Source organism: Botrytis sinoallii, assembly GCF_014898435.1.
Source record: "Botrytis sinoallii strain Bc 23 chromosome Unknown BSIN_025, whole genome shotgun sequence".
Lineage (NCBI taxonomy): Eukaryota > Fungi > Ascomycota > Leotiomycetes > Helotiales > Sclerotiniaceae > Botrytis > Botrytis sinoallii.
The window spans coordinates 693,717-765,512 of record NW_024066052.1 but is presented as its reverse complement, the minus strand read 5'-3'; the positions used below and the strand labels follow the sequence as shown (position 1 = coordinate 765,512).

Sequence of the window (71,796 nt, the reverse complement as noted above, 5' to 3'; positions counted from 1 at the left end):
TTCTTGAGGTTTGCCTAGAGATTAGCGGATTTAAGTTATTCAAGGATACGCTTGATATGTTTCTTATATTCATTTTTGTTTTCAGAATATATAAGAATATTATTGAGATAAATAATATAGAAGTTATTTAAATAATTAAATAGAATAATATTTATATATTATTAATAAATTATAGGGTCATTTATTAATCCAAAAGGTAAAACTTTGTATTTATAGGAATTATATCAAATACGGAAGATAGTGTATTCTTTGGAAGCTGGATTTATACGAATATAATAAAATACTTATCAAATATCTAATTTGATATATATTTTTGTATTAGCAAGTTGTGTGAGTGTTTTGTTAATGAGAGGTAGAGAATATTTGTTTTTGTATATTAAAGAATTGAATAATCGGAAATCTATATAAAACCTTAAGCTTTTATTTGGCTTTCTTATAAAAAGAATCGGCACTACAAATAATACTTGACTGGGTTTTATAAATCCTTTGGTAAGGTTTTTTGTAATATATTCTTTAACGATCTTAAACTGTTTGAGTAATATCTTATATAGGGGATTGTATTTGAAAGCTTTTTTATTTTCTTCTTTAAGTATGATCTTGTGATTATATGACTGGGAGAGAGGTAGGATATCGGATTCGCGTTTGGAGAATGCTCGGTGATATTGCTGGTAAACTTCGGGGATTGGAGGTTCTATTTTGATGTTTACAATAACGCGATTGAGAGTAACAATAGTTTTTGGTTTAGAACTGTTTAAGGCAACAACTATGATTGAAATTCGATAATTATTATTTTGATTAGATTTGTGAATCAAAATGATATTATCAATCTTTATATATATGATTGTAAAGATTTCATAATCCTTGTTTTTTTAATAAATAAATTGAAATTGAGTTAGCTTGAATATATAGATATCGAATATATTAGAGATACAAAGCGAGAAGGATTCATAAACAAATTGAATAGAGATTTAACTGAAAATAAATTTCTTCTTCAGATTGATTGGAACCTGAGCTTCGATTATATTTGAGATTATTATATTAATCTCTTGGGGAGGGGTAATAAGTATTTCAGGTATGATCGGTGCTATAGTTGATTGTCCATTGTCAAGTCGGTGATATATCTTTTCCAATCGGGCGTTCTGATTGTCAGTATCTTTCTGTCTCAAGTAACTAATTCTGGGTTGTTGAAGATTGTTTTTGATTAAAAGTATATTTTTTAATAAGGAAATAATAAAAGAATGCTCGAGAGGTTATTCAAGGTATCAATTAAAACAATCGATTTTAATTCGGGTTTCTGCTAACCATTTGTAATCTAGAATTATACTATATGAATTCAAATCGGTAATGAGAAATGACAAATAAGATTGTTATCGAGTATCAATTATGAAATTAAGAAATATGAAATGAATAATAGTTTTACTTTATATACTATTATAGCTTTTGATTTCAATTAGTAATTCGAGTAATATAAAGCGAGGTTTAAATATAAGGAATAATAATAAAAGGAATATCTTATCGATAAAAGTAAAGCTATTCGCTTTAGAATTTATAAGAGATTAAGTATTATATGAATATCCGTTTTTCGAAAGTATACATAATAGATTTATAGAATTATTTCTTATTAGTTTTATCAAATCGAGGAATCTTATATCTCGGATTATATTTAGAAGGGAATTTTTATTTAAGCATATTGATTTAAATATTAGTCTTTAGCAATATAAACAGATTCGATAGCTTTTGCTTACACTTTTTGATTTATATCCTCCTCAACATTCTTTTTTATATTATAAAACTCTTCGTTTTCTCCAATCTCTTGAATCTCGGCTATAGCATTTATATTACTTGTACATAATATAAAACTGTAATTCACTTTTAATATAAGGGCAATAGTATTATAATTGAAATTGTTTTTTGAAGATAAAGTATTATTTAGCTTGAAGATTTCTGTATAGCTAATAAAAGTGTAAAGAGGATATTGAATATAAAACTGAGTAGATGGGTTCGAATTATCTGATAAGCGGAGAGTGCTTTTAGGGGTAGTCGATAAATTGATATTACTAGATAGCTTTTTAAGAAATATCTCTTTAATCATTTTATAATAATTATATTCTTGAAGTATAACTTTGAGTTTATTGATTTTAATAAATTTGATAACCAAATCTTTAATAGTATAGTATTTATTGATATAAAGACTAATAACTTATCAAAGGAAATCGGATATTTTTCTTTCCAGATTGTAAAGGAGAGTTATCGGATTAGTGATTTCTATTTGTATAGTTAATAATCTAAATCTGCAATATTATATTAGAAAGTTTTTTTATTAAATATTATTAGGCATAACCCAATATTCATACTCAGTTTATACATAATCGGCTTCGGCCAGATTCTTGTAAATAACTACAAGCTAATCAATTAATTACTATTCTATCAAGTAGGGGACTTGAGTATACAACAAGAATATATATTTTTATACTTTTTCTTCTATTTAATCTATTATATAAAATCGCTATTACACTTTCGAGATAAGCGAATTTTCGTAAGTTCGAGTTGTTCAGTAATCAATAACTGTTAGAGGCTTGCTTTCAGCTCTACATTATCTTTGAGTTTGAATAAAAGATTGATAGGCTTCGGAATATACGGATGCTCTATTGCAATAATAGATAAACAAGAATGGGGTGTTCGGTGAATTTATAGATTACTCAATAGGACAATCAGATTTAAAAGAGATTTGTTATCAATACTCAAAAAAGATTGTTGCAAAGATTGACTTCACAAATAAGGATTTTTTTTATTTTTTCTTTTCCCGATAATAGGAAATGCTCTTTCAATAAAATCAATTGGAACATTAAAAATCTGGATTTTGTAATTTACAAAGGAATTTATATAATATTGTTATCGATATTTTGAAAATTAAGATAAATAAATAATATTAAGATTATATTATAACAATTTGTTTTTGAATCTTACAATTTTGTTTTATAAATCCTTAAAGTTTTTAAGGATCAATACTTATTTTTTCTATAATAGAAAAATGTATATCGACATATTACTTTCAAGAGTTAATACCTTGATTGAGGAGTCATTTCCAGATTGTTTACTTTTTCTATATTTATCAGTATTTATATTAGAACTATAAGGATTGTAATTATCACTTCATTGAGATTAACTATCATCGGCTGGGGATGCTCGACTAGCAAAAGGGGAGAGTAATGAAGTTTTTTTGAAGTAAATAGGTTGAATATAATAGCAATATTTGTAACTTTATATATTAGGGGTTTATTATTTTCTATCAAGTAGATTTATTCGGAATCAGCTTTCTTTTTATAAGTGATATCGAATATTCTCGATATACCTAAGAAGGTATTATGGTTATAAGGTATTATTTGATTGGCTACCAGATAGTTATGTGATTATATAGTGAGTTATAGATAATATGATATTTTGCCTTAAAAGAACTACAAGAATAGAATACAATTTATCCTTAGAATCTATAATTATAGAATCAAGAGCAAAGCGCTCGTAAAGCGCTTCTATATATTAGTTATATACACATGATCGTATATGTATGCAAACGTGTACATAAGCGATCGCAACTATGATTGGATACGATCCGTGATACTTTTTAGCTATTTTAATAGTCTGAAAATACTTGTTTCTAGTAATTCGATATTCTTCTTTAAGGTTTGAGTTTTTCAGATTCAATTCAATTAATTATTTTACTCTTTCTAGCTTTTTTCAAAGATCTATTAATTCGGGAATTTACTATAACTTCGCTTTTCTAATCAATAAAACTTTAGGTATAGAATTTTCAATAGCTTTTTGGATAATTGTTGGTTCAATAATGAGATCAGGAATACGGGAGACGTGGTTCCCACTATCAGTAGTAGGCCCCTAAATGTCTGTATTGTATTCTGTCTAAAGAGCTAGCTAATGAGGGGAAATAGTAGGCCTTATATAGGCACTACTGAAAGAGCTAGTCTCCTTCGCATTCGCCTAAATACCTTTGATACAGTAGCCATTGTATTGAAGTCATTCTTTTGAAGTGAATTCCCTTGTTCACACAATAATCCTTGTAAGTTCGCTTACCACTTAATCCAGATTAGAATAATTATTTCTTTTTTTCAAACCGTTTAGCAAATCCTCTTTAAATGAGATTGTTGATATTAGAGTAAAGAGAATAAGGGAATATAATAATTCTGATTTTAATATCGATTCGAATTTATTTTAATTAACTAGTTTTATATTATATCTAGCTAGTAATATTATATTAAGGAGACTTGCTTCTTTTCCCTTTAGCTTGAATAATATTTCTATATAATCGAATTTTATATTTAAAAGTGTTTGTCAGTTTTGGATTTAAAAGATAATTTCTTTTGAGGTTAATATAAGGTTAATAATATTTGGATTGAGGAGATTAATATAATAAAAGGTACTGAAATCAGACTCGTTAAAAAGAATAAGGTTTTGATTTTCAAACCATTCAATTAATTGATTAGTGTTTTTACTTTTCTCTAAAAAAGAATTCCATCATAGATAATGAGAATTGAAATCGTTTAGGAGAATAATTTTTTATATAATTATTGAATTATATAAGCATCTTTCAATTATAAAGCTCTTTTTTTTAGTTTAATTAGTTTCATTATAAATATTAACTATTTGAAAGGTTTTATTTTCATATCAACAATCAAAGATTTGAATATCAGAATCTCTTAAAGAATCAAAAGAAAGGTTGATTATAAATTGAAGGGTTTTTGAGATATATAATAATGTTTGTGGTTGGTATTTGGAATTGAATCTCAAAAGTGTTTATGTGAAATTAGAGTATATAATTGATTTTGCATTTGAATAATCATTTCCATTTTTGATAATTTAAGATTCTTGAATAATAATAAAATCGATATTGAGTTCTATTACAAGCTATAGGATATTCTCTATAGTTTATAAATTCCGATTAAGATTTATTTGAATAATTCGAATATTAATATAATTCATTAATAAGTATTATTCGATTTTTATTGAATAATCTAATAGGTTTCGCATGTTTTTGAATTTGCTATATAGTTTCCTTAGTAATTCGAGTATTTCGCTATTAAGTATTGACAGAACTTTCCTCTAATATTATATACCATATACAAATATACTGATATGATATGCTTGCCTTTATATAAATTACAAGAAGGGTTTTTTTTATAGTAAGTATCTTGATATTCAAACCCTTAACACTTTTAGTATTATATAGTTGATTTCAATTCATAGAAGTTTTCTACTTTTATATTACTTCTAATAATATATGATTACTTTCGAATAGCTAATTCTGCTTTTGATTTTGTGGCAAAAGTAATAACTATAGTTTCCTCTTATTGATAAACTTTTTTGGAAGCTGGTATAAACTAGAAAAGGATTCCGATTAATTTGAAATTTGGATTAAAGGTTTTGATTTTTTTTAAAATAAGATTTATTTCTTTCAATCCTGAGAATTTTCTTATTAGGATTTTGTAGATAATAATTTTATATTATTCTTAATCCTTTTGAATTCTCTCAAATTTAATAATATTATTTTAAATAGTTTTCTTTTCTAAAAGGAATTATAATATAAAGGGATTGTTTATTGTAATAATAATATTGTTATTAAAGGATAAAGTAGCTACTATAATAACTAGCCTTTTAATTCCATTTTTTTGAAAGGCTTTGTTTATTTTGTTTCGAATAGTTAAGGAGAAAAAGGAAATAGAGTTTGGGATTTCTGGTTTGATTAGGATTAGATATCTTTAAGTGATTTCAATCTTTTTATCTATTAGAATAGACTTAATAGCTTTTCCTTTACTAACTAAATTCCATTTTTTTTCTTTTATTATAGTTACAAAAATTGATTTAGTTGGTATTATAGTAATTGGAAGGGATACGATGACTCTCACCTGTACGTGGTGTATCCTACGAACCTTCGATCGTGCGATCGGAGAGCTAAGTAGAGTCAGCTGGAGCCGGGTGGTGGTTGTACACTAATCGGAGGCCGTACTGGGAGCGAAGGTACACGCAGCTGATCACCAGAGGGTGATCGCGAAGATGCTCGGAACAGAGAACTACCAGCAAAACGGAGATGAAAACTATTCGATAGTGGAAGGGAGATGGGAGCAGGATTGATACGGAACCATGCCTTTACGAATCTGTATAAAGAGCAAAGCCAGAGCATATCGCAATAAAGTATCTGCAAAGCAGAATTAGCCCTTGAAATAGCGGATAATGAAGCTTCTATAATATAGCTAAGTCTAACTAAAACCTATATTGGAAATAGGGCCGATATTCTTAACTCGACGAATGAAAATCGACAGAACACCTCTAGGACATTAGCGTGCAGAGTTTTCACAACCTAACAATATATACAATCTGCAGATATACCGGATCGGATATTTACAAATAGTAAGAGGAATAATAGAAAGTATACAAAGACTAGAACAATATCTATTGGGGTTGGCGGGAGCATATATAGAATAGAAAGAGGAACGTTTTTAGTACCTTATCTTTAAGTATACGGGAGTAGCATAACGGCGGAAGAGCTCTGATATAGGAAGAATGCTTTTAGCAAGCTATACTCGATAATGCTCGATCAGTATTATAGTGGTGGAGGATCTCAGGCAAAGGCCAATCCTATAATATATATATGTAATGCGTTTCTAGCGCTTTACTTTCGACTACAAATTATATATTGAGGGAGTGGATTTTACAAGTAGAGCTTTGATTAATAGATTGGAAACACTATAGAAAGGCTATCTGGCTAGGGATTTGAAATAACAAGCCTGCAAGACATAATCGATCTTATTGTGTAGGAGAGATCTGGCAAGGTAATGCGAAACAGTTATTAGTTACAAGGCGTAATATATAATAACAGCGACAGCAACACTGTCTATATAGTTCGAGAGAACGGATACATGTGTTGATCTATAATCGAATACTATAAGACAGAGAACATAATGAAAGTATCAGATAGGCTTAAGGAGCAAATAGGAATGGAGGCGTAAAGGAATGGTTTTGATCCTGGCCGGAACTTCCGAAGGTAATTATATAATAGGTGGTTTAACGTAGTCAGAAGATTCTACAGAAGTCTAGTACTAGTGGCTTTATCACAAGTGAGCTGGGAAAGCGTCTGTAGGTATAGCGAACCTACTTTGTGTTATAATATATTCTAGAAAGTAGTTATAATATAATTCATTTCTGCATCGCAGTGGGCTTTCCTCAAATGCCACAAACTGATGCAAACGCACTCGATCCAGATCAAATGGTCGCCAGGCCACACAGGGATCGAAGGGAATGAGCGTGCGGATGCACTCGCTGACAAAGGGACAAGAAAATCAGCCTCAGGGCATGCGAATCGACCTACAGCAAGCGGTATCCGTTTTATAGCAAAAACTGCTATGGAATCGGCAGTACAGGCGTGGTGGATCAAACAGATACCAACGTTCTCCAAACAGTATCAGAAATGGGATCCAAAGAGCACAAACAAATGCTCTAAGGAACTAGAACTCTCACGAGCAACTCTCTACCGTATGTTAGCGATCCGCTCAGCACATAGCGATTTCGAAAGCTATTACCGACGATTTAAATACGAGGAAGCAACAATCCACTATTTATACGGAGTATTCAAATCCCCCGAGCATATTGTATATTGCTGCAAAGTCCTTGCGACCTATGAAACCTGGCCCCCAGATATCAAGTTTAAATATTCATCCTGTAATTAAGCAGTTCAAGAACAATTATTGAAACAGTTAATATATATATTAGTCAAATTCGCTAAATTCATTGTTATAACAGATTTCTATAAAAGCATATGCCCTAAAATATTATCAGAAGAATAAAAAGAGAGAAGGAAAGGGATCAATTGATTTAGGCGAATATAAGTAGGGAATAGGAGGAGATAGATCTAGAAAAGCTATATAAAAGAAAATTGAAGCATATAGCATACTATATTGCAATAGAATATATACAAAAGCTATCCTTATAGGATAAAGCAGTTTTTAAATAAATACTATATAAGAAATCGGAAAGCACACACAAAGGTGCTTAGAGGATTGGAGACAAAGGTACAAGTGCGCTAGCCATCGCTTGGGAGGCTACTAAGGGTATTGAGACCCCATCCTTAGGAAAGGGGGATCATATAAACTAGAAGATCATCCCGCAGTTAGCCCAACCGTAATGCCCCCTGGGAGGCTCGCCTATACGGCCCGGTTGAAAATTACTAATAATAATAATAATAATAATAATAATAGTAATTGGAATTGAATTTTTGACTAGTATTTTAGCTTGGGATTCGATTTTCCGTATAGCTAATTCAAGATAAGTAATTTGGAATGCGATAATATTGAAGGCTATAATAAGCTTTCCTTTTTCGATATATTCTCTAAAGATCTCTAGAAGATCTAATAGCTTCGATTACTCATCACATAATTGAAAAAGAGTTGAGACTAGTACTATAAGATCTCTTACTTTTAGAATTGCTTCCTTTAGTGTAATTACCTTGTTTTATATTCTAAATTATTTATTCTGATTGCTAAGAGGTATTATAGGATATCATTTCTTATTCTGATTGAATATATAAATAGTATTAATTATATCTTGAGTAATAAAAAGGTTATTAAATAGATTGAACTCTTCAACTCTTTTTTCAGAACTAATTGACTGATTAGTTGATAGAATAGAGCTAGAGATTTCGAATTGAAGGTTTTCAAAAGGCAAAAAAAGGCTTAAAGATATTAGAATATCTAGAACAATAATAGAATAAGTATTTAATATAATGAAGACTTTAGAAAAAGCCTCTATTATAACTGTATCCCCAAGTGTTAATAGATTATCGAAATAATTCATATTAAGGATTTTATTCTTATTTTAATAATTTGAAATAAAATTTTTATGTGAATTTTCGTATACGTTTTGTGTTTGGAATGCCGACGACAGTATTACAACAATTACTGATCAGAATCACTTGGGGGCAATTGCAATCAATTTGGTTTAACAAAAAGACCATTGTTCTCCGTAAAGAATAACTGGCTCAGTAGTAAAGTGATTAGTGCCCATTTCTGCTCAAAGCTATATCCTAATCGATATCTATCTTTCGAAGCCTAATCACTTACAAATTTATAATTTATTATTTATATATAATCAAAGAAAGATATTATATCCTTTTCTTAATTCTTTAATTTTAATATAGAAGAGTTTCCACTTTATCATTATTCCACCTCCCTACTAAAAAAAGTAATTCCACCTATACCCAAGTAATTACAATATACCTCCCTCTCTTAATAATAATAATTACCTATTTACAATAATCTACAATTGCCTTAATCTTCAACAATCCAATCACTCCAATCTTTATTAACCTATAATCACCCTAGCCTTTATTAACTAATAACCCCTGCCTTTTCACAAAGGCCCCGAATAACCTCTAGACTCCTCAATATAAAATGAATTGGACAATCCGAACTTATAAGTTGAAATAAAATAACAAAAGCGTTTATAATATAACTGCCCTACTTGTCACTAGCATTACAATCATAAAAAAACAAAATACTTGACTATATCAGCAATTATATATATATAGAATTATTAGTTTAATCTATCCCTAATACCCTCAGCAAAGTCATCACAAAGTAATTATTCAACAATGGATACTAGCTATATTATAACAAATCATATTAAAGAAATCTTATAATATCATAATATTGTTAATGTGTAGTCGTAAACGATCTATCATACTGCCGAGCGCGTTGGGTCACAATCCAATCGCTTCAATAACAACGACGACGATTATATCGATAATTGAAGCAAATGGAAATGATGATATATAGTCTATTTATAAAGTAATAACCAATCAATTCTATAAGGAGAATGGAAAGCAATAAGTAACCCTAAAGATCGCAAGCATAATCGATATATATATTAAAACTTTAAGCAAAATGGAATTGAGTTATGTTAATATACTGAGATCTGTATATATCGATAATATAATTAAGACTATAAAACAAGCCAGGCCTATACAGAGAATCTTTATATCAATTATAAAAGCAATTCTAAAGGGAATTGTTAAATCCTATATTAATATATTCAAGACTGGAAAAGCGTCTCAGATACCGAAAGGTATTAAGGCGAGCATGCTTAAAATGACAGAAACGATATAGGAGTATGAACAATGGGAGTGAAATAGCTGTACAATTTTTATAAAGATAGGAAATAGGCAATAAATGATTGCTAATAATTCTTTTGAATTACAACTAAAGATTATAGAAATAATTTCTGAATTAAGACTTGAATTAATCCCCTTGTTTTATTGCAATAGGACAGAATGGACCCTAAAATATAAGATATTAAAGGAATACAAAACCTCTTACAAAACAAAAATCGTATATAATTGATTACTGTACTTGATATAAATGATATTTAAATTGTGGAGACCTGATATAATTATATTATGCCTCAAATCCCTTACAATATATTGGGTATGCTTATAACACTTCTAAATATAATTATTCGAAAAAAGATTAAGGTATAGATAGAAAAGAAATCAATGCAATACAAAATCTCTAAGTATAGGGTGAATCCTTTTACAGGAAAAGCTAATTAAATTATTAGTTTCAAAAAGATAATAAAACTATTCTGGCTATTTAATATTAGTGAATACTCGAAACCCTTTAATAAATTGCGATACTCTCAATCACAACAGTACTCCAATAGATACCAGTTATATTATAATTTGTATATATGTTATTGCCCGGTTTATTACTCTAGATGTAACAAACTAATTGCTAAATATACTGATAGAAAGATCTATAAGTAATATCAAAACAATACTCAATATACAGAATACCTAAAACCCTTCCAATCCACATATAACAACTACTTTATAGTACCATAATTAATTAATAGAAAACTGATTAGATTTATTTACTGACAAGTAAGAGAAATCAGAATTGCTAATCGAAAAGAGATTCAGGAAGTATGTAAAAAAAAAACATTTGCTTTAATATTAACCAAATAGTCTTAAATAATCATCCCCAGATCCCCTATACTGAGAGCCTGTATTATTGCTTACAAAAACAAATAGCAACTAGTGGACCGATTATTCAAACAAGCTCGATCAGGGGAAAACCCCTTCAATAATCCGATTTATACCCTGAACTATAATCCTTTATATTGTACTAACAAAAAGGTAAACTATAATGTAGCAACTATAGCTGAAAAAGTCTTCTTATTTCTTGATTCTAAAATGAATGAGGGAAGTGAGTCAAACATTGACAAAGTCGTTATCATTTTTGTATAAATTGTATAACTAATATAAATTCAATAGAGAAAAAAGGGCTTACAATTGTGTAGGTAAATATAGAGTATGAATATTCTAATTATATTATCCTTTTACAGATTATTAAAAAGGCTGATATGAATATCATCTGTATCCAAGAATCCCGATTATACAATAACTTGACAACTCAAAATTATACTACATATAACCGATATCAGCCGATCGATATCTAAAAAGCAACTAATGGTTCTAAATATAAACTACAAGTGATTATTTATATACAAAAAGGAGGTAATTTGAAGGTTAGATAAATAAGGTAAATCGGAAACAGGGATCTACTTTGGATTAATATTAACAGGTATTCAATCCTCAATGCCTACCACACTCCGTTTGATCCGTTGATAATAGAATACATACTCGAACTAGAGATTGTCTCAGAAACTGGTATGATCATTAAAGGTGACTTTAATATTAAGTATAATCTGTAGGAACCCAAAGTAGCAACTACCAATCAAAGTGATATGCTTGTATAATAAACTGTCGAATAGGGAATGGAGTATATCGGGACTTCTAGTGCCCCTATATATACAAAGGGATATATTCTGGATCTAATCTTTTTCAATCTGATTACTATTATAATAGTAATCGATAACAACCTGCATAACAGCTTTAATTATGCTACTCAAATCACTACTATCTCGAATAAAGAAACCTCTGAATACAAGCAAGCGCACATCCGGATATACGATTTAGATTTATCCTATCTGGTAGATATAATAGTCAATTGCTTAGCGAACCTCCAGAATCCGAATCTTCGATCTATTTACAATATTAACAGACTGATTGCTAGACTTATAAGCATATTAAACACCTTTATAATAATTATAAAGCAAAAAGGCTATAAATCCTATTGATTATTTTTGTAATAAACCAACAAGTATAAGGAAGCATACCGAATATATATACAAACTAGGAGAACTAGAACTACTAATAAAATAGTAACTGTCTAACAGAATCTATAAAGGATTATACAAACATTGAAACAAGCCTATTAAACTAAGCGCTTGGACAATATACAGAACAATTAGGAACTATATAAAGTTATAAACTAATACAAGCTGATCCCAGAAGCAAACCTTAAGACCCCTCCTCTAGTAATCGAAGATCAGGAGATTATTGATACTAGGGAAAAAGCCGAAGTACTCTTTATAATAATATTCGATTGCTTCAAAGCATCGGATGATTTACAATACAACCCTTTACAGAAATAGGGTTATCAGATGATCTTATTATAGAAAAGAACAATTATTGTGGAGAAAATAGAAAAACATATAATAAAAATCAAAAGCATATTACCCAGAGTCGATCAGATAACTGTTTGCTTTTTCAAGGTATATTAGTTTAATACAAAAAGTATAATATATGAGATTTTCGCGGTTTGTCTTAGACTTAACTATTATCTTAACAAATGGAAACTTGTTAAAATAGTTATGTTATTCAAGGTTGATAAAAAGAATAGGATATCCTCGAGATTGTAAAGACTGATTATATTGATATTGTATATTGGAAAAGGATTAAAAAGATATATTGCTAGTTAAATTATATGGACAGCCATGAGATATAATATTATCAGTTTTCAATATTATGGAGTACTGTCAAAAAGAGTCGATATTGATCTTATAGCTGCCTTTACTTATAATGCTGAGCTTGCTTTAATAGTTGGCAAAGTAATTATACTAATAATAATAGATGTATAAAATACCTATAATATATTCCTTAAAAAACAGCTCCTATAATATATGAAGAAACAGGATTAATCTATAATGCTCTTGCAATTCATTGATTCATTTCTAACTAAGAGATATATGCATATAAGGCTTGAGGGGATTACAATACAGAATTTCCTAGTTATATATAATACCCCTTAGGGATCGCCACTTTCCCCTATTCTGTATACCCTCTATCTTATTGAGCTTCTTAATCAAGATAAAGTATAATACTTCGGATATATTAATAATATAGCTATATATTATATATCTAAAAATCTATTTACGAATATATATATACTCTATCGAATCATTCGATATATCCTATAATAAGAAAATCAGAATAAGGTTTTTTTCGCTTTGGAAAAGTTTGAGTTATTTTATATATCGAGGAAACATGAAATTGTAAATCTAGCTATAAGGATAAGTCGGGATCTAATTATTACACCAATTCTTTTAAGGCTTATCAACAAAGTATAACCGACTTTATACTGACTTGATGTTTTTTTTGATTAGTGTTTAATATTTTTATAATATATCAAAATGCATATTGCGAAAGCTATATGTATTATATCCCACATTCGATTAATAGCTTATACAGTTCATAGACTATCTACAGTCTGTTTGCAAAAAGCAATCATTATCTGTATATTCCCTATTATTCTCTTCGGCTCCAAAATATAATTCAATGGGCTATATAAATAATACTCAAATACAGGTTATATTCCGGTTGATATTGGGATTAAAAAATATATCAATCTAATCAGCAAGATAATTTATAGTATAATACAGAAAGCTTTATTTGTTTACAAAACAACCCCAATAACTATATTTCTTGTAAAAACTGGTTTTCTAACTGGAATTGTTGTACTAAAGCAAGCTAGACTAAGATTTGTATTTCGGCTTCAGATAATAGATATATAATACTTATTTGTAAACCGATTAAAGCTGTATATTAAGAAAAGAGGATAAGGTACAGATATTCTGAAAGATTCTAATATAAAACTATAAAGAATAGAATAAGTAATCTTTATTATCAAGCATTCTAGACTTTTATAGCCTTATTTCTCTCCCGAGTGCTATATTAATTTAATAAATAATATAAATAAAAAGAATACTGCAAAAGCATTTAAGGAATAATAGGACTTAATCCCTTAAGAAGATTATTTTATATTTTCAGATAGATCTGAACAATATAATGAATATAGTTATTATATAGGATATGGCTTTACAATCTATTACAACAAATAATAGATCAATAGCAGTTATAGCTATATATACAAATAGTCATATGTTTTTGATACTAAAGCGATTAGCGTATAGCGAGAACTAGAATATCTCCTAAACATTATTGATTGTTTTTATCAGAAATGAATATGGTTATATATTGATAATACTTCAATAATCTAAAGAATACAAGAAAGTACTACTGTTTTTTTTTAATAGATATACTATAAATACTATCAAGTAATACAATACTATAATATTATAATCAAATAATTCCCTGAACATATTAAGATTGAGAACAACGAGGCAGTTGATTGCTTTGCTGATCAAGATATAGCTGGGCTACTTGATTCTAACCTATCCTGTCTTCCCACAGTCAGCAGTTTCTGCTTTGTCCTATATATTAAATATCAGTGCTTCGAGAGTAGATAATGGAAGGAAAAAAGGGGCTTGATTTTTGAAATATATAATACATAGAAACCGATATATAATACCTCAAAACCGGAAAGCCTCAAGCTTTTTTGCAGGGTATTATATAGATTTATAGCGATATGGATTAGATATGGTGATTTTGCAGTTTATTATATTAGATTCAATCATGAAAATAGTATGAATACCTATATATACGGGATTGAAAAAAGCTTATTATATTTCTTTTAATGTTTAATTAATAATCAAACGTGCAGCGATTGGCTGCTTACATCAAATCGATTTCGATCCGAATGGGATGCAATAGTATATATCAACTATATCCTATGAATATAATATAGCTTTACTGACTTTCTTATTAAATCCAGATTCTATACTAGAATATACTCAAACTACACGAAACTATACAAATTCCAATTTGTTCCAATACTTTGAGGATAAGTTTTCCACCCTAATCAATCTAAAACCCGTATTGAATAGTTATAAGCACTCCGAACGCTCTCCCGATCAATAGTAATTGATTTGATTATCTGCTAACATCTAAATGATATATAAAACAAGACTCTCTGAAATAGAACTACAAATCTTTAGATAGAATAACCGTAGGATCGCTATAAGCAGTACTGAACGGGGAAATACCAGAGGCAACAAGTCCCTGATTAGCTAACATTATATTACTATAAGCGGCTGGAATGCTAGCGGCCCGTAGGCCCGCTTCTTAGTACATCTAGAATACCCCTTGGGAGGTCAGATATTAGATGTTAATCACTATAAATAAATAAATAAAAAATATCCCTAATACCCTTTAAAAGGTTATGGCGAGCTCCTGTAGCTTGCCCCCCGGATGTAAAATAATAAATAAATAAATAAATAAATAAATAAATAAATAAATAAATAAATAAATAAATAAATAAATAAATAAATAAATAAATAAATAAATAAATAAATAAATAAATAAATAAATAAATAAATAAATAAATAAATAAATAAATAAATAAATAAATAAATAAATAAATAAATAAATAAATAAATAAATAAATAAATAAATAAATAAATAAATAAATAAATAAATAAATAAATAAATAAATAAATAAATAAATAAATAAATAAATCAATTTGGTTTAATAACTACAATCTAAATCGATCGCGAGCAAGTGGCGATCCGATGGTCGCCTGGACATACTGGAATCCTTGGAAACAAGAAGGCCGATCGGCTCGCCGATCTGGGTGCTTGTAGTGGTCATATCGAAAACAATAACTTATTGCTTTTTATTATTAATAGAATAAGCTCAATAATCAGAATCTTTAAATGAGGAGTAGAATAGAGATAGTAGAAGCAAAATGAGATTATCCTTGCTAGCTGATATTGTTGCTGGTATTTCAATTATCAAGTCAAGGAATCTAAGGAACTTGCCCTCCCCTATTTTATTCTTTAATGACTAGTAATGCTCAGAATCGAATATAGGGATTTTGTATTCTACCATCAACATTTTCAGTATAATAACGCTATTTTAGAATGTTTTTGTGGATATAATAAAGAGTTTAAGTATTTAATGTTTTGTTGATATTTTTATATCCAATTCGATAATTGGCTAAATAAACCCAGCTTAATCCTGTAAGATATAAAGAGTATAATCGATTATCTCTTTCTTTTTCTGAAAATCTTAATAAACTTTATAATCTTTTTAGTGATTACTAATTACTTTAAGCAATTACATTTAATTTCTTCAAAGATCTTCTGATCTTTCATTTTTATATTACCAACCAAGGTTATATTCCCTTTAGAGTTGCTTTCCTTTCTTCCACCGCTGTATACAAACTGTATTAAATAAAAACTGATAATATAGAGCCCTTTAACTAACTGCAAATCTGAACTACCCAGTATAAAATAGGTTGAATAGTATTGATATTGCAAGCAGGAAACAAACAGTAGGAACACGCACAACACTCCTGACCGCTTTTCCCCTAATTTGTATTACAGCTGTAGAAGAACGAAACGTATAGCTATACCAGCACCCCTACTAGCATAGTCCATCCCTAGTATCCCCTGGGAGGTTATGGCGAGCCCCTGTAGCTTGCCCCCTGAATGTGGATTAAAATAAATAAATAAATAAAAATAAATCGATCGCGAAAGGGTTGTATTTCGAAGAAAAAGTTTCCTTCGAAATTTGTTGTGAGTATTTAAAAGAAAACTTATATAATCTAGATAAGTCTAGAATATTATAAAGATTAAATAAGTATACTAGCCGTCGAGGAAAAAGAATTTAAAAGCTAAGAATTCGAAGAATTTTATTATTATTATAATAATTAATAAGAAAAAGAAATATAAAGAATCTATAATCTGAGAAATTATTTCTCTCCGATGACTAGTATTGAAAGTAATTTTTTAGTATTTTAGTATTTTTAATTTTTCATTATTATATTTAATATTGCGAGGGCCTGTTTTTATTAAATGTCGGGTTCGTATACTAGTAAGAAAAACATTATCTTTGTCACGGGATCACCTCTGGGAGTATTCAGAAGCTTTACCGCTGAGCTAAACGCCCAAAAGACTAGGAGGTAGAACTGGAAGTTCTACCTTACTCTCACATATAGCAGGACAGGACAGGACAGAAAGGGCTTAGTGTCACCCCGTGACAATCTTATTATATTAGTTTATATATAAGATAATAATTTATTCAAGATTAATATTTTCGCTTATAGAAAGTCGGTATTCTTTAGAAACAGGCCCTCGTAGATCTACTTATATTCTCTATTTCATTTATATTATTTTGAGAATTAATATTTATATTTTACTATATTATTCTGAATTTGTTAATCTTTAAAAGAACCTTAATATTTAAACAGAAATCATTATATTACTTAAGAATTTAAAGTTCATTATAACAATTATCTATATATTTATCTGAGTAATATAGGTTTTATATAATATAATACAATATAATTAAGAACTAGTTTAGTTGTATACTTATAGCTTGAGCAGATATACTAAAGATAAAGATATTAAGTTTAAAATCTCTTAAATAATTATAATATTATTCTATAAGAATTACTTATAATAGTAGCGCATACTCTATTATAATCGAAAGATGTATTATATTGATATTATATAGTTAAGATAATAAGTTCTATCTTTAAAAAGTATAGTTTTAATAAAGATACTCTTTGATATCATTTGTATTAATAAGAATATAAATAATATAGTATCTAATGTCTATATATTCTAATTATTAATATCTTATTTTATTCAAAAAGCTAGCTATATATAAGAAATAATAGAATCTAAATACAAGCTATTAAAAGAGCTAATCTCTTTTATATTCGCTTAAATAATATAGTAGTCATTTTAATAAAGTTATTTATCTATATTTATAAAAAAAGCTCATTATAATATACTTCTTATATAACGACTAATATTTAATAACTTATTATTTATTCATATAATTCTAATATTTATATACTTAATTACTTGATTACTTTAAGATTTTTTTTATCTCTTGAGAGATTTTAACTATAAATTTCTATAAATATTCATATAGGAGTTTATACTATATCTTTAATAGATCTTTTAGAATAAGATAATTATCTAGAAAGTATAAAGATCTATTTTGAGTATAGTCTTTAAAATTTAAGAATAACTTAACTATAATCAAAATTAAAAATTGAATAGTTATAAGAACTCTTAACAATTTTCAATGTTTCAATTGTGTACATTCGATAAAAAGAAATATTAAGGAATAAAGTCGGATACTAGCTATATTATAACAAATCATATTGAAGGAATCTTATAATATCATGATACTGTCAATGTGTAGTTGTAAGCGATCTGTTGCATTGCTGAATGTATCGGATTATAATCCAATCGTTCCAACGATGACGATAACAATTATATCGATAATTGAAGTGAATGGAGATGATGATATATAATTTATTTATAAAGCAATAACTAATCAATTCTATAAGGAGGATGGAAAGCAACGAATAATCCTAAAGATTGTAAATGCAATCGATGTGTGTATTAAAACTCTAAGTAAAATAGAATTGAATTATGCTGATGTATTGAAATCTGTATATATTGATAATATGATTAAGACTATAAGACAAGCTGGGTCTATATAGAGAACCCCTATATTAATTACAAGAGCAATCCTAGAGGGAACTACTAAATTCTATACTGATGTGTTTAAGACTGGGGGGGTACTTCAGGTATTGAAGGGTGTCAAGGTGAGTATGCTTAAAATAATGGAAACGATATAGGAGTATAAATGATAAGAGCGAAATAGCTGTACAATTTTTATAAAAATGGGAAATAAGCAATAGATGATTGCTAATAACCTTTTCGAATTATAATTGAAGATTATAAAAGTAGTTTTTGGATTAAGGTTTGAACTGATCCCTTTGCTTTATTGCAACAGGATGGGGTGGACCTTGGGATGCAAGACGCTAGAGGAATACAAGAACTTTTTGCGAGATGAAAATCGTATACAGTTGATCACTGTGTTTGGTGCAAATAATGCTCAAACCGCGGAGATCTGGTATAACTATGTTGTGCCTCAGATCTTTTATAATACACTAAGCGTGTTTATAATATTCTTAGATACAATTATCTAAGAAGAGATTAAGATATAGGCAGGAGAGGAATTAATATAATATAAAGTCTCTAAGTACAGGGTAAACCCTTTTATAGAAAAAGCTAACTGGATTATTAGTTTTAAGAAGATAATAAAACCATTCCGGCTATTTAATATTAGTGAATATTCGAAGCCTTTTGATAGGTTGTGATATCCTCAACTATAATAGTATTTCAATGGGTACCAGCTATACTATAACCTGTATATGTGTTATCACCCGGCTTGTTATTCTAGGTATAGCAAACTAATTGTTAAATATATCAATGGAAAGATTCATAAGCAATGCCAAAACAATGCTCAATATGCGGAATGCTTAGAACCCTTTCAATCTGTATACAGCAATTGCTTTATAGTATTACAATTAGTCAATGGAAAACTAATCAGACTTATTTATCGATAAATAAGAGAAGTCAGAATTGCTAGTTGAAGGGAGATTTAGAAAGTATATAAAGAAAAGGTATCTATTTCAATACTAGTCAAACAGCCTCAAGTGGTTATCCCTAGACCCCCTGTACCGGGGGTCTGTATTACTACCTATAAAAACGAATAGCAATTAGTAGACTAATTACCCAAACAGACCTGATCAGGGGAGGACTCCTTTAACAATCCGATTTATATTTTGGGCTATAACCCTCTATATTATATTAATAAAGAGGTAAACTATAATGTAACAATTATAACTGAAAAAGCCTTTTTATCTCCCAATTCTGAAATAAGTGAAAGAAGTGAGTCAAACACCAACAATGTCATCACTATCCCTGTATAAGTCATACAACCAATACGAATTTAATAGGGAGAAGGGGGCTTATAATTGTATAGACAAATGTAAAGTATAAATACTCTAATCATATTACCCTTCTATAGATCACTGAAGAGGCTGATATGGATATTATCTATATCCAAGAACCCTGACTGTATAATAACTCAGCAACCCAAAATCATACTGTATATAACCAATACCAATCAATCGACACCTGAAAAACGGCTAACAGCCCTAAGCATAAGCTACAAGTAATCACTTATATATAAAAAGAAGACAATTTGAAGATTAAACAAATAAGGCAAACCAAAAGCAGAGATCTACTTTGGATCAATATTAACGAGTATTCAATCCTTAATATTTATTGCACCCTGTTTGATCTGCTGATAATAGAATACATACTCGGACTAAAGATTGCCCCAGGGATTAATATAGTTATTAGAGATAACTTCAATACTAAATATAATCTATAAGAATCCGGAATAGCAATTGCTAATCAAGATAATACGCTTATACAATGAATTATCGAATAGAGAATAAAGTATATCAGGACTCCTAATGCCTTTATATATATAAGAAAATACATTCTGAATCTAACCTTTTCCAATCTAATCATTGCTATAACAATGATCAATAATGATTTGTACAGCAACTCCGATTACGTTATTCAAGTTATTACCATCTTAGATAAAGAAACCTCTGAATACAAGCAAATACACATTCGGATATGCGATTCAGATTTATTTTGCCTAGTAGGTATAATAGCCAATCGCTTAGCGAATCTCCAGAACCCGGATCTCCGATTTACCTACGATATTGATAGACTGATCATTAGACTTATAAATACATTGAGCGCTTTTATAGTAATTGTGGGGCAGAAAGGCCGCAAACCCTATTGATCATTCCTGTAGTGGATTGATAAGTATAAAGAGGCATACCGAATATATACACAAACCAGGAGAACTAGAATTGCTAACAGAATAGCAATAGCCTAACAAAATCTACAAAGGATTGTGCGAATATTGAAACAAGCCTATTGGATTAAACACTTGAATAATATATAGGATAATTAGGAATTATATAAAATCATGAACTAGTATAAGCTGACTCTAGAAATAGACTTCAAGGTCTTTCTTTTGGTGATTGAAGATTAGAAGATTACTAATATTAGGGAAAAAGCTGAAGTACTTTTTATAATGATATTTGACTGTTTCAAAGTATTGAATAATCTATAATACAATTCTTTATAGAAATAGAGTTGTTAGATAATCTTATTATAAAAAAGAATAATCACTATAGAGAAAATGGAAAAACATATAATAGGAATCAGGAGTATGTTATTCAGAGTCGATCGGGTAATTGTTTGTCTTTTTAAGGTATATTAGTTTAGTACGAAAAGTGTAATACATAAGATTTTCGCAGTCTGTCTTAAATTTAACTACTATTTTAATGAGTAGAAATTCGCTGAAGTAGTTATGCTGTTTAAAGTTGATAAAAAGAATAGAATATCCCTGAGATTGTAGAGACTAATTATATTGATATTGTATATTAGAAAAGAACTAGAAAAGTATATCACTAGTCAAATTGCATGGATAGCTATAAGATACAACATTATCAGCCCTCAGCATTGCAAAGTGTTATCGAAAAAAGCTGGTATTAATCTCACAGCTGTCTTTACTCATGATATTAAGCTGCTTTAGTAGCTAATAAAGTGGTTATACTAGTAATAATAGATATACAAGGTATTTATAATATACTTCTTAAAAAACGGCTTTTATAATATATAAAAAAGCAGGATTGATTTATAACACTCTTATAATTTATTGATTCATTCCTGACTGAGAGATATATGTATATAAGGCTTGAAGAGATCACAATACAGGATTTCCCAATTGCATATAATACTCCCTAGGAATCGCTACTCTCCCTTATCTTATATACCCTCTACCTTGCTAAGCTTTTTAATCAAGATAGAGTATAATGCTTCGGATATATTAACAATATAGCTATATATCATATATCTAAGGACCTATTTACGAATACATATATACTCCGCCGAATCATTTGATGTATTTTACAATAAGAAGATCAGAATAAGGTTTTTTTCGCTTTGGAAAAGTTTGAGCTATTTTATATATTGAGGAAATATAAAATTGCAAACCCGGCTATAAGGATAAGTCGGGATCTAGTTATCATGCTAATCTCTTTAGGGCTTACCAATAGAGTATAACCGATCTTATATTAGTTTAATGTCTTTTTTGATTAGCGTCTAATGTTCTTATAGTATGTTAAAACATATACTGCAAAAGCTATGCGTGTTGTATCCCATATCCGATCAATAGCTTATATAGCCTATGGACTATTTACAGCCTATTTGCGAAAAGCAATTATTACCTATATATTCCCTATCGCTCTCTTTAGCTTCGAAATATAATTCGATAGGCTATATAAATAATACCCAAATATAGGCCATATTCTAATTGGCATTAGGATTAAGAAATACATTGATCTAGTTAGCAAGACGATTTACAATGTGGTATGGGGAGCTTTATCTATTTATAAGATAACCTCGATAACCGTATTCCTTGTAGAAACTAATCTTCTAATTAGAATTGTTATATTAAAGCAAGTTAGATTAAGATTTGTATTTTAGCTTTAGATAGTGGATATATAATATCTATTTATAAATTGATTGAAGCTATATATCAAAAAGAAAGAACGAGGCATAGGTATTCTGAAAGATCCCAATACAAAACTGTAAAGAATAGGATAAGCAATCCTTATTATTGAGTATTCCAGACTTTTATGATCTTATTTCTTTTTGAGTATTATATTAATTCAATAAATAGTATGAATAAAAAGAATATTGCAAAAGTATTTAAGGAATAATGGGACTTAATCCCTTAAGAAGATTATTCTGTATTTTCAGATAGATCTAAACAATACAATAAACACGGTTACCATGTGGGGTACGGCTTTATAATTTATTGTGGTAAGCAATAAATCAATAGTGGCTATAACCATATATGCGAATAATCGTATATTTTTGATGCTAAGGTGATTGGTATATAGCAAGGACTAGAATGCCTCCTGAACATCATTGATTGCCCCTACCAAAGACGAATATGATTATACATTGATAGCATTTCAGTAATCTGGGGAATACGAGGAAACACTGCTGCCTCCTTTTAATGGATATATCATAAGTGCTATCAAGTAATACAATACTACAATATTATAATCAAGTAATTCCCTAGGCATATTGAGATTGAGGATAACGAGGCAGCTGATTGTTTTATTGATTAGGGCATGGCTGGGCTGCTTAACTCTAGCCCATCCTGCCTCCCCACAATCAGTAGCTCTCGCTCTATCCTATATACCAAATATCGGTACTCTGAAAGCAAATGGTAAAAGGAAAAAAGGGGCCTGATCTTCGAAACATACAATACATGGAAATCGATATATAATATCTTAAAGCCAGAAAGCCTCAAGTTTTCTTATAGGATACTATATAGACTTATAGCAATACGAACCGGATACAATGACTTTGCAGTCTATCATATCAGATTCAATTACGAAAATAGCACGAATATCTATATATACAGAATTAAGAAAAGCTTATTATATTTTTTTCAATATTTAATCAATAATCAGATACACAGCAATTGGCTACTTATACCAAATCAACTTTGATTTAAATGGGATGTGATAGTATATATCAATTGCATTTTGCGAATACAATATAGCTTTACTAACCTTTTTGCTAGATCCAGATTCTATATTAGAATATACTCAAACTATACGGAATTATACGAATTCCAATCTACTTTAATACTTCAAGGATAAACTCTCCACCCCAATCAATCTAAAACCCGCACTGAACAGTTATAAACACTCCAAGCACTCTCCCGATCAACAACAATCAATCTAATCATCCACCAATACCCGAATGGCATACGAAATAAGGTTCTCTAAAATAAAACCACAAACCCTTAAATAGAATAATTACAGAATCGCCATGAGCGGTATTGAGCGGGGGAATATTAGAGGCAACAAGTTCCTGTTTAGCTAACATTACACTACTATAAGCGGCTGGAACGCTAGCGGCCTGTAGGCCCGCTCCTTAGTACGTCTAGAATACCCTTTGGGAGGTCAGATATTAGATGTTAATCACTATAAATAAATAAATAAATAAAAATAAGAACTCTTAAGGCTTGAGTCTATAATATAGATTATTGATTAATTTTTATATATATATACTTTTATGATAGTTTACTATAAGAGTTATTTTATTCTATTGAAATTATAATGATTAGATTAAGATTTATATCTAATATAGTAGTTTTATTCAGTTCGACGTCGATCAAAAAAGACTTATTGAATAAGTATATAAATTTATAGAGAGCTGATAGAAGTCTAATCATTCGAGGTCTCCCCTAGTACCTGCTATTATCTATTCAAGTTATTTATTTATTTATTTATTTATTTATTTATTATTTTACATCCGGGGGGCAAGCCACAGGGGCTCGCCACGACCTCCCAGGGGGTACTAGGAATGGACTAAACTAATAATTCTATATATATACAATTACTGATATAACTAAACATTTTGTTTTTCTATAACTGTAATGCTAATAGCGAGTAGAGTAATTGTACTATAAATATTCTTACCACTTTACTTTAATTTATAAATTCAGGCTATTTAACTCATTTCATACTAAAGAATCTAGAGGTTATTCAGAGTTTTTATAAAAAGACAAGAGTTATTAGCTAATAAAAGCTAAAATGATTATAAGCTAATAAAAATTAGAATAATTAAATTATTGAAAGCTAAAGCAATTATAGATTATTATAAATAGATAATTATTATTATCAAGAAAAGAAGATATATTGTAACTACTTAAATATAAATAAAATCACTTTTTCCAATAAGGAAATAAAATAGTAATAAAACAAAGACTTTTTTATATTGAAATTAAAGAATTAGGAAGAGAATATAATATCTTTTTTTGATTATATATAAATAATAAACTATAAATTCATAAATAATTAGATTTCGAAAAAATAGATATCGATTGGGATATAGCTTTGAGCAAAAGTGAGCATCAATCACTTTACTATTGAGCCAGCCACTCCTTACGGAGAACAATGGTCTTTTTGTTTCTATTCAAGTTATGCTCTTCTATATTATCTGAATACTAATAGTCGGCTCTTATAAGCGGTCTTCTAGTTTCTAGTCGAGGAAAACGATTGTTCTCTTACTTATTTTAATACGTATTTCACTCAATTCCTAAAATAAATCATTAAATTAATATTATTAAATTACTCTGATTTCACTGAATCCAATGATGTAATTTGTTTTCAAATAGTATGATATTTTTTGAACGGGGACAATCGCTTTCCCCGACTAGGAACTAGGAGGCCGATTATAAGAGCCGACTATTAGTATAGTTCTATATTTAATTCTACCTAGTATTATACATCTGAATTATTATTCCACGATCTATTCTAATAACGAACGAAGCAAAAGATCAAGGAGAGTAACATATTAATCATTGATTTTACATATCCAACTCTACACATAAATGTAATAAAGAGATAGAAAGATGCTTTTCCTTTTACTTCTACTCTCTAGTTGTTTGCCCACTGATAGGCACATACAGCCGTCAACAAACGTAAAAATGAAAGTCGTTTATGATTGTACTACCCTTCCCATATTTTCATTCAGTCCATTACCACTCAAACTCCTGTTATGCCAAGAAACTCAAACAAAATAGTGCGATGCTAGCTTCTGCATCTTGTCAATGTATGCCTGTTCAGACCTATTCTATGCATCAACTGGAGTCTCCACTCCACAAATCCATAATAACTCCTTCCCACAACCAAACTCCAATAATCACTAAACTGATTTCGCGACCCTTACAAAGAGGGAGACCTGGGTCGGACATTGGCCAATCTTTTCGACATGAAGTCAAAGAAAGCAAATTGACCAGGCGAGCTGCCGACTTCGTAGACGAATCGACTAGCAAGATAACTACCGAAGATAGCACGGAGGTAGTTGTCAGGTACCTATTCATATTAGCTGGGTGATTTATCAATGTGGTCAGGTCAACTTACTCTCTCCATAACCGTGTCGAGGCCGATCTTAGACAATAGCAACTGCGGCAGGGCATCAAGCAACACTGATTTCCTCAATTTTACGTCTCTCCACAGATCAGATGTTTGAAGCTCCTCATCAAGTTTAGTAATAGCAACACTGATTGTGTCACTCAAGGTGCTTCGAGGGATTCCGGTTTGTTCATGTTCTCGCCAGATGGCTTCGAATTCAAGCTCGGCATTCATCTTTATAGTCTCCTGAACTTCTTTAACATATTGTTTGTAGAATTCCGGAGCCTGGCCGTTGCTTCCCACACACATGTTTTCTACAAAACTCTCGTCATCAAAACTCAAGGATGCAAGGACTTCCAGAGATGAAGATGTTACACCACCCTTGTTCGCAGAAGCATCCTTGAATAGGATGCATCCCGCCTCTTCCAATCGTAGCTTTGCATCCTGGGTAATGAAAAGATTGGCACCTTCGACGATGTATGGGATGGTTGATTTTCCATCTTTGATAAGCTTATTGACACTGGAAAGGTCGACAGCCGCTGGGCGACCACCGCAGGGGACGAAGGCATCGGTGATGCCAGTATCACGGAGATGGAATGTGTTCCGGAAAGTTGTACCATTGCTGACTTTATCCCCGTTGGGTAGGGTGACGTTTGTCTCATCGACAAGAACACGATAACCTTCGTTTGATAATTTCGAGAGATCGTACTCCGAGATCATAGCACGCTTCGTAGCCAGGCGCTTGAGCTCATCAATGTTGAGACCCTGTGGATCAACCAAAACCCCACTGCCATCGACAATTGATGTGTAGGTTTCGTTGCTCAACAAGATTTCATTGCTTCCCAAGTCACCGTCTGGACCACCAGTCTGCATTTTTCGAACCTTACTAGGGTCCAGTTCCAGTTTTCGATAGATGCCTTTGACGTATTCTCTGACCGACAATGACGTCATGCCGTAACTATCATGAGGGATACCGCCCAGCTTGGGGGACTTTCCGGTGAAGAAAGATTTCCACCATGGAGCATTTCGCTTGCGAGCGTGCTCAGTAGCCCAGTCAACAAGATCAGCAGTATTTTCATCGGGACCCATGAAGAGAATTTCTTCCTTGCCATAAAGATCAACGATGGGATTCTTGATACCAGGGGACGAAGGCGGCAAGAGAAGATCCATGATACTATCAATATACTTCTCGAAAGCCACACTGGCTTTGTCTTGCTGATTGGCATCTAAAAGAATGACACCCTTGGAGCCACCCTCCGGAATATCCTTGTTCTTGCGTTGTTGAGTATTGGCTAGACCGTAATTCTCGTCGAACATTGAACGAGCATTAATAGAGTATGCTTCACGATTTCGAGATTTAACAATTCGAATGCCACCTCTAGCAATGTCCCTGAATCTAAGGTGGAACCCACGTGATTCTGATGTAATAACCAAGAACATGCCATACAATGGCTGGGGGTACTCGATTTCAGGAAGGAATGAAGGATCGAGACGGAAGCTCAAAGCAACTTTTGTAGGAGTGTAAAAGTTAGTTTTCAACAGGGAGTTATTGAAGATACGGAACGCAGTCATGACCATGTCTTCGTGTTCATTGCTGACAGTCCTCGAGATCAGCTCTTTAAGTTCCTTATCGCTGAGAATGTCCCCAGATGGTGAAGGAGGAATGGAGTCCTCACTGTATCCAGGGCCGAGGGTAAGATGCGTGTTTGCAAACGAAGCGTATAGTGAACGGACAAGCTCCGGATGATTGCTGATGATCTCGAGAATGTAATCCGCAGTAAAAGTCTCGGTGCGCAGTCTGCGCTTAATGGTAGATAGAATCTCGGCGTGAGAGCTGTTGTTTGGATCCAATGCAGATACCAATGAAGAGTACTCAGAGCCCAAGCGATTGAGAAAGTGCTGAACGAAAACCCAAACACAATGACCATAGATTGTTTCCTGAAGGCTTAGGCGCCCACTGGCAAACAATGCCTGGAATTTGTTCTGTGGTATGCAGTAAAGCAGGGAAATTTCCTTGGTGATTTGATGGATAGATTGTTCAAGGGTAGGGAATTTCGTTGTCAAGTCGCTTGCAGGCTTGAGATAAAGACTCATGACAGTGATACCGTTGCTGAACTGCTCAACATATTTTCTTGAGCTTGTTACCCCGTATGAGTGATACAGGTCACTCAGAGCACTGAACAATCCGAGGGCTGTTCTGCGTCTGAAAGCCACGACCAATCTCTTCTCAATCGAGTCTTCAATATCAAAGACCTCGATGACTGGCCCAGTACGAGAGACAGCAAGCTCAATGATCTCTTGATAAATCTGCTTCGTGTTGTTGGTAGATTTTGCTAGAAACATTCTGTCACTGATGACTTCTAGGCGGGTTTCGCTGGGGGATGGGTTAGAGTCAACGAATTGGCACTGATAGACGAAGTAACAGCGTATCGATGACTTTGTTGGGGCGGAACCACTGTACAAGTTGCTGGTCGAACGGAAGCTCTCAACCCGGAAAAGTTGATTCGAGGATGTATCCAAATATTTGGCCTCTAATCTGTGCTCATATCGTGGGCCACCAATTGCACTCACACCGGGCTCGCTAGTATCAATATATATGGCATGATCTGAAGACTCCATGTCCAATCTGATTTCTTGACGCTTGTCTTCGCGAGCAAATGCAGCAACCTTTGCAGCATAAAGCGAGGTTATATTGCTGACGACGGCTTCAACGCTCTCGGTCTGAAAGTAGACATCGTCGATCCCAAGCTCATTATAGAACCATTCCAATTGTGCGTCAATGAGTTCAGCCGGTATCCATTTCATTGCTTTGATCTGCTCTCTCACTTCAGGGAATCAGAGTTGTACATTCATCACGGCCAGAGTTGACTTACCTTTAACCATCTGTTCTGTCCCTACCTGCGATTCTGGAGCAACATATCCAACAGTGGCGGAACGTAAAACGCGGTGTCCATTTCCATTGCCATTTCTGTGGGGGATGTTGAAATGGGTTGGTTGTGGTGAAGGTTGTCGACCAGGAGTTCGGATGATCTGCTCCACCAACGTATGGGGAGAACGGGGTGTTGAACTACTGATAGTAGCCATGTTTTCTTCTGTGGAAAGAATGAACTGTTCGTCGTATGCGGGAAACTGCTGAAGAGCACCCATTGAGTCAGTATTGATAGGGGAAAGAACCGTAGCCATTGTGACTAGTGGTTGTGATGTAGAGAATAACACCGCCCGCTAGATGACTTGCACAAGATGTGTGAATAAAAGGGAAAAGTAAGTGATGATAGACCCAAAAGTACAGCAGGTCATCAATGCCTATCTATATCGGCAAGCCGGTAAGAAAGGGCCAATTAACGGATGGAAAAGGAGTCAGGAATCGTGTTGACAATGCAACTCCTGGATTCCTTGACCGCTTCATTTCTCAGCATTACTTGCATTGCCTGCATTGCTAGGGAAGGGTGCTTATCAGTCGATTCCACTCTAAGAGCAACCCTGATCTCAGAATAGTCCGAGGGCGGTTGTTTGAGATAGAAATTTGGACTTATTCGATCTTCAGGTTGGTAAAAAGGGAACCTGATTAGCGCCAAGCCTGTGTTTTCCCAGGGCAATGGAGGCGTTTATTTTGATAGGAAGCGATAAGGAAATTTATGTGGGTTTCAGAAAAAGGAATGGAAGATCTGCGCCACGGAGGAAAAACGTACCTGAGAGATAAAGTTGTATCACATACACCAGTACCAATTGTATGTGGAAAAGGTGTGGTGATAGTTTGTATTTTCAAAAATGTGTACTTTACTAGAGATGGAAGTTGGTAAGTGGTGTGTGCGGTAGTTGTGTTGGATTTAAAAAGTTACTGGGACCACGAAGTGTCGTCAAATGTATGGAAGGCTCCCGGTTAGGAACGGTTGGTTTCCAAAGATTCAGTGAATTTGAAGGCGGCTCAAGAGGTGGATACCAATTTAATTGGGGGATCTAGAAGCCGTATGGCGAATTGAGTCTTGCAAAGTATCGAATGAATAAAGACTTTTTATTATTTTGGGTACGTATCGTCACGTCACCGTAAGCCTATTTGATCAAATTAGAGGGGATGTTGAACACCGTAGCGGACTTGGGATACGTACTAAGCAGGGCTGACAATCCAAAAAGACGATGAATGAAGGGTGTTGATGCGTGCTGATGGGTGTATTCCAGGGGTGAATATAGTCTTATCTTTTGCTCAACCACAGACAATACGACAGCGAGATTGTTGGGCGGGGAGAGGGGGCGAGCGGTGACAGTGAAGAACTAAGAATAGGATATAGATTGAAAATGCGTCTTTGCGTCTTGCATTCCTCGTATTGAGTGATATATGCAGACACAATGCGATTGTTGTTGCTTGTTTCAAAGATAAGAAGAGAAAGGCAGAGGGGAGGGCAAAGGAAAAAGAAAGGAACAATCTGAGTCAGAGTTCGAGATAAGACGAGAAAGAGCTGGAATGCTCGTTATTTATATCTTGACGAAGGGAGTAACAACGTAGAGGATGATGGAGGTTGATATTGATATTGATATTGATATGATCTTAATCTTGATCTTGATATGCTTGCCCTTTCAAGGTTCCAATGGCAGCAGCAAGTGAATCAATTTATAATAAATCATTCTTCTCCGACTTTCCCTAACCTCAAACTCAAAAGTCTCGATTGAGTAATAAAAAAGTTTCAAGAATGAGGGCTTTAATTTTGGGTCGATTTTATTTCTCTCACTCTTTTCCCCTCATAGCTCTCATAGCTCTCATACCTCTCGCGCCTCATGCCTCATGCCTCATGCCTCATGCAGTGGTCGATTGCTTTGATTTGCCCTCTTCTGGATGCTTTTGGTCTGGTTTGACATATATTCAGGTCAGGTTCCAATGCAACGATTACCTACCTAGTGGCTAGTCGCTCGTGTTGTTCGGACGGGAATTTTGTTGGTGGTACCTGACGATCTAGCAAGGTGTAAGGTACAGGAAGAAATCGATCAATTGATGTTTACCGCTCCTTAGCGTCTGTCCTCCCTGGCTCCTTCCCCAATTGAAGGGTAAGTGTGGCTCGAGTGGGTAAGCGGATATCCATTTTTTTGCTGGTCGTGCTGGTCTCTTGCTGGTACCGTGCTGGTTCTGCTGGTTCTGCTGGTTCTGCTGGTTCTGCTGGTTCTGCTGGTTCTGCTGGTCGGTAAGCGGTTATTCGAGGCACATCTTAGATATTGCAACCCTGTCTCCTGTGGCCAACCCTGTGCTCCACCCCCTGTGAGCTGATAGATACATAGTAGATACGGTAGATACCAGCGTAGGATGATTTATTAATTGACTTTCACTTAACCATGTTGAGCTATATTGCACCCCTTCAATGCGGACCTAGGTACGTGCCAGCCTCTATTGAATTCATCGAAACTCCAGTGCGGTGGCAGCGTGGCTTGTGTAGAGTCCAAACGCAGACACTCTTCCATGATCCGAATTATCCACTACGAACTACGGACTACGAGGCACAAAGTATGTTTCCGTTGGGCATTTGAATGTTCCATGTTCCATATCTCTTCCAGAAGAATGGCTATTCTTATCACTTGATCTCCCTAAAGAGGATTAGTTTTCAACATCTCCTTCTCTTTCGAAAGTAAGGAGTAAGGTCTAATCCCGTTCCCTATGAAGTTATCTCCCTGGACATACGGGAAAGGGCTGAGAATGCATACTCCGTAGGGTACTGGAAAACTCTACTGCTGCTTGGGTAACCTCGAGTTCAATGAAGCCGATTTCGTAAAAGTAACTGCACCCCAAGTCATCAAAGGAAGATCTGAGGCAATTTTGGATTCTATTTTTGGTTGAATGCGAGAATGCTCAATACCGGTCCGTCCGTATAAGCCCAGTTTGCCCAGCCACGAATGGTTTCTGGAATATAGGTCATCACCAAGCCAAGGATATGCTGTACCCTGATATTTCGTAGTATGAATGGTGCATGTTGTACAATCTCTATATACTTTTTGGAAAGGAACGGAAAGGAAACCAAAAAACCATTCGGAAAGTCCACCCAGTGACAATGTTTCCAATAATCCGTCTCCACGACAGCGTTCTTTCGCAAGGCCAAAAGAAATAACATTCAATGTGCAGTAGAGTCTTCATGATTAGAGGTTACTCGAGTAGGTTATTCTCTCGCACGAGTCATCATTCACATTTAGTTGCATGAACCAAAATCTACGTTCAACACTCGGACTACCCTAACTACATACTCCTCTAACAATAACAACAACAACAAGAAGAAGAAGAAGCTCTCGAAACCTAAAACAATGGCCCATGAAGAATGAACAAAGTCCTCTTTCTCTATCCACCACAATCCACAAATTCGCTGTCTAGATTCTGTCACTTCCCCAGTCTCGCATCGCGGGTCTCCAAAACACGAAGCCGAAATGACTAATTCCCTCACGGATCCCGTGATATTCGTTCTCATGACCATCAGACCTCCAAATTTGGCAAAAACGCCATAGAGTTGACCAGGATATTTCAAACAAGTTCAAGAGATATTCGATTAGATCGAACCATATTAAAATAGTAATAGTGAGACTCATATAACAACAACAACAATCAATCAATCAGTCAATCACGAAAACGAGAAGAACACGAGAGCCGTGCAATTTCATGACCTAAGCGAATCAAAAAGTCTAGATGTAATTGGTGAGAGACAGAGGCAGTGAGTAATGGGACAGTAGTGCTCTCCATATGGCAAGTTTCAATCAATCAAGATTTTCCCATTCATTTCTCCATGGTTTGCCATTGTTCTCCATAATTCCCCATTCTTTTCTTCCAAATCACGCTTTCCCCTTTTCAATTTAGCTTAGAAGATTCTTTCGTCAACCCCGCCATTTACTATTCCCCAAATTGATTTCTCTTACCCCCCAGGAAATCATACTCCAACGTCAACCTTACTCAAACTTCATCTCCTACATCCAATAGAACTTCATTTTACGCCCATCTGTCTCCTGACTGTGACAAACGCATTTCCTCATCCCTTATTACCTGTCGTCATTCGGGGTCTGGATTGTACATTGAGAATTTAATGGAATCTCATGACTAAGAGTTTGCATTTTTCATTACACATCGGTCCATGCCATTACTTGGGTCCAAAGGGTCAAACAAGGTCAATAAGACAATATTCCACCATTGAGTCTCATACTTTCCCAGCTTCCCAAGGACCGTGTTAGTTTCTCTTACCCCAGATTGTGTCACCTGCCGCTAAAAACGACTCTTGATTCAATAAGCGCCGATTCACCGTGTTTGATACTCACCCTAGCCTCTTCACGGCACGCAATTCGAATCCCATATTTCTTCATATAGTACTCCACAGTGTTCTATGCTACACCGCTAGGTTAACGCAACCTCTCCATCGTTGAGTAATAGTGCAGTCAACCCGCATATTCAAATTACATTACGTTTCTCTTTGTCTCATGGCTTCCCCAGAGAATCATATTGGTCATGAGCAACAGGATCAGCACGGACAACGAGATCAGCACATGAACAGCAGAGAATATGCTGTGTCCCAAGATGCTCAGGATCCTCTTCGTCAGATCAGAGATGAATTCCTCATTCCTTCTACGGCTGATTTGCAAGCCGGGACTTTGTCAAGTTTAGGTACGAGATTCTACTCTAGGTAGTTGGATCTGTTAACTCAATGGTATCTTAGAGTCTCGAACTTCCTCTCCTGGCGATACCTGTGTTTACCTTTGTGGAAACTCACTTGGCCTACAGCCGCGTACTACCTCCACTCGTATAGAACAATATCTCAAGACTTGGGCAACTCAAGGTGTATTTGGCCATTTCAAACCCCTTTCTGATTCGCCTTTGCCAACATGGCTACATGTAGATTCAAGTGCTTCGGAGAACATTGCTCCTATTGTTGGTGCGGAACCTTCGGAGGTTAATGTAATGCAGACTTTGACTGCCAATTTACACCTTCTCATGTCCGCATTCTACAACCCTGATATCAATGGCAGGCACAAAATCATATTGGAAAGCAAGGCATTTCCATCAGATCACGTGGGTCGCCCCTTTTGCGCTCGTCACCAACCGTTTATGCCGGCTAAATTACATACAGTACGCCGTAGAGTCGCAGATCCGGCATCACAACCTCTCACCTGCTACGTCGATGATTACCCTGGAGTCGCGTTCAATTACCGAACCCACACTCTCCACAGATTACATACTCAAAGCCATTGAAACCCATGCTAAAGATACAGCGATTTTGATACTCCCAGGTGTTCAGTTCTATACAGGCCAGTTATTTGACATACCCCTCATCACACGCCGGGCTCGAGATCTCGGCATATTTGTCATTTGGGATCTCGCTCATGCAGTCGGAAACGTTCCACTTTACCTTCATGATTGGGACGTCGATGCAGCTGCCTGGTGCACTTACAAATATTTAAACTCAGGACCGGGTTGCATTGGTGGAATGTTCATTCATGAAAGGAACACTCAAGTATCTGCTTCGTCACAGAACACAGATGCGGGGGCAGGTTTTGTAAATAGATTAAGTGGCTGGTGGGGCAATGACAAGAATACGAGATTCGCCATGGAGAATCGATTCGTGCCGATAGCGGGTGCTGCGGGATTTCAATTGAGTAATCCAAGTGTGCTGGACATCACGAGTCTAAATGCATCTCTGGAGATATTCAAGCTTGCCGGTGGAATGGAAATGTTGAGGGCGAAATCTGTGGAGCTGACTGCCTATTTGGAGGATTTGCTTTTAGATACAGCGATCTTCGAAAAGAGCAGGTTCTCGATCATTACACCTCGGGACAGAGAGCAGAGGGGTGCTCAGCTGAGTCTCCAACTTGCTGATGGATTATTGAATGTGGTCATGAAAGAACTGGAGTTGAGGGGAGTGGTCGTAGATGAAAGACAACCAAATGTGATAAGAGTGGCGCCGGCTCCTCTATACAACAGCTTCGAGGATGTATGGAAGTTTGTGGAGGCATTCAAAGAAGCAATGGATATAGCTTGGAAGGCAAAGCTTGGAGAAGTATCTGCTGAGGGCACACGGGAATTAGAATTGACCACCTGAAGAGATAGGATGTCATCGCAATGGGAATCAAGTCGATCAAAATCTTCTCCATGTGTCAAGTGCACTCAATATAAACTTTAAGTTATCTAAAAGTTCTTGTCCCACGTTATGCAGTGATGCGGGGTCCCATTTTCGATTTTAGTCCGACTAGATGATCTAATCTCAACCATCCAAATGTTGCTTAAGTTTCTATCAAGTTTACTGACTTCACAGTCACAGATTTGGTGTTGTTCACTGGATCATTTCGATGTGCGTCAAGCATGGCGAACGGACTTTCAATTTTTCTCTTGCACCTATAATATGAAGCTCTAAATAATGCCCAGCCAATTCCAACCTTCACATTCAGACTATTGCCTGTTTTCTTTACGTCCAATTCATCATATTCAAGATTTTGTATTGTCCAAGGCCGACCACTCGTCGTACAACATCTTCGCCAAGTGTTCTGGACAATCTGTACTACAGAGCTTAGCCACTACCATATGGATCAGAGGAAAATAGGAGAATATTTAATAGGACACATGCATAATCACACCACTGAGCCAAGGAATCAGTCATCTCGCAAGGCGAATATGCGCTGGTAAGGAGAAAAAGTACCAGACGGCTCTTGCACCTGCACGTGTGTAGACTGTCGATGCCGCACAATACGGGAAGCAGAAACTGTGCATGTGTTTGTCAATTTCTTGGAGTTGATTGTAGCATTTGATCATCTAAGTCTTTACAACACGGTAGGATATTAAAATAATATACTAGGGCTGGGCTTACGGATTCATGTCTGCTGCATATTACACTAGTTCTTCGGGAGTAATGTGGATAGAGAAAATGTGCTACACGTATTTTGGTGTTGCTATATTATTCTTAACATTGATCAATACCGATGATTGATAATGATTAATTTGAGGGTAAAACTTGTCTCGGACATACCAGGCATGGTGGTACCCACTTCAGTATGTTTGAAGCACGTGAAAATCAACTTTCAGCACAATGCAGTCCCCACAACTCAGGCGTTTTGAATCCTCAATCAAGTGTCTTACATATCTTTGTACCTTGAATATCTGAATGAAACTTTCGTCGTAAGATTTAGGTTCAATGGACAGTCTTCACGATGAGGACAAATATCTACTTCGATGCCGGCTTGAAACACAGTAGTACTCAAATCATATCAATATACTGATTATCCAACACATTGCTCATGAAAATGGATGATTGTTGATTGCCTCTCGATGTTTCACATATATCCAGCCCTCCCCAATTCATCAGCTAGGTTTGGAATCCCCCAGGCCCCAAGACATCCATCTACTTTATATCTTTTCCGTTGAACGAGTATAAAGTTTGCTAGGTTTGATCGCAAGGACTACAGAGTTAGGTGCAACTTTTATTTCAATGTCCAGTTTATGCACAAGGTATTCATTACTGCGACCCACATCCCGATAGTCAACGGCCCTTTCCAGTAATCTACGTATACGGCTTGAGTCGAAGGAACAAGTGAAATCACAATTGATGTAGTGATTTTGATTCGTGCGAATTTACCGGAATTCTCCAATCTTAACACGACGGTCAAAAGAAAACGCATCTTGAAACATATCGGTTATTCTTAATCGTATTGCTGATCCTTTTCAAATCGATGATTGTATGTGAGCGTGAGAAGCTATTTGATTGTCAGATTCGAAGTAGAATGTTGCGAAGTATTAGTATTACTATCATGCGCGTGTTCTTTGAACCTGATGTTATTACCTCAAGACAATTTCGATGTCTTCGATATCATTTTTAAATGCGCCGCCTGGACAATACAGATCGATATCCAATATATTGGAGACAAAAATAAAAATAAAAAATCATACATTAAGCTTCGAACGTGTCTTATGGAAGATTCATTGACTTGCTGATAAAATTCAATCAAAAAAATGTTTAATTACATCATAACGATGGATTGTCCACAGATCCATGCTTGTCAGTCCAACCTTTTCTGGAGTCATCATGCCTTCTCCAAAGCTCTCTCCCAGACACGCATTGTGCTCTCCCAGACAACTCTTTCTGCAATGATCTTCCTATAGTCCGGTAAGATGTCACCATCAGGTGCACTCTCATCATCTGCCTTGAGTCTGTAAACTCCATTTGAACTTCCATTTTCACCAACCACGGAACTCCTTGAAATTTCTACACCCACAGGTAGCTCTACGCCCGGACTAGCCCCCCCTCTTATTTCGGCAGGTGGGTACTTCGCACTAGTTGCCAAAAATAATCCCCTCTCTCCCGCTTCCTCCACACTCATTGCAAATAAGTTGAGAAAAGGTAACATTACCCATCTAAAGAGAGTTGATGGAATGGCATAAAAACCCGTGGTAGAAGACATCAATCTACCAACAGCCCCAGTATCCACAAATCCCGGATACTTGTGAATGAAAGTTATGCGAGAGTTAGACTTCGCCAGTTCTTCGAAAGCTAGAGTTGTTTGAGTTGTTCCACTACCAGCAGCTTTAATCATAGTGAAATCTCGCCTTACTTCGAGATCGTCAAGATCAATTGATTTCTCTTGCCCCCCCGCTAAGATTGAAATAACTCGGGGATTGGGAGCGGTTTGCAGAAGAGGAATCAAGTTGTAGGCGAAACGGAGACGAGAATAGTAACGGAGGGATTGAGGGATGTCAATCCCTTCAGATGATTCTGGACAGTATCAATACATGGTGGATGGAAAGGGGGCTATGACTAAATATACCATTCCGACCATCGAAGGACAGATAGCCTGCGCTTAAGAATACGACATCGACCTTTTCTTCTTTCCTCTTAATTTCATCGCAAAGTCTATCCACTTCCTTGATTAAAGAGATCTCGCCTTCGAGGAAGTTCAGTGTTGCTGATGGATTTGAAAGTTTCAGGTCTTTGAGTAGACGCCCTGCAGCTGATTCGGATCGTCCAATGATGTACGCCTTGGGAGCATTTGCGTACTTGATGAATGCTTTTAATGTACCCATACCAATACCTGATGTTGCACCCGCAAACACGGCAACCATACCTGGAGTGCCTGCAGCTTTAAATGCGACATTCGAAGCCCGAACAGCATTAATCGCGACCATTATGCTGTCGATTCAAATAGGTTGGATACTGCGATGTTGTTTGAAATGTAGCAAGGTGTAGCAGAGCTCACGATAGGTTGTACGATCTTATGGAAACAAAGCAAGGAGAAAAATGAGAGATGAATGATTTGAACAGAAGACTTACATTCTAGAGCAGATTCTTACCTGATATATATAGCCGAAATCATCATACCATTACTGTCATATATTATAAGGGTCAAAATGATGTCAAGTCGTATGCACCTCGGATTCATGAAAGCTGGAGGATGAATGCGAGTATGGACCGAGCTTTATCTCTTAACTATTTATAGATGCCGCCGACGATAGAAATGGAGAGAATATTTGGATACACGTTACTTAGCATGAATATGAATATGAATATAAATATATATCTCGGACGCATGTCTATAGATGCGCAATACAAGATTGTTTCATAAGTTTGGTTTCGTAGACATCCAAAGATTGAATTCAATTCTGTTCATTGGATGGTACAAAGTACTCGTATTATTATCTAGGTATTTTATTTGACTTATGTCATCAATTGCTTTCACTCCGTGGTTCAGTCGGAAAAACTGCGGTCGAATAAATATTGCCCATCCTGACCGCTATTGCTGAGCAATGTTTGTAACTTTTGATGATTACCTAGTACCTATAATCTTTCGAACGTTGTAACTTCTCCCGTCTTCTACTCTTGATCCAATACTCCGATTTTGGCTCCTGTTGAACATGGCGACCCAATCTCTTACACGTAGATGTGCTGGACTTACTTCTACAACTCCCACGTCGGTAGTTCAAGGATTTATAAAGACCGCCACAACAACCCGGTCATTCCACCAAAACACCCCGCGTCCAGTCTTCGATTTTCTTGTTCCACGTTTGGGTACTCCATTGCAGTCGGCATATTCTCTCAAGCAGAATGGGATACTAAGGAATCCCGTGAGATGTTTCTCGACCACTAGGACACGAAAAGCTACCATCACCACATTCAATCCACAAAAGAATGATGACGGCACAGAACAGAAGATTGAAATCACACCGCGTGCTGCAGATGTATGTATCATTGCCCTTCCCAATTTATGTGCCTTACTTTAAGATGAAATGATATGCTAACAACTTTGCTCACAGCGTTTTGCAACAACTCCGCAAGAAAGAAAACAATCCTAATCTTGCTCTTCGAGTCGAAGTCCAGTCGGGAGGTTGCCATGGGTTCCAATATGTGATGTCTCTGTGCGACCTCCCCGCCAATATATCCCGAGATCTCTTCTCAAAGGATGCTGTCCAAGAAGAATCTTCGCCTGCTCTAAATACTTCATCCACAGATCCAAATGCTATGCCTACATCATCTACTCCCTCGAAATCAAATAATCCGACCACGTTGGATCTTCGCGAAGATGATACAGTATTCAGCTATATCAGTGACCAATCCCACGCTAGTGTAGTCATGGACGTGTTCAGTCTCGATGCCTTGAAGGGTAGCAGAATAGATTACGAAGTCAAGTTGATCGGTTCCGAGTTCAAGATTGTTGACAACCCGGCCGCGACTAGCAGTTGTGGTTGCGGAACAAGCTTCGACATCAAGTTTTGAGTTTGAGGAGGATTGATAAGTGTACTGTAAGTTACTAGATACGATATACCATTTGGGGGTTGAGTTTGGCGTGAATGGCATGGTTTCATACTACGCGGCGTTAAGTAACAGATTGGCGACCACAAGGGCATACATATCATGAACTGAATTCTTTCATTTTTACAAGGTCTTACCCACTCCTTCCAGGAATCTTGTATGCGTTCCAAGGTTGCCAATACATACTATGTTTCTGAAACTTTACTGTGGCCAAGTCATGGGGAAGCTTTATTCTGTGCATGTAAAGGAGAGAGAACTTCGGGAGGTACCATAGACAAATTATCTCAAGTAGTCAAATCAGTTCTGGAAGGTATCAAGAGCAACCAGCTTGATAATAATGCTTTACAATTTATGACTGGCGATGATAGTGATGAGGTACACATGAAATACAATAGCACAGGGACAGTAGGAAGTACGAGTTGTTTCGCAATAAAATCAAAATGGTATCAATTATTTCATAAAAGTGTATCATTCTTTTGGTTTCTTATACGCCATACATGCCAGTAAACGCTAAGCCAAAGAAAAATATCCCCAGTCCAATCGCATGCTTTAGTTCATTTGTCTGACCAAAGCGTTGATCTTCTCCTCACGGTTACCGAGGTCACCACCAAGAACGTAGTGGTTGAACTTTCTTGGGCGGAAACCACCAGTTGGGTTGCTGAGCTTGAATGGCCAAAGGAAGTTGGCAGCTTGCTTGAAGTTGGGGCCGACGGTGAAGATCTCGTGGATCAAATCTTCCATACAGACGATACCGTACTTGCCGAGGTTAGCCTCAATGATGGAGTTGTCGGTAAGAGCAATGCGTTGCTTGTCGACCTTTCCGTAACCACGCTTGTAGACGAGCTCACGGACGGTCTTGAGGTTGGGGTAACCATAGGCGATCCATGGCTCGACGACCTTGAGCATCTCGAGGGTAGCCTTGGTCATGCGAACAAAGACACCGTTGTTGATTTGAAGAAGACGGAGAAGCTGGAGAATCTTGCGGGGCTTTGGTGCGATCTTGTTGATACCCTTGATACGGATAACGAAGACCAACTTAGGCTCAGCTGGGATGTAGAAAGAACCAGATTGCTTGGCGACACGAGCAAGACGGATCTTCTCACGCTCCTCATCACGGTACTCCTTAACGTACTTCTCAGCACGCTTGAAGATGACACCACGCTTCTCCTTGTTGGGCCTGTATGACGAGTAAGGTTAGTCTCGAGGTCATACATATTTTTTAAGTACCATTGCATGTGTTGAACTTTTGTCAGACCCGAAAGATGGTTAAGTTGGACAACATCGACGTAAAGTCTAGTCGCAAACATGGTTGTTTATGCATCATGTAAAGTAACACATGCCATGTGGTATTGGGGTTGGGTGGTAATATACCTTCTTGACCTTCTCGGTCTCAGCGGCTCTTGCCTCTCTCTCCTTGGCTTGACTCTTGCGCTTCTTCAAGAGAGTCTCAGGGATGAGAACCTGCTGGGCAGTTGGGGTGGTTCTATATCAAATATTAGTCTTGTGTCCCGCATACATATGTATGGAGAAGAGCGCCGAGAGGGAATTGCAGCTATAGCGCAGCATTCTCGCAAAAGGCAAACTCGACTGTAATGACTTTAATCGGTGAAAAATGAACCAGCCTCGACGACCCCTCTTCCCACGAAGGCAGAATCGCAGGACTCAGTTGACAAATATTCTCATCCAACAAAACCTTGGCAAAAATCCAAGAAATATGCACAGCATAATTGAATGTTTTCATGGCTCTTTAGAGATACCATTGAATTTCCATCCTTGAGCGGCAATTATTTTAAGGGAGAAGATTTTCATCTTCAACCCCAAGACCCCATACTACGTCTCTCGAAGTGCAAGTCCAAGGACCTGAATCAACGAGGGAGCAGCTTAGGACAGTTCGAGCTGGAAACCATTTTCAGGTTCCAGCTTTCGAGAGGAACGCGACCATATCTGAATCGAACACAATCGATTGACCCTTCGAAGGAGTTTTTGGGGAGATTCTTACGTGGCAGACATCGTGGCGGATTGGCGGTTTTCGAGGTTGTCGTATCGAAAAGAAAATATTAAACTGCGATCGCGAAAACTTTATTGCAAAACTGGATGTGTGAAAGTTTTCTCGCTTAAAATGAAGCTAGTAAAACTAGCTCCGGATTTCAGAGACATGCTGATACGATATCACGTGGTGTTTCGATCCGTGAGAGCGAGAACTTCAGAATCGAACTCTTGACTTCCTAGGTATTCTTCAAAATTAATCTCTTGAAACTTATCCTCCATATCATCTTCAAACTTCATAGAGAAAGTTTCAAGTCTTGTTCTAGAGTATTGCAACTTGTGAAGTTTAGTTTAAATCAGTCGGAGAAAGTCAAAATTCCCTCCAGGTATTTTGCATCACCAGAAACTCAGTATTTAACAATGTCCACGATATATGCCATCGGTTCAAATGGCTCAGGACAACTTGGAATTGGCCACGAAGAGGATGTATCAGTTCCAAAGCCAGTTCTGTTCGACGATGATGTACCCGAAGGAGTGCAGCAAATCAGAGCTGGAGGTAATCATACCCTCATATTATCGACTTCAGGTAAACTATATTGCTCGGGCGATTCATCCAACGGAGCTTGTGCGCTCAATCCCGATTCACACTCTTCCCACTCGAGATTTCGACGTGTAAAACTCTCGGATGATCCCACAATCAATGAAGCACCGGTAGTTTTGTGTGCAGCAACTTGGGAAGCGTCGCTCATTGTCCAGCAGGATGAAGATGGTCATGCGACGAAGATGTATTCTTTTGGGACAGGAAATAAAGGGGAACTAGGTCTGGGAGAATTTATATTTCGATCATCCAAAGCTCACATGATTGAGGACTTTCCACCAACCGGTTTGCAAGTCGTTGACCTTGCCACTTCTGTCAGTCATGTAGTGGCTGTTTTAAGTAATGGGGACGTTTATGGTTGGGGAAGTGGCCGAAAAGGACAAATTGGTGAACCTGTCAGTATTGTGCATGCTCCTCGCAGGATTGAAGGTCTTAATTTCAATGTTGTTAGAGCTGTCTGCGGAAGGGAGTTCACATATCTTTTGGCGGAGTCCTCGAGTGGCCAACATAAAATTTTAGGGTCTGATAAATGGAACATTAGGTCTTCAGCACCAGAGAAAATAACGGGTTGGACTGATGTTGGCAGTACATGGGGGAGTATCCTACTTCTACAAGAAAACAAAGCTCTTTTGTGCTGGGGAAGGAATGACCATGGGCAGTTAGCCCCATCACGATTACCGCCCGCGAGTCAGATTGCGATTGGCAGTGAGCATGGCCTAGCACTCACGGTGGAAGGCGAAGTATGTGCATGGGGATGGGGTGAACACGGGAACTGCGGACCGAAAACGAAAGATGGAGATGTGAAAGACACCTGGAATTTGGTGGCATCCTCTAAATACTTGCCGCCGGGAGCAAATATCTCATGCATTGGCACTGGCTGCGCTACCAGCTGGATTTGCCTAAATTCATGATAGCCGAAATAAGACGGGCAAATCATTATCTCAACAAGCTACCTGCTTGTTCTTCTCGGCCTGTTAATCTCGTCGCCAAATTCTATTGTACCCCGGTAACGCACATGTGAGCATGGAAACGCACGCCATATATCTTGGAATCATGCCCAGGCTTGACTTCGATTTATGCCCCATCTAAGCCTCTTTTTTATAAGAATCGATCTAAGAGATCACTCGTCAAATAAGCCGCGAAGCTAATGCTGTTAATAAACTACTTGACTGTAGGATTGGGCCACTTACTTGTGATAGTCGTTGAGTTGGCGCCACTCGTTGTGTCGGCACAGTCATGTACTTTTCGTTGGGCGGAATTGAGTCTTCGGGATTACTCTTATTTTGAGTCTCTTGCAATCTACGACTTGGGTCACCAGCTGACGGTTCCTGTCAAGTGTTAGAGGTAGTCTCGGCAGATCTTAACCAAACTTACGTCCACAGTTACATCCCACAATAACATTTCGTTGTCCTCATCCTCATAATCAACAGGGTCCCATCTACGATCGTCATCGTTCGCCGGCATGAATAGCGCTTGTGATTGGATGCTAGGTTGTGGGGGTGGTGGCGAAGGTCTAGAGACCTTTCTCCGTGTGTTTTCCCGAACTAGACTTGGATTTGGACCAACCGGTGCAGCCATCTCGGAGCCTGATCTAGTTCTCTTCAGACTCGATGCGGCTTCTAGAGGCTGCCTTAAAGCCGGTTTCTTTGAAACTGCTCGACTTCCGTTTGTAGCTGGCGTTGCCGACGCCGCCCTCGCTTCACCGGTTGTCATAATGATAAATTCACACTGCATTCCGCCCTCACTATAGGTAAGCTGCATTGGACTAGAAGGGTTAGAGTATAGAGCTCTGATATTCGTGTTGGTTATCCCGGCATGCGCAATAATTGATTTAAAGTCTTTGACGCTGATGACAATGTGCAGCTGCTCTTCGACAGTGAACTCGACGAACTCCAAAGTTTCCACGGCTATTGTGGTGCGCAAAGGCTGCTTCAGAACTTCTACAGAAGAATCAGTGATTTGAAAGATCTTTGGGATCGAGGTGAAACTTGCCATTCCCGGACATAATCTTTTCTGTGAAACTGGTGAGGCTCACGCGTCCATCAACTGAGAAAATATCGAGTTGTTCAGTGCCTGGTCCAAAATGCTCTGCAAACTCGCGCAGGGTTCTGGAAGAGATTGACCAGCTATTGTTAGCTGCTTCACTCGAAAATAAAGCATGCAGGGGAGGAATAGCTTCAAAGTTCAGTCGGTAAATCTTCAAGACCCCTAATTGTGGTACGTTGGTTAGCAAAAAGAGGTCTCATCATTATGATTCTAGATTTACCATGTCTGCATAGAATCTTCACGATAAAACGACTTTTTGTTGCCCCATCTCCATCCTCAATCGAAACATCACACTTTTCTATGGCAGTATCCTTTTCCTTGAAAGCATCACCTCCGATGCGACCCTTGAAAACCGCGAGTAGAGCCTATCAAACAATCAACCAAGAATCTTGATACTGCACAAAATGAAGACATACTTTGTTGTAAATTTTGCAGCTAAACTTTTCCGGTGTTTTGCGACCACTACGCAGTGGCGTATATTGATACTTAGAGAAGAACTTATTTCCCACCAACGTAAAGGAAGCATAAGCGGACTTTGTTGAATTGAGCGTTGTCAAGATAAGCTGTAAATAACATTAGCAATTACTTACAATAATCAAATATCTAAACATACCCTACTATGAGTAGCTTCGATAGATACTGTTTCGCTGAATTTCCCAAGACAAACGAGTGCATCATGGAATCTCCCCAAAGCATCTGGATTGAGTGTGAAAGTCAGGATCGCCATGACGAATATCACCTGAATTTAATCTTTGGAGAATATGGTAAATGTGAATTGCCTCCCAGTTCTATCGTGATATCTAGTATAGACTAGAAGTGAAGTGTAATGTTAATTGAATTGAACTGGATCTTCCCCAAAAGTCGAAATCACGTGTTATCTATCGCGTCCTGCCTAATTACGCGATTTGCCCCGCGTCTCCATCCATCATCACAAGCACAAATGCTCAAGGATAAAAGCATCTACAATAAAAACTTACTTTACATGCACATAACTCCTATTTATCATTTTCCATGTCAATATAATTCAAGGTACTAATCACGATCATAATAAATTAAAATATTAACCATCGTCTGTCTACCCGGAGGAATTGGCCACCGTTCAGTGCTGCGATATAATGTCTGTGAAGCTCGAAATCGAGGCAAACCCCAAAGATACCATCTCTTGTCCAGCACGCCACATTACACCTAACGAGCAGAGGAACATGAACTTACCAGGAGACATACTTCTTCAAATATGCGAAGAGTTAGCCACTCAACTAGAATTTGGAGTTCTTTTCAATTGTGCTATCTCCGGAAAACAACTGGTTGGCTCGGCGTTGCAATGGTTATACAGGTAGGTATCTTGCCCAGAAGTCTATTTCCGATACCAAGCTCTTAGCTGATCCCTGAAGGACACATAATGAATACTTGAGAATTATTAGCAGTGAAGGAGAGGCTCCTGAGTGGTCAAAAATCCAAAAGCGCAATTCTAAACACAGCGCGGCTTCGAAATGGGCAAAATTATGGCAATCTGTTGTACGCTCTAGTCTAGGGACTACTGCCTATCCATACTGTCTATATATACGATCGCTCGATCTAACCAATCTTTGGAATCTTCTCGAGGATAGCACCTTCCGAGTGGCTGCGAAGGATAACTTCTTTGCTGATGAGATGGCAGAGTTTCTAAGTGTAGATGGGACACCCAGAAGGCGATCCAAGAGAGGTCCACAAGTACGACTCAATACTACAAACATTATCAATCTGATAGGAGAATCAATCACAAGATATGTCAGCGAGCGCGCGGATGAAAATCAGACAACGGTCGCTTTGGAGAATCTTTCAGGGGATATTACATCAATTGCATTGCCAATATGGGCCGGACGCTTATCAAGGCTGAAATCCATGACGATTTGGGACGGGAAATCATTGAATGAGAACGTTGCGACGGTGATCTCCAAAAGCTGTCCCAACTTTGACGAGATCCGTATATTCGTGTGTTCAGATGATACCGATCACAATCCTGCATCATTCATAAAAGGCCTCACACAGAACAGTCTCCTTTCACTCGAGGTTTTGTCTAACTGCAGGATTGGTCCTTCTTTTCTGACCGCTTTAAACCATCATTCCGAATCACTGAAGAGCTTGAGGCTACAGAGCCTCAATTCGGAAGCCATCAAGAATCTCAACGTTCTTCAAAGATGCACTGCGCTTGAGACACTCGATCTAGAGGATAGTCAACATACTGTGGACTTGGAAGCTACAGAGAACGATGTATTTCTCGAAGTCGTCGAATGGTTGGGGCGCTGCGAGAAGCTCCGAGAACTGGTTCTAAACAGAATTGTTTGTGCCCCAGCCATTTTAAAGCAGGTTTGTCTACGAAACGATATCCGACTGCAACGGTTGGTAGTTACTGGCCCTTCTCTTGTCAATGATACAGAATTTCATAGAGCAATTTCACACCAGACTGAACTCGAGGTCCTTGAACTTCGAGGTGGTTCGGACGAGGTATTTAGAGTCAGAGATGATATTGATAATCTTCTCACATCCATATGTCAACTCACTAAGCTCAAGGAACTTACCATCATGGAATCGTTTGAATATTTCAGTAGTAACGAAATCAAACGTCTCGCAACAAGCCTGCCTCTTCTCGAAAAGTTTCACTTCTCAGGTTATGGTATTGGAGATGAAATCTTGCCTTACTTATCAAAATTACATAATTTGCGAGATGTATCTATCGCTGCAATCTCTAGTTTCACTCTCGATGGCTTACTGGCCTATGTTTCGACTTTACGAGATACAAACCAAGGTCTTGTACTTTCAGTTATGAGTCAGAATTCCGACCAAGATCTTGCACCCTTAGAGTTACAACTCATCCGAGAAGGAATGATCGCGAAAGTAGATGGAAAGTTTGACTTTGCACTGCTGAGAGAGGTGGCGGAATCGGAGTTTGATTCTGCGTCTGATTAGATTGTATGTATTACCAACAGATGCGAAGAATGGTGTATGGGGGCAAGTGGGTTGGGTAGGATGTCACCAAGGCGCGAATAGGGAGTTTTGCCTTTAATGCAACAAGGAGTCAAGAGAACATGCTGCTAGTACTGAAGTTTCATATGGGAAAGGCGCAAAGCTTATATGGATTATTTCTGGCTATCACAATCTCTCTTATAATAGTCTATATAAATAACAGAAACATCCGAGAAGCATTCACAATAGCTGCTGTCTCTTCAGTAATGTTTCTAATAAAGATATAATAAACATTTGACGCTAAATTGTATCTTTTTCGATAGCATCTATACTTTAGTTTCTATTAATCATTCATTGCATCCCCTGACAATTACAGCATAGCACTATGTTGAACAGCAGATTCGTTCCTAATCCCTAATTTAACCAACCACATGCACAATTCCGTCGACAAATCTTTCAATCTCATGACTCGGTATGTCCGGAGCCTCCAACATCATTAAGTTTCCAATTCCATCCAAGACTATAAACGATATTCTTTCCTCTGCCACCCCACTCAGGTTACTCAATGTTTCCTCTTTCTACCATTTCAACCCTATCATCCACACCAGCGAACACCAAAGTAGGCGATGTGATGTTCCTCACCTTTTCCAATGTATTCTCATGCATCCCATATTTCGGCCATGCTGCTTTCGCATACTGGTTGCCAGCTAGCGCATTCGTAGCTAAACTACTGAACACATGTTCAGAAAGAGGTGAAGAGGACAGAACATGAGCAACGACGAAAGTAGTAGCCTATCATAGGCTGTCAACTGCTGCTTTGTCATTTCTTCAAGAAGAATCAGAGGCGTAGGAGGAGCAGGCGCAAGAAGTATGAGGGCTTGGAGTCTTGGAAACGAATTTGTAGGAGAAAGTGATTCGATGGTAGAAGAGAGATGCATAGCAACCTTTCCACCCATTGAGTGGCCGATAAGAATGAATGGGTGATTTGGTGAGAGAAACTCGGGAATGAGAGTGAAGATATCGTTGGAGAGATCCTTGATGTGATACGCATCTGGATCTTGTGGGCCAGTGGAGGAACACCAGCCTCGGAAATCAAGAGCTAGGAAGTAGTGGTTGGAGCAGAGTGGAGTGATGAGAGGAGCATAGGTGCTAGAGGAACCACTCCAAAAATGTAGAAATATTAAGGCTGGCGAGGAGTTGAGTGTGCTTGAAGAAGACATTGAGTTGAGTGGAGGAGTTGATCTCGTAAAGTCTTGAGTTTGCCATCATGATTATCGTCTCTTGTAAAGATTAGAGCTGCATTGAAAATGTTATACTGAATTTTATGAATAAACACCTAAGGCGAGTTGAATACTTGGATTGAGCTGAAGGTTTGAATCTAATCGAACTGAGTGCTAGACCTGCAGTCAATATAGATAAATATACCACCTCATACAACGGGGTGGGAAGCGGATATAGCGACAATATATGCGGGTATACATGTCCACCATCGATAGTAGAACGGTTTTACATGAACACCCGAGAAAGCTTCTTGGATATTGGTGAAGATAACAATTCTGAAAGGATGTTCTCAACATCAAGGACCACTCCCTCTGCTCGGTGACTTTTGCATTGGAACTTCCATATTTTCCAGGGGGTTTTCGCCATCATCAAGATTCACCTCCTCAAATCTCTCCTCCTCGGCCTCCTCCTGCTCCTCGGCCTTGTCCTCACCTGCTTTCACAGCTTTCTCTTCTGCCAACAGGCGATATTTTCTCTTACTTTTCTTTACAGCACTGCTTTTCCTCTTCTTTTTGGTCTCCCCTACAATCGCAACCCTGCTCTCCTTCCCCTTCTCCAACAACTCAAGCCTTTCTGCTAGCATTTGCCGTGCGATTTTACGATTCTGTGTACGAGAACGGGTGGCTTGAACTTTGAGGACCATACCTGTCGGGATATGTTTCAACTGCACTGCGGAAGAGGTTTTATTCTATGGAATGGTGAGTTTTAGTTCTCGACTTCAGATTCAATGGCAGATAGGCTCACGATCTTCTGACCTCCCGGCCCACTGCCATGCAAAAATACTTCAGTAAAATCTGCTTCATCAATGGGTGCTGGCCGGTCGGGCATCTTTTTCTTCCATAATGGCGTTGTATTGCAAATGTTGCGTTTAATGAGTGAGTTTGAATTCACAGCAGTAACATTTTTAAGGCCGGTGCTTCTGGAAACTATTGAAAGTAATCCTCGTAGCATTGTACATGTTGACAATCTACTGATTGCCATGAAATAAATCGACGTAGTTGGATCGTAAATTTTATTTCTTGTATCGTAATTCCATCGCATTGATTAGCATAGTGATTTGGTGAGCTTATCGTCCACCCCGGAAATTTGATATTCAGGTACTTGCTCCGTACGGGTACTCGAAACAAAAAGTTCCGCTTCATTGGTGGTGCATCGTTCCACTTCTTCCCTTCCCTTAACCTCAATTTCTCTCATAATCATCTACACATCATAATCTTCTTTGTGTCTAGTTGAATTCCCCTTCTTTGAATCATCAATTAAACAAGACTTAGAAATCGCAGCTATTCTCACTGTTGAACGGACTCGAGGAAATACACGGTCAAACTACGAGAAACAGACAGCAATAAGGGGTAACAATGTCTATGTTCGCATCTACATTTCGATGGCTGCAGAGGAAGAGATATCAATATGAGGTATTTGCGCTCGTCAATATCCAAACAGAATAGATTCTGACACATTTGAGCAGGTCACATTCTCGTTGTACATGTTGACACCCACAGAGAAATTTATATTTAGTATGTCTTTTAACCTCTCGACCGGCAGCCTCTTATTCTTATTCCATTGGTCGCATTTGTCCACCCCCTTCTCGAGTCTTCAACTAAAATGCACGTGTGGCTAACATCTTGATCTGCAGATTCGTTCCTCTTTCTCTTCTTTAGCATGATCATTATTGCCATGACACTTTATCTCCCACAGCACATCACCTTTCTTACCAACCGCGCCTGGTTCTACTACAACGGAGACGAGTCCGCCAAGTCTGCCCTTACATCTGCGAGTCCGGTCATAGAAGCAGTGGCCAAGGAAACTATTGCAAAAGCTGTCGAGGTTGGAGTTGGGAAGGAATTATGATTTTGGACTTTCACGCAAGGAACGTATATACTGGGGGCCGTGTACCAATATCAACGATGGGATGTGAGAAACGAGAAAACGCGGCGGTGACGACTGGATTTATTTTGTTTTCATACGGGAGTTAATGATTGCGATGGGATAGATCGGATGAACATACACCTAGCATTGTTGTAATACTTAATCATGAGACGGGCATGGGATTTGAATAGATATTTTGTTTTGGAAGTTGCTATGTATGTCTTAATGCTGGTACTCTATGAGGTCGTTGTAAAATGTGCATTGCATTCTTCTTGGTGGGTCCTATGCGGAAATTTGTCTGGCAGCCATGAGATGCTTCATAGTGTTGTACATCAATTCTCCAGCCCCAGGGAAACCTTTGCGCTCCAGATATCTCAAGACACCCAATCTATAGTCTTGCCACGATACAGAAAACCCACCGTCTTCTTGAAGCTTCTTCAAAGAAACTTGTGTCACTGGTCCAGCGTGTCTTACGTCAATTTTATCTTCGGCTTGGTCCTCTAATTCCCTCACATATGTAATGGCAAGATGACATGTTGCTGGCGAGTACGAGATACTGAATAGGGAGTTGAGTGAAAGCGATTTTTCTAGCTTGCCAACGTAAACAGCCAAAACTCCCATCGTCTGCTCTGGGAGTAAACAGCCAAGTGCATTCACATCTGCTGTGAGGAAAGCCCGTGATCTCCACAAGCAATTGCAGATATCCATTAGAAAACCATTGAAGCGATTGACATATTCCTTGGGATATGACTGATTGCCAAGTGCATTCGAACCCGTGCGTGAGGCCATGGCCATCTCAAGAGATTTCTTGTAGAGGGCCAGGATGTTGCAAATGCGGGAGATGATCGATAAATTGGAGCTGAAGAAGAGTGTGTAAACAATTTGAGGCGGGGGAATAGCTATTCGGACTTTAGATGTTATAGCTGGGTGAGATATGAGGAATGCATTCGCTTCGTAAAACTCAAGAATATTTGAGTAAGTTGAAACACTCGAAGGCTGTTGCAGAATTGTGACGGCCAGCTGATTGGCGTGATTCACCAGCGCGGCTAGGTCTGTACCATGGTTTGTTGAGGTTGAAGTCTCCGAGAGTATGTTGAGATTCCACTGGCCGAGCAAAGCTTTGTAGAATTTGAGGAGAGCAAGCTGCGACTCGTGAGTACCATCTATAACTGCATCTTCAACTAGAGAGAATATACTCTGGTAAAGGTCTACTGCTTGGTCAGTCTTGAACATAGTGTGCGATTTGTGGCATACCGTCAAAGGAACCAATGGGAGTATAGCTTAACAACTCTAAGATTACATCACGGTTTGTGATACCGTTCCAAAAAGGTAGCAGGGATTCCAAATACGAGAAGCATGCCGAAGGCAGTATCTAACATGTGTTAGTAGAGCGAAGCAATATCTTGTGATCCAACAGACCTTGGTGTATCTAGTGTATTGTAGTATAAGTTCGAGCATATCTGCTGTCTGCGTCTCGGAGGACCGACCATTCTCTAAATGATCTTCGAAAAAGCCAGAAAGCCAATTAATCTATGCGTTGCAGCGTAGTCTCCGAAGACCTGAGATGCAGCAACTTCTGAAGCAAAGGGTCATGAATACTAGCCACTAATTGGTTTGGGAGCTCGATCTTCTCAAGCTTTTGGACAAACTCATTCACATCTCCTACTTCCTCTAGTGTGATTGAAGTCTTGTAACTGGTTAGAACTGATCGTAAGTTTTGAAACGAGCACTTACATCTTGGCCATACGAGTATGTACTCAGGTAAAAACCCGTGCTTTCTCTCTTTGGTAGTCTTTCGGGATATACGGAAATTTTGATGAGTAGAAACAAGCTTGTCCTCTATCTTCTGAAGATGATCTTCTTGGATTATGCCGAGCCTTTCCCGCCACTCACGATTTGGATGCTAATAATATTAAAACATGAGGTATGAATAAAAAATTGGCGAGAACTAACCATAAACACTGAAGCTCTCCCGGAAGTCACGTCACCTACGATGACCTCGGGATAGTAATCTTTGTATACCCTCATAAGTCCTACCAGAGCTGGATCGTGACCCGCTTTTCTTGACCATTGCATTCTGAAGGAAATTAGCAGAGCTTTGTACGATGTCTTGCTCTAACATACAATGCCTGTATCCTAAATGGTCGAACGTGTTTTCGGCGAGTGATGAGGGACAACACGTGACACAACTGTGACCTTGCGAATGTTAGCTGCGATGCCATATTCTAGAAATCTAGGTATAGATAGACCAGTACCTGAGGGCAATAGTATCAAGCAAATTGAACAGTACAGCATAAAGTTGTGACAAAATCTTTGGATTCTCCAAAATATCATAGACCAGGACTATCCATTTCAACAATGCGGCCTGAGCTGCATAAGAGGGTTTGGCCTTTCCATGGCCCAGAGCTCCCACTACTTTGATGACTACTGCATCTGGAACTTTGCTCGCCGGATAAAGATGTTTGATCAAGTTCCCAACACTTCCTTGATCGAGCTCGTTGGGCAGAGTGAGGATGTCAATAAGCTTTTCCAGCGACGCATTAGATAACCCTTCTCCATACGCTCTCGAGCATAGTCTATCCACGTGGCTTGAAACCTTTACCGACCGTTGCCTGGCAGGAATACGTGATGCTATATTGATTGTCAGTATTTTTCTTCGTTATCAGAAATCCTATGGTAGGTAATGGTTGTGGTCGCGTAAGACGCGTTTGGATCTTACCGTTTTCCAAATCATCAAGAATATCATCAACCTCAAAATTGTATTCGATCCCAGAAGGACTCTCCATAGCTTGTCAATATCTGGATTGGCACGATGTAGGTATAGTCTTATGATTGTTCATAAAGTTTTGTTTGTCGGACTTCAGAAGTCCAAATGTGTGTGTGTATATTTTTGACGTTCTTGCTTCTTGGAAGGGAATCAAAGAAGGGATGAATAGTACCCGACGTACTTTACATTGCTATTCCAAAATTTCTTTGCAAATAAATTATCATTATCCTTTCGAATTTATCTACATAGATATATATGCATTGTACATTTAACTCACTGTTCTACATACTTATGGATACCCTTTTTATCAATCTATTCAGTCAATCAAGAACATTACGGATAGAACTGGGTACAGATCGAATAGTATTAATTGGTAGTTTATTCCATATATATATATATATATATATATATACATATTCGACACTTCCCTCGAGGGTTTATTATATACAGAATATTCCTATATCTATAGCATATAGATTAATATTTTACATCATCATCATTTCGAGAGATTATATTATGTAAATAATAAAGCTGGAAAGGGAAAGTAGTACGTAAATACAGGATTAGCATTACTCGATGTACATGTATGTAGATGGATACTTGGTACTTCCCATTGGGTATTGACTATGCAGGCATTCCAAGATATTTCTACATATGTATATTTCGAACATCTGGAGCAATAGAAGAAAGAATCCAAATCCATAAATTCCAACCACCTACGGTATCTAGGTATATTCAAAATCGCCTCATCGTTTTCGTCTTTAGTTCCTGTGTAAACCATAAATATGCGCGAAACCCAATAGATGGCATATCCCTGACGACTCTTTTCGCGTTCCTCAGTGACCGCCTCCCAACCTCGAATTTTATCAACCCATTCGCGTTCCTACGCTTCTTTTACCATATCTATGAATATCAACATTCAAACAGATCTTCCACATTGGATGATCGGAAATGTCTCCTGTCCTACCTCAAAGACGCCCAATGTCATTGTACTTGGACCGTTGAGCCTGCACATCAGGCAAATCTTATTCTCAATCTAGCTATGATTACAAATTCATACGATATCCTTGATACTGGGCGAGACTTCTCTCCATACCCATACAGTCTTCGGGCTTTAAGCTCTCGGTGTTATACTGTTGTTATTACATCGATTGTGAAGTCATTTCCCTTTGCTGGGAAATTGCACCACATACTCAAGAAGGCTTCGTATGGGTATAGTCAAAAAGAACAACCCCTGCTGGTATCTGAGAGAACAGAATTGACGGAGCCACGCATGAAATGCGTGCCAGCAGATGAATGCACTCTTTGGCAGTCGATCGTTTGAAATCTGCAACTCCGTTCTGGTGCAAGGGGGTGGAGTGAATGACAAGCATGTGTTGGTGTTCTACAGGTTTACTCCTGCGGAGAGCCCGCGAGAAGCAGGTGGAAGCAACTCAACCCCCGAGCACTTCTTTTTTTAGCGCAGATGCAATACGAATTTCTACTTGTGAGCAGAAGGCTTCTGAGTGTCAACTTGCTGCGCTGGTAGAGTGGCCCCGGACCTCGTTTGTTATTATTGAATTCCCGCATTGTACGGCATCCTGCGGGAGCATGTGATGTATAGACGCCAGATCTATACATAGCCCATGGAAAACTCTTTGTCTTGTCAGGCTTGGCTATGCCTCTGCTTTCGGTATGCGAACGTTTTTATGAAATCCAGTCAATCGTCGATTTGGGCGAGAACATGGCGTTGAACTAAGCATCGGATTTTCGTCTTAGCATTCATCTTCATGTTCCAGCTGGAAGCTAGGATGGAAAGATTGAATGCATGTACAAAATTGGCTGACCTCCCTGGTCTTAGTTTACCCTCCTTGACATGCAATGCAGGCACAAGCCCTGATCACACACTAAGCATGCCCTGAGTCTAAGCTGCCAAAAAACTTATACCTGCGAAATACAAGACGAGGAACAACTCAAATGCTCTTCGGCAGTTCAACAGCCGGGAGAAATATGACCTGAATTACGGGGAGAAGAATTTTGTAAATCTTTCAGTAGATTCTGGTTACTGAAGCATTTACAACATCTTCGGATTATCGTTAACATTTGCTCTACATTGGTAGTTTTGGTGCATCGCATTAATTCTTGTGGTTGCGGCTACGAATCCCTCTGCCAAATAAATTGGTAAATGTTGATAGTCGTTCCAAAGCTTCCATAGTATTAAGAGATGCACCGCGTATTGCCTCATTGGTAACAAAAGACCTCGTTTTGAGCCCCCAATGAATCAACCTTTCATTTATAGTGTGGTTTTGCTCTTCAGCCCAGCACGCGGATGACCCGGTTCGTGCGCCGCCTGCAAGGTTTATGGAGGGGAGGGGGGTCACACCAATTCGTCTCATCCTATGATATCTCGTTTCTACGCTCGATCGACTAGTTTTATCCCTTCTTAACAGGCGGCAGGGTATGGAACCCACACTCTTTTCGCATTGGCGGGCAATCTAATTCGGTCAGAGTCAAAGAGAACGGTGTATTTTTGTACTTGGTAAAAGTGGACTTTCGTCTATTACTTGATCTTTGAACAATTTTAATACTATGTTATCACCTTACAGGGAAATAACCGAAGATTAGGGATGTGATCAAGCAAGCCATAGAAACGCTGAGCAACCAAGCTGTCGGTACATGCCTTCCTATATCTTCTTCTCCAGCCTTTGGCCGTCACAATCTTGGAAACTTGAGGGTAGTTTTGAAACGCTAATGAAAGGTCAAAATGTTGATTTCAAAACAGGTCTCAGCTACGCTATGTCGTCCTTACTTGTGGCATCAGGAAATATTACAGAATCAATGTATACACCTTCACCTTTAGTTACAACATAATTGCAGCGGGCGATCTAACTGTATGTAGCGACACCGACGAAGATTTTACCTCTGCTTCATCAGATATATCAGAAGATCAATCAGATCAAGGAAACACCTCAGCTACGATATTGAGAGATTCGGCGGATTTCTGGTCGAAAATACGATCGCTTCGCGAATCAGACGTCCTGGTACTTCTAACTCCAATTGTAGTGCCGATCAGTCAAGACATTACAGACACCAGTGATCCCTTTGAGTGTTTGGGACGGGCTCTGGCCAAGAGACACGCCAAAGTCCGGCATATCCCCTATACACGAAGGTAATTGGAATATCCGAATTGGCAAGGTCAACACTGATCAGCATAGAAACGGCATTACTTCAACTCATTTAGGTTTCATAAAAAGAAGCCATGTCATTATACTTTGTTTCGTGGATCATCCCGAACATCAGCATCAGTTCGAAATCGCAGAAGTCCTCTTTGCAGTCAGCGATCACAAGCCTTGGTATGCTTAACATAGTATTTTATGTCATTTTCCTGGAAGTCATACTTTGATTGAAGGCTTTCCAAATATTTCCTACGTATTCCCACATACTGTCAATTCTTAATCCTCTTGGAGGTCTTTCTCTTGAACAACTACTAACTTATGGGCATATTTTAGCCTCATTATGGTATGCAGTGATCAAGTAATTAAGCAAGATTCGATTCCGTTCCCTACAGTCATCTTAACCTCCGGATATACACCAGAAGATATGGAAGCCGCAGCTGCAGTGATCTTTGGGGAGCGGGAATCCAGTCCTAATATAGGGATAAATAGTTCCGCATCCGGTATGATGGAGACAGCTCGACCCAAGCTCTGGGCCGTTGACCAATGGAATGAATCTAGAGATGTACCAAGTGTTTTCAAGCTCTGGAGTGACAATTTTGATGTCCAGTTCTCCATTGACGTTGAGGCATTCGTGTCTCTACTTCGTCGCCCAGGTTATGCGAAACATTATGTAGTGCGGGACCCAAGAACGAGCGAAGTTTTAGGTTTTTGTGCTACATATCTTTCGTACGTCGATCAAGAAGGCGAAAGACTTGTCGCATCACTAGCGATTCTTGTCGTAGGAAAGACCTATCGACAACAGGGCATTGGTCTCAGTCTTCATAATCATGCTATTGCACAGTTCAGAGGCACACGAGGCGTCATTCGTCTTCACCTGGGGAGCATCTTTCCAAGGCTGTTGTACGGGCCGCCTCTTTCTTCATCCGCAGAATTGACTGCGAATGATGAATGGTTCCACCGAAGAGGCTGGATACTCAACAAGGAGTTAAGAGGTCAGGGACAACGCGTGTATGATCTGATTCTAGACTTTACCGAATGGAAATATCATCAAAATCAACGGCAAGAAAAATTTAAGTATCGGCAAAGTGTACAAGATGATATGGTCGAGGTACTTCGTTTGGTCGAGGAAGCATCTATTAAACAAGGTAATATGGGATGGTTCGATCAATACTTTGCTCTAATGAACGGACCCAACGTGAAAGACATTATCATATGTCTAGAAGGAGATCAGATCATTGCAACGGCACTTACATACACCCCATTCTGTGGCAGCTCCATATCTTCTAATTTACCATGGGCAGGGCGGATTGGCCATGATGTTGGTGGAGTCACATGCATATGCGTTTCTCGTAAGTGATCTAAACTGCTTCACTAAAATAAATCTTTTAATGCTAATTGGTTCGAAGCACAGAGAAATGAGCCATTACGCCCGGAATTACTTGATGCTTGTATCAAAAAACTATACCAGCAAGGTATGAGGAGAATGTTTTATGACGGCGTAGCAAATGATGTAGACGAACTAAACAACTAGGTGAGTGTCACTTTTATTCACATACCTGGCAAACGACTGACTTTTCAGGTTTGAGGAATGGGCAAAGTACCGCGACGTCTGGAAGGACGCTTAAGTAAATGGACTAGTCTACAAGACAAGGGTATTTAAACATTGACTTCATTCATTCCTACTGAGAAGTCCACTGAGGGTGCCATAAAGACTCTCCCTCCGTAGTGACGAGGGTTTAATTTCTTTGGCTTTCTCCCGTCAAGTTAAAGATAACATGAATAACAAGTATAGATCCGTGTTTCTATTACCCATAATCTTCAAAATATTATATCCGACACATTGGGCATGAAAAGGATGATACTAGCATGGACCTGCTGCAGATTTGGAGCGTGTCATACACATGGGTGATAGGCGAGAGCTTGAATAAGCTATAGAACTATTTACTTTAGCGATCAAAGCAAAACTGTTACTCAGCTAGGTTCGTACTACAGTCAGGACGGAGGATAACATTATGGTAAGCACAATAATGCTCAATCTTAAAATTCGAGGCACAGGCTATTCAAAATCCAGAGACGCTCTCCGCGCTTGGTATTCTAATATTAATCATGGTGGATCAATGAAGTTACAATTGAAGGACTTTCAATATCGGCGGCCAAAAATGCTAGGTCACGTAGCACTAGTGCTTGCAACCTTTCTATCTAAAATTAGACTGCATGAACGGGGACATCGAAACATCGCACCAGAATTCAGAACTTGTGTAACACGTTCAGAAAGCCACGTCTGCATGAGATCCCCACTAAAGCCGCTCAAGAAAGTTCTGTGGTTGATTAAACTAGCTATCTAGGTGTACGACCTGCCGAAAAAAGTTACGTGTGATACCACGTTAGTCAGACCTAGATGTACTTGATTAGCAAAAGTTAATTGTTACACCAGCTCCATCGCATCTACTGCTGCCTGACGGCTACGATACCTTAACAAAGAGCTTTCTTGATTTGAGCAGGTGCATAAGATGCGGCATAGACTTTGTTGACCGACATTTTACGGTCTTACCTTCTCTTCTGGATCTTGGACGTGGCGTAAAATTCCAGAGATTATGACGATGATTCGCTATACCAACTGGTCTCAAGGCTCAATTTATGGTTACATGTCGGGCGAGGCATTCCGGCTTGTCACACGCAATCCTTCTGGAAATACATAACATCCATGTACAAATGTTGCGCCACTGAAATTAATTCTGCGCCGCAGATCGTCAATTCAGGTTATAGCCCCAGCTTCTCTTCAAGCTCAATGCGTATGTGAACATTTGTATGCATCGTCTCATACACGGAATCCCATTTTAAATATATATAGTGGATCGCATTTCGAGAAAATTTTCTTCGCATCATTTCTCACTATCAGCCAGTCACGATGTTTCTTTCTTGGTGGGGCTGCATGTTTTGGTTTGAGACCCTCGCTGCCCCCCCATGTCGTCCCTAGACAACGCTATTGTGGTTCAATGTTCGGTATGCCCAAGAATCTGAACTGTAAGCCTTGTGAGTAATTGATGTTTTGAGGAAGTTTTGATGCATGTTGCCTTTAAGAAGATTAAACGCCGGTGAGTGCTCTTCTTGGGATATACTTGACTTGTTATTATTCGTATTTCATTTGCAAAGCACTTCAAATAACCATATAAGTGGCCAGTGTAAGATCCCAATTCAAACATCTCCATAATTTCGATTTGATCTTACCATTTCCAAGTAGGAATATGATGCCGTCCGAAGAAGACAGGGCAAGTTTAACGCGCTAATATGCAGGCCTCTTTCGGCATTTGATTCTCGTGCAATTATATTCGGAGGAAATGACAAATAATAACCACCGCGGTAAATTCAATGTATCAGCTTTTAATTGAATCGAATCCCGTCCTCCTTAAATTCTCGCTTGTTTAGCTCCCGCGCTACGGTACGGACCGCCGTTAGTCTGTGCGTATAGCAATAGTTTCTGTCCGTGTATAAGATAGACAGAACACGGACCACTCTGTCTTCCTCATTCACTTTCTTCCATTCATCTTTTCTAGTTCTGTTGACTTGTGCTTTCAACTTTTTGATTTGGTACATGTCCGCAAAGTCAAACCTGTCCTTTCACATTCCCACTTATGCTTATATTCGTATCCACTCACGCTCCGTCTACTCGAACCATTATCTCGGATCTCTACTTCCACATATACCATTCTAAATGTTCAGATTCTCTATCGTGATCGTGAGGTCCCACTCATGCCCAGCCACGACCTTCCTGAATATCCATACAGCCTAACCGCAATGCAACCACAGCTCGCTGCCCCCCATAAGCTAATGCGATCCCCTTCTCCAGTCGCACATGTCACTCCATCTAATTTATGATCTCCTGGAGGGTTGTTATGAAAAGCATTCATTCTTTCCGTTCGTTTGCTTCCATTTTTAATTTTGACCCCACAAATTGCTAGGCCAATTTTCGATATGAAAAGAATCCCGCATATCTCATACGGACCTTCGACGAAATTTATCCTGTATTCTGCAAAGTATTTTTGAAGTTTCTTTCCGTGCGATGATCTATTCGATATTAAGGAAGGAATCTGTAATGATCGCTGTCTCCCAGACGTAGCTCGTCTGCAGGGATTTTTCAACGGTCCGGGCTGCATTATGGACCCGAAAAGCCGGCTCTGCTTTCCTCTAGAAGCTTCCATTGATTCCAATACTCTGAATATCACCAACATTCTAGACGAATACAGCGTTTGTCGTAGCACAGGTGTCTCTAGTATATTCTCAAATCTAAACACAATCATTGTTGGAATATCACTCGGGTATTAAAATCTCCTATTCACGATGCTGACAACTCATCGTCTGTATCTGCTCAAATTCCCCGCAGCTACTCGAGCACAGAGATTCCTCGTATGGAGAGCAAGCTCAGTTTTGTGAATACAGCTGTAACCACCACCATTTGGATGTGAAACTAGCGAATCAATTCAGCACAGTGTCTTTCAAATCCATATATTAAGCATTCATTGTGCCGAGCGTAGCGCGCAAAGCCCAGCATACGGCCCGTTATAAGAGATTAAGACTCATAGACTCAATATATATGGATGAGACTTTATTGAGCCATCCCCTGCTTCCTCTGGAATGTGCGAATCGAATATCAGCACTTGTCTATTTGAGTTTATGGAAAGTTGTATTGAAGCCCACAGGAGAGAATTCATTGCTTTCGCTATTTCATAATCATCTCTGCATCGTCTACCATTAGTCATACACCTAAAGTTGCCATAGTATTGAGTTTGTGCAACTACGGCGAACTGTACCAATTATCATCATCTCGGGCCAGCCAGAACTATGAAAATGTATTCATTAAACTCTTTCACAGCTTATTAATGTTCGTAAAGTCAATGAACACATCTGTTAATAAGTTTGAAACTGAAACCGAAAAGGAGAAAATGTCAGTAAGAAAGATGGCCGATTGGTAAAACTATCCGACTACCATCTTGAATATATGGGCCCTAAAGCCAGTTTTGCAACACTACTGTAGCAATTTCACATTTAACAGCAGAGACTTGGCTTCAATGTTATTGTTCGCGTATTGCAAAAGTCGAGATAAACGCCTTCAGTAGAATACCGACAAAGTACCGATGGCGTGGAGAGCATAGGTGTGGGTATTTGGGATGAGGATATTTGTAATGGCTACATGATAGCTTGGGGATTTTTTCATTGTAGATTCTGCCAACAGTGTATAAAAATGAACGGGGTATCGGAATGGATATGCCAGGCTAGATTACACATTTTGTTTCTCAAAGATGTTAGTCGATTACCTCCTTGTGCCTGATATTTACAGTGTACACTGTCATCCCCTATCAACATTTTCACCTGTCAATACTATTGAACTTGGTGACCAGATTATCTTCGCCATTGCAAATTATCAATATTCGTTATTATATCTAACGCAATTAATATGCTGATCCTTTTTGAGAGCAATTCTCAGCAATCGACGAGTCGTTTCCAAACTCAAGGAGAAAATAACCGAGAACCATAGCGCACGAGAAGGCCAGGCTTTTACTGCCCTTGAAACATCTCGCAATCGATACCGCGGAGGGCAGAAGAATGATGTCAAAGAAGAATGAAGAAACAGCCATAAGAACGAAGAAAATGAAGAGACGGGAATTATTCCGCTATTGCCGGTCCCCATGAGTGTTACTAGAGAGTTGAGTTTCTTTGACTGAAATACTCTAACAAATACGTCTAGATCAACCCATCCGCCGAGAGTAAGTACCTAATACCCTTCTAAAAGATCAATCATCTATGTTCCATTCTAACCTCTCCATCCCATCAACTACGAGCCTCTGCAAAAGCCAAATTTCGAACACATTATGTCCCTAGAGGCACAGGAAACACCTTACTATCGAAAGTCGGCACACAATCAGAATACGACGATATAGATACCTTAGGATCTCTTACCCATCGAGCTCGCCCATCTCTAAGCCAGGACATCATCCTACCACCATGCCGTGCTTTCTATCTCTTATAGAGACATTCAACTAGAATCGATATCCTTACCGTACCTCCACCATCGAACTATTCCAACTCCAACATTCTTCCTACTACAACTCTATACATAAATACTCATCCCACCTCCACCATTCTTCCTAATACAACTCTATACATATATACTCATCCCACCTCCCGCGCAATCTCTAATCCCTTACCACGATCTCTCTACTCCTCAATTTCCCAGTATCCTAACCTCATCGCTCTACCCCTCAGTAGCAATTGGCAATTCTAACCATTCAAACTCGAGCTTTTGTTTCGAGCTCAATCTCCATTTCCATCTCCATCTCCATCTCCATCTCTATCTCCATGTCCATTTTTATCTTTATCCTTATCTCTATCTCCATTTCTATTTCTATCTCTATTTCTATTTTTATCTTTATTTTTATTTCCATCTTTATCTATCTTTATCTTTATTTCTATTTTTATCTTCATCTCTATTTTTATTTCTATTTCTATTTTTATTTCCATTTCTATTTCTATCTCTATCTCTATCTTCATCTTCATCTCAATCCCACCACAAACCCAATCTCACCACAAACCCTCCTTCCAAGAACCGAACGCTGAATCTCGCTAACTAGGAAATTAGTATTTTTCAGGAACGCGCCGTTATACCAAGAAGGACTCACTGGATATCTACCAATTCTGTGAATTACAGCAAGGGAATTACGGAGTGTGTTCAACTCCTGGAGAAGGCCAATCTCACCACAAACCCTCCACTACTCCACCAACATCCACCATACTCCCAGCATCAAAACTCAAAACCCGCACTATCTCTACAATCCAGTCCACACCACACCACACACCACACCACACCACACCACACCACACCACACCACACCACACCACACCACACCACACCACACCACACCACACCACACCACACCACACCACACCAAAAAACCCAAAGTATAAATTTCCATCATCCTCAACCCGACAAGCAAGAAAAGCGCAAAGAACAAAGAACAAAAAACAAAGAATGCAGAACAAAGAAGAAAGAAAAAGCGCACAAGAAAAGAATATATTCCATAGACAGACAGACAGACCAAACACACATACAATACACAAAATTCTCCCATCTTTCAGACCAGCAGTTCAGCCATACATTCCAATACAATACAATACAATACAATACAATACAATACAATACAATACAATACAGACAGTCAATCAATACTTTAACACCCCCTAAAACTTAAAAACTAAAGAGCGATATTTCCTGAATCATCGGGTTATATACCTACCTACCTACCTACACAGTCTCCTACGCAATTCGAATACGTGCAATTTTTCAAATGTGGGATGGATTTATAATTCATGATTCTCACTAGGTACTTCCAGATAGGTATTGAGAGAGTTTCCACGTCTGATTGTTTCGTTGGGGGATCTATGAGTGTGGGGGTGAGTTGGGGAGATATGGATAGTAGGGATGGGAAGGGGAATGGGAAGGGGAAAAGATAGGTTATGATGTGTGATGAATAGGTATGTGATGATAAGTGACTAGTCGATCCATGTATTTGATAGAAGTGAAGTAAGTATTCATTGAATATGATGCAAATTGCAGGATGGTGAATGAATGGGAAAAGGAGTTCAAGGTACGATACAGATATCACACCAAGGAGGGACAAACAGCACGTGGGTAATAATCAATGACATGGATGAAAGAGATTTTGATAGAAAGACATTTATTCCGTGATACATGATCGATGATCGATTTCGTTTACCATCACCATCACCATCATGCTTGTTCAGCAGAAACCTCAACCCACTTCTCAACCTCTCCAAAGCTGTCCACAAGAACCTGCCCCTCCCTCTCCTCCGCAGTAACCTCCGCGTTCCCCTCTCTAACCACCACGAAACTCTTCATTCCAGCTTCCCTTGCGGCTCTCACCTCCTTGATGTTATCGCTCAAAAACAACCACTCGCCCACCTCACCCAACGCATTGTTCGCCTGGGCAATCTTCTCATAACTCGCCATATCCTGTTTCAGCCCCGCATTAACGGTATCCCAATATCCGCCTTCAAGCTCTCTCCCATCATCTCCTTCGAGCCCATTCCAAACGCAACTCCTCAAGTCCCCTTCAGTCGTATATCTCCACAACAACTTCTGCGCTGCCACGCTCCCACTACTGTAGATACAAATCTTCGCCCCGTTGTCTCTCCACTTCTTCATCGTTGGGTATACATCTGGGAAAAGTGAACACTTCAATTCGCCCGATTCATAACCACGAAGCCAGAGATATCCTTGAAGGGATTTAAGGTATGGGATCTTGAGATCCTGAGCCATGAGATCGCGGACATGGGAAAGGAGTGCGTCAGGGGTAGAGGCGTGTTCAGGCGGAAAGGCAGAGCGATAAGGGAGGAAGGCTGGAGAGTCCCATTGAGTGGAGAGTGTTTCTGGTAGAGCTGCGAGAGCGTATGGGAACTGATGGGGAGGTCAGTAATTGAGCATTGCTGTCTACATTCGTGGCAAAAGGTGATGTGGAAAGTTTCCTGCCAGATGAGCTAATCGACAAACGCATTGATACAAAGAAATACATGTTTCAAATGTATCGGGTACTGGTATGCTAATGGCGGGGTAAAGCCAGTATCATGTATATGAGTGGGACTCCGGATTCAGGGGGGCTGGGAGCTTGCTTTGCAGTAAAACAAAACGAAACAGAACGCTGATACTGTGGAGTGAGATTATTGATGGGACACGGTGCAACCAGCCCATCATACATAGATAGGCACCTATGGGAGTTTGGCTCTTCCCCGCAAATGATATGAGCGCTGATCTGTACATTGGATTGACCATACACATCCGTTGAGAACGTGGCAGACGACCATTTGCATTAGTATCACTCCATTCTCTCCTCAACGTAGATGCCATCACACTTGCGATTCCATTCACCTATCTCTTCTATCTTCTTCTACCACTATCCTCTGGTTTAACGTCAATGTTGCAAGCAATGACGATCCTCCCCGTTGCCATCCCAACCAATGATAGCGGGGTAGAAGCATTGAAAGACAGAGCACTGGTAACACGACAGCTCATCACAAGTCTCACATGACTATGCACAAATCAAATTTCCTGCCCCCAAGATATTTGTATGCCGGAGCTTACGTAGTACAACAGTTTTCCGCAGTTGTGTAGAGATGTAAAGGCATATCTCATCGAGACAGTGATTGATCATCGCAATCCGAACCGTTGAATTTGACTGGTAACTAGACAAACAAGGTAACTACTTGTTTCGCGTAAAGCGCATCGCAAGAGAGAAGGGAAAGAATATGCGACTCATGACTTAATGCATAGACTACTGAAAGATTGACCAGTAGGAATAGCAAGGAAATAGTCGACCTACCAAGATATCCTTGACGAAAGATATCGGACACACCGTGCCCTCTGCAGAAGAAGAACGAATCCATCAGCCTTTTCCATCACATATTCATTTCCTCCCCAAGCTTACTTCACCACCATTTTCCAAACTCGCCCACGTGATCCATTGCAATCCGAAGATTCCATTCCCGAGAAAAATTCTGCGGACGGGTGATGTATAGAAAAGCAGGAACGGGAACAAATAGGAACCGTAAATCCCCGAGTGAAAATTTTTCATCACTCACCGATATCCAACAATACCACCTTAACTCGTGGTTTGTCTTCCATTTTATCAAGTTGGGAATCCTTCCAGATGAAATTCCTCTCTTCCCCTCGATACAGTATTGAAAAAACAATCAGCCCCGAGGTCGAAGAGAGATAGCGGTGAACTCTCGCGAGCTTCTTTCGTAATCTTGGATGGATGGTAAGGACTTAGGCAATGCGTGGATGCGCGCTGGCAAAGATCGACCCTAGACTACCAAGTCTACTTGCTAGGAATCGCACGTTCCGTTCTTTATGCACGAGGGTGGAAGGGTGGAGGGGTCGAGGATGAATTTGGGAATCTGATTCGTCAATATGGTGCGTTTGACTTCCCACCCGTCCTGCTTGAATCCCTCAGGCCAAAACTCTTGGCTCGTAAATCGTATGGATGAATTCAGGCTGTTCATGCAAGATGCAAGCTTATGCTGTAATAATCAGGAAAAGCTCTGTGGGCGAAGGCTCCATGCAGTTAGTAAACGGGGATTTTCGGCAAAGAGGTTTGGCCTTTGGACTTTGGAGATAGGACCACGATGTGATATGGGATAAGTAGCATGCATGTAGGTACGCGGAACGTGTTCTGTGTTTTGTTGATAATGTTCCGGATTTGGCAGTGAGCATAGGGAAAATGAGGAGTAAAATAAAACAATCACCTTTTTTATTAAAATTATGATGGCGGTGAAGATATAATCAATTGCGAAGGAATGGCCTTCCTCTCTCTCGTGAATGGCCAGAGACCAAGACGACCGACCGACCTATTCTGAAATTTTGCAATTGATCACATTCACATTTTGGTTTTGAACTGAGTGTTGGATACACCCCCCACTTACTAAAAACGATCAAAGATGGTGGGCGGTGGGTGTGAATCGATCAACTCCACTCAATAATCATTACTTAATGTTTGATTCATGATCAGTTTCATACAATCCAATTGATCCGTTCAAAAATTCACGAAAGAGCAAGTTTCAACGAACATAAAACAAAAAACAAATTCCGGCCGCGGTTCATTCAAAAGCACATTTGTTAATCATTCATTCGTAGCTGCATACGCTTTTGGGACTAAGTAAAGTATGGTAAATCATGTCCGTCCTATCCAGGGACTCGCTCTCACGTTGGAGGCATGGCATGTACATATCCTTAGTTTCCCATGATGCATGATGCATGCTAGGTAGGTACATATGTATGGGACGAGTGACAGTGAAGATTGCTATCTAGACCCATCTTGGAGCTTCAAGTGTGTCGATAAAGCTATGGTGGACTCTAAAGTGGTAGATAGGAATCGATACGATTAGTTGATGGTGATGATGTTATATTTGGATAGGTACATATCCACGAAGAGATATGTATGGCTTGGTTGGGGGCCACTCTGACGATGGGGAAAGATATCGACGGTGGGATTTTGATCTGTAGGGCGAGAGTCAGGTAGGACTCTGGCAGTGATAGCTCCGCGGTATGGGAGAGGGGGGTAAGGATAGACTCAGCAGAGAGATAAGTAATATAGACTGTTCTCCGAGATATAGGTGTGCGTACAGTGTCAGTCTATATTTGCTTCTCTCGTAGCCAACATTCTCATCTTGAAGGATTCCAAGGTTCTCTCAAGAAGAAATTTCATCATCTTCAGACTCAGGTGCCCGTCACCGCTGCTTGCTCCCTTAGAAAGAAGGCGGCTTGAGATTATCGTGATGACAGGTACCGTCTTACTTTCATCCATCTCTCCAATGCGACTGTACCTTCATCTCTTTCTCTGGATTCTGGAAGCGGTATCCATATGCCGCTATTGGCGCAATCTGTGGGGTGGATGAGGAACACTGGGACAGACTAGAAAAGGATGATGTGATGCGATGCGACGCGATGGGGATAATGGTGAAAAGGTCGCGTGTTTACTGGGGGGGAAGGGGGTTGAAGCAGTGGGAACCCATAAAGTCAACATACATCGTACATTTATTCTGTGGGGGCGATAAGCAATGCGTGGTAGCGATAATGATAAAGATAATGAATGACCTCGGGACACGAAATTGTTGAATTGTTTCTTTCCTATCTGAGCTGAATTGAGAGCTTTATGACGTTCCCACATGGGGAATGGATTCATTCAGTAATGAAATATGAAATACCTAGGTAGTATGAAGCTTCGAATTTGAGTTTTCCATTTCATCACAGCACGCACGTACTCGAGGAGAGATAAGAAGCTGGGCTTGCTGGGCTTTCTCTGTTGATATCATAATACATCATCTAGCTATGAACTATGAATATCATGTATCTTACATTCATGTTTCGTAGAGTAGGTACCTACCTAGCATGTATCTATCCAATGACTCCCGTCCAGCCAATAAATCCCCAAGACATGTAATCAATATCCTTAATCACATAATTACCGCCCAGTTGTTTCAAAAGCATGTAGCATTTCACACAAATTAAATGTTTCAATCCCAAATGAAAATCCAATCGTTGGACTCCCTTTTCCGCAGGCTCTCGTTCGAAAGCTGATGAAGCATCACCATATGCGAGATTTCCAGTGTGGATTTCTGTTTCGCGGAAGAAATATCAAAAGGAACATGAGTCTATCAAGTAGATCATACTATATCTGAGGGAGAGTTTCGGGGGGTTTTGAATGGCATGGCATGGCATGACATGACATTCCCAATGAACGACAGCTTCCTAGTGAGTAGTGACTAGTTAGCTATGGAGACATCGGCGGAAAGGGTCGTCGATCATACGTCTCGTGAAGCCAACGGTCATTCATTTTGTGCAGGACTCTTGAGGAACCAGCACTGCACAGGGCGCTCGATGTACGAATCGGCACGTCTGGAATGGGAAGGCGGGTGAGGGTGCAGGGAAATGACTTAATCTTTCATGATAGGGAGGTTAAATGAAGATGTGCCTTTTCCCACAAAACACAAAGGATAATAGATTGAATGACGCTGTCAATCTCGAGGACAGATGGATTTACTATTTACGCGGTGGATAGCTACGGAGACAGATGGTTGAGTTGTGTCTAGATTCCCAATTGAAACCATTTGTCTCTTCCCATTCAAAGACTCGATACCTAGGTAGTCATACATACATAGTAGGTAATAGACAGACATAAATCAAGTCACCTCACAGAGCCATTCTGAAGTCAAAGGAACCAAAAGCATCCCAGCTAATCGCCCTGTACTCCGTACGACCCATCAAATTACCCCACGACGACAAGAATGATGTGTATGAATCTACTTGTGACATCCCTACATACATGCTCACATACATACTCAGGGTAGAGCGTAGCCGTGCTTCACCATGTAATGAGATCTTTAACTTTGCTGCGAATAATGGTGAAGAGGTACCGCCCAGAAACATACATATCCGGAATACAGGACGGCTGGCTGGGGAAACAAGAAGAGTACGTGTATCAAATGATATGCGATGCACCAAACATCCGAATTATGGAGTAGGTAGGTAACGAGGTAACCTTACAGCAGCATGGTACGTACATAAGCGCGAGTTTCAAGATCAATGAATTCCCAGTGGGTGAACAAGAGGATCTTCAAACGAGAGGGTTTAGCAAGCAATCTTCTGTGGATTTTTCGAGTCTGCTGATTTGCTTGGAGAGTCATGCCGATTCAATTGTGGTGGGAAAGAATGGATCTGTCTGGTCTGGTCTGTCTTGATGCAAAAGATCCCACCTTCTTACAAGTCTTGAATTGGTCTCATCAGAATCAGAATCAGAACGGGGCAGTCAATGGAAATGGAAGATGTGTGAGCGGAGACCTCCGTAAATATCGAAAAACATTACGACCTACCTAGGAGGTAGGTATGCAACTGGACAGAGGCCAATCCATCCGTATTACCAAGATGTCGTCTGGTGCTTCATCTGCTCAGCAATGGGGTGACTTTTGCACATCATTACGACAAAATCGCCCCCTTTGTCGAACGTGATAAGGGTTGAAAGCAACATCGGAATGTCCTACCAGCTAAATTAAGAAGTGAGCTTGCAAGTTACCTCGAGAGGTCAAACGAGGTAGTTGGGTGCAGACTGCAGTAATGGAAAAGCATGTCACTGGTTTAGAAGTGTACGTGTGTATGTAATATGTAACATGTATACGTGTAACATCATCTCAGCTCATATCATCTCATATCAAATGATTTGATGTGATTGACCATTTGCCATGATCTACCGGATGATGAAAGAAAACAAGAGGCTGGGCCAAACCAAGTTCTTTCGCCTCTTCAATAACGTTTTCAATCGGGGTTTCCTTGATGGCAATAAGGGACAGCAGCAGCAACAACGACAAAAACAACAACCACCACTGTGGCCCAAATAATTCTTTGTCCTTCCAAAATCCAAATAGATGGTCACACGACCTTTCACCTCAGGTATGTACCAGGCATGTCAAACCCTTTTGGGGAATATCGGAAGCAGCGGTATCTTACCGTAAAGGGATCAGAAATCATTTGGAGGCTTGGTTCGTCGTCTGTCTGACAGTGACGGGTTATCTAACTTGTTACTAAGCTAAGCTCCTCTCCTCCATGGAATGGATCTGGGTTGTCTGGAATCTGGATTATGTGTCCTGTACTCTGTTTGTTTGTTTCTTGCTTTGTGAAATTACGATGAATCACTCAGAGGATTGCGAGTTTCGTATGTACTGACTTATGTGTTCTCATCTCATGATTTTCATTACTGTTTCGAGGCAAATCCACAGGCGAGAAACGCCCAAATCGGATTGTGTCATTCCAACACGAGTACATTGTACGGCTACCGTCAGTTGTCTTGTAGCCTTGTAAGTACCTAATAAGTCAAGTCATCATATCAATCTTGATGGCTGATAATATGTATCCTTGTAGCGTAGTTATCTCCGAAGTCATTGATCAATTCCTTCGAGAATCCTCAACGAATTTGAGAATATATGTCATCTGGCTTCATCCATGAGAGTCCAGACGTTCAAGTAGAAAACGTGTTTAAATTTAGCTTCGCTATTGCCGACACAGCCTTCTCGAACCTCAACACACACCTTTAGAGCCTTCAGAGTAGTGAGAGACGGACTCCGGAGTTACATAAGAGATCGACTACAGGCTTCGTAGCATACCTACCTACCTACCTACCTAGCATTGAATTGGAGTGAATGGGAACAGCCAAGGCACTCGCCATATTCGTCATTCTCTAGCCAAAGGCCGACCTCTAATCTATCCATTAATGCCAATCTAGAACCACCAATGGTAACGGTATTTTCCCCAGCTTGAGGGCGTAAAGATAGATGGACAGATGGGTAGCATTTGAGAGCGCTAAAGAAGGCACAGTAAAAGGCGGTAAAGTCCCTTTCTTTGACTGCAAACGCTGCCAAATTATTGGTTTAGGTATGCTGTGACCTGAGATGGTATGTATGGTGAGTGTGGGATGGTGTGAGCAGACGACGGTAATGCAATGCATGCATTTCTTAGGGGCGTGCATAAAGGTAAGATTAGTTATTCATGGGCTTTGGGTGAGGTTAAGATTAGCAGCCAATTGTATGTTCATGAGGCGTTCCAAGGAAGGAACCCGATAGAATCAGGTAAGAGCAGCAAGATGTTAGTGGTGA

The 71,796-nt window shown here is 38.3% G+C and overlaps 14 protein-coding genes across 14 annotated transcripts; 6 read left to right on the top strand and 8 right to left on the bottom strand.

The window, feature by feature from the left end:
* Positions 1-26,016: 26,016 nt before the first annotated feature.
* EAF02_010535 (uncharacterized protein) lies at positions 26,017-29,388 on the bottom strand (the record flags this gene model as incomplete). The annotated part of the gene is made up of 3 exons (XM_038906583.1): positions 26,017-26,166; positions 26,215-29,030; positions 29,079-29,388. The coding sequence occupies 3 exons, from the start codon at positions 29,386-29,388 to the stop codon at positions 26,017-26,019; spliced, it is 3,276 nt and encodes a 1,091-aa protein (XP_038753847.1).
* A 4,248-nt stretch (positions 29,389-33,636) lies between these two features.
* Positions 33,637-35,252, top strand: EAF02_010534 (uncharacterized protein; the record flags this gene model as incomplete). Its single annotated transcript, XM_038906582.1, has 3 exons — positions 33,637-33,820; positions 33,873-34,225; positions 34,284-35,252. The coding sequence occupies 3 exons, from the start codon at positions 33,637-33,639 to the stop codon at positions 35,250-35,252; spliced, it is 1,506 nt and encodes a 501-aa protein (XP_038753846.1).
* A 1,853-nt stretch (positions 35,253-37,105) lies between these two features.
* EAF02_010533 (uncharacterized protein) lies at positions 37,106-38,451 on the bottom strand. The gene is made up of 2 exons (XM_038906581.1): positions 37,966-38,451; positions 37,106-37,913 (listed from the first exon to the last, which is right to left on the bottom strand). Exons 1-2 carry the CDS (start codon positions 38,321-38,323, stop codon positions 37,225-37,227), a joined length of 1,047 nt encoding a protein of 348 aa, XP_038753845.1. The 5' UTR covers positions 38,324-38,451; the 3' UTR covers positions 37,106-37,224.
* An 875-nt stretch (positions 38,452-39,326) lies between these two features.
* Positions 39,327-39,908, top strand: EAF02_010532 (uncharacterized protein; the record flags this gene model as incomplete). The annotated part of the gene is made up of 2 exons (XM_038906580.1): positions 39,327-39,373; positions 39,449-39,908. The coding sequence occupies 2 exons, from the start codon at positions 39,327-39,329 to the stop codon at positions 39,906-39,908; spliced, it is 507 nt and encodes a 168-aa protein (XP_038753844.1).
* A 443-nt stretch (positions 39,909-40,351) lies between these two features.
* On the bottom strand, positions 40,352-41,954 carry EAF02_010531 (uncharacterized protein; the record flags this gene model as incomplete). Its single annotated transcript, XM_038906579.1, has 4 exons — positions 40,352-41,121; positions 41,172-41,237; positions 41,281-41,427; positions 41,944-41,954. 4 exons carry the CDS (start codon positions 41,952-41,954, stop codon positions 40,494-40,496), a joined length of 852 nt encoding a protein of 283 aa, XP_038753843.1. The 3' UTR covers positions 40,352-40,493.
* Positions 41,955-42,350: 396 nt separating this feature from the next.
* On the top strand, positions 42,351-43,439 carry EAF02_010530 (uncharacterized protein; the record flags this gene model as incomplete). The annotated part of the gene is made up of 1 exon (XM_038906578.1): positions 42,351-43,439. One exon carries the CDS (start codon positions 42,351-42,353, stop codon positions 43,437-43,439), a length of 1,089 nt encoding a protein of 362 aa, XP_038753842.1.
* A 209-nt stretch (positions 43,440-43,648) lies between these two features.
* EAF02_010529 (uncharacterized protein) lies at positions 43,649-45,301 on the bottom strand (the record flags this gene model as incomplete). The annotated part of the gene is made up of 7 exons (XM_038906577.1): positions 43,649-43,672; positions 43,719-43,856; positions 43,903-44,468; positions 44,521-44,736; positions 44,795-44,939; positions 44,991-45,137; positions 45,188-45,301. 7 exons carry the CDS (start codon positions 45,299-45,301, stop codon positions 43,649-43,651), a joined length of 1,350 nt encoding a protein of 449 aa, XP_038753841.1.
* Positions 45,302-45,561: 260 nt separating this feature from the next.
* On the top strand, positions 45,562-47,800 carry EAF02_010528 (uncharacterized protein). The gene is made up of 2 exons (XM_038906576.1): positions 45,562-45,907; positions 45,966-47,800. Exons 1-2 carry the CDS (start codon positions 45,690-45,692, stop codon positions 47,518-47,520), a joined length of 1,773 nt encoding a protein of 590 aa, XP_038753840.1. The 5' UTR covers positions 45,562-45,689; the 3' UTR covers positions 47,521-47,800.
* Positions 47,801-48,239: 439 nt separating this feature from the next.
* On the bottom strand, positions 48,240-48,737 carry EAF02_010527 (uncharacterized protein; the record flags this gene model as incomplete). Its single annotated transcript, XM_038906575.1, has 1 exon — positions 48,240-48,737. One exon carries the CDS (start codon positions 48,735-48,737, stop codon positions 48,240-48,242), a length of 498 nt encoding a protein of 165 aa, XP_038753839.1.
* Positions 48,738-49,093: 356 nt separating this feature from the next.
* EAF02_010526 (uncharacterized protein) lies at positions 49,094-49,779 on the bottom strand (the record flags this gene model as incomplete). The annotated part of the gene is made up of 2 exons (XM_038906574.1): positions 49,094-49,486; positions 49,543-49,779. The coding sequence occupies 2 exons, from the start codon at positions 49,777-49,779 to the stop codon at positions 49,094-49,096; spliced, it is 630 nt and encodes a 209-aa protein (XP_038753838.1).
* Positions 49,780-50,153: 374 nt separating this feature from the next.
* EAF02_010525 (uncharacterized protein) lies at positions 50,154-50,646 on the top strand (the record flags this gene model as incomplete). Its single annotated transcript, XM_038906573.1, has 3 exons — positions 50,154-50,210; positions 50,264-50,312; positions 50,432-50,646. The coding sequence occupies 3 exons, from the start codon at positions 50,154-50,156 to the stop codon at positions 50,644-50,646; spliced, it is 321 nt and encodes a 106-aa protein (XP_038753837.1).
* A 300-nt stretch (positions 50,647-50,946) lies between these two features.
* EAF02_010524 (uncharacterized protein) lies at positions 50,947-53,450 on the bottom strand (the record flags this gene model as incomplete). Its single annotated transcript, XM_038906572.1, has 9 exons — positions 50,947-51,872; positions 51,919-52,036; positions 52,084-52,157; positions 52,331-52,351; positions 52,399-52,567; positions 52,618-52,741; positions 52,789-52,860; positions 52,920-53,295; positions 53,384-53,450. The coding sequence occupies 9 exons, from the start codon at positions 53,448-53,450 to the stop codon at positions 50,947-50,949; spliced, it is 1,947 nt and encodes a 648-aa protein (XP_038753836.1).
* Positions 53,451-56,161: 2,711 nt separating this feature from the next.
* On the top strand, positions 56,162-58,117 carry EAF02_010523 (uncharacterized protein; the record flags this gene model as incomplete). The annotated part of the gene is made up of 5 exons (XM_038906571.1): positions 56,162-56,250; positions 56,310-56,579; positions 56,626-56,763; positions 56,920-57,935; positions 57,993-58,117. 5 exons carry the CDS (start codon positions 56,162-56,164, stop codon positions 58,115-58,117), a joined length of 1,638 nt encoding a protein of 545 aa, XP_038753835.1.
* A 6,252-nt stretch (positions 58,118-64,369) lies between these two features.
* On the bottom strand, positions 64,370-66,277 carry EAF02_010522 (uncharacterized protein; the record flags this gene model as incomplete). The annotated part of the gene is made up of 3 exons (XM_038906570.1): positions 64,370-65,056; positions 65,976-66,016; positions 66,235-66,277. The coding sequence occupies 3 exons, from the start codon at positions 66,275-66,277 to the stop codon at positions 64,370-64,372; spliced, it is 771 nt and encodes a 256-aa protein (XP_038753834.1).
* Positions 66,278-71,796: the final 5,519 nt, after the last annotated feature.

Bases quoted from the DNA above. Each gene is read 5' to 3' on its own strand.
- EAF02_010533 (XM_038906581.1), bottom strand. From the start codon at position 38,323: ATGGTCGCGATTAATGCTGTTCGGGCTTCGAATGTCGCATTTAAAGCT. The intron at 37,914-37,965 runs GTATATTTAGTC...GATACTGTCCAG, and splicing joins GTCCTTCGATGGTCGGAATG to AATCATCTGAAGGGATTGAC.
- EAF02_010528 (XM_038906576.1), top strand. From the start codon at position 45,690: ATGTCTGTGAAGCTCGAAATCGAGGCAAACCCCAAAGATACCATCTCT. The intron at 45,908-45,965 runs GTAGGTATCTTG...TGATCCCTGAAG, and splicing joins GCGTTGCAATGGTTATACAG to GACACATAATGAATACTTGA.